The sequence below is a fragment of the Magnolia sinica genome, chromosome 19, assembly GCF_029962835.1.
Source record: "Magnolia sinica isolate HGM2019 chromosome 19, MsV1, whole genome shotgun sequence".
Lineage (NCBI taxonomy): Eukaryota > Viridiplantae > Streptophyta > Magnoliopsida > Magnoliales > Magnoliaceae > Magnolia > Magnolia sinica.
Genome location: NC_080591.1, coordinates 23,972,987 through 24,045,075, shown reverse-complemented (window position 1 = coordinate 24,045,075; position 72,089 = coordinate 23,972,987). Strand labels below are relative to the sequence as shown.

Genomic DNA, 72,089 nt, shown 5'->3' with positions numbered 1-72,089 from the left:
GTTAACTTTATAGTATGGCCAATTTATAATTAGCGGAAATGACAATTGGATCCCAATAACCCTAAACCGTTGGTTCTTAGGCTAAAGGAGTAACTAGATTGATTTTGTTTGTTAATTAAGATATGACCCCTACTTGTCTCGACTCTGGATAGATCTTTATTTAGTTACAGTTATCTCGATTAGTCAGTGATAGGTTGGATATATTTAAGCCCTATGTGAACAAATCACAAGGCTAAGCTTAATGTTTAAGTGATCGAGCAAATTTATTGAATTCCTACGTTTGATTAATCAGATTTTTACAGTTCTTTATTAGTACCACCCATATATAGGCTCACCTCGAGCGTCAAGGGTTAGTAAGTGACAATGTAGGCTAGTTATATATAAAAAAAAAAATAATTATTTTTTTTTTTTAAATTCAAAATAGCAAAAATACAGGACGTTACACTGACCTTCTCATAAATTAGTTCAAAAGTTACTTCCCGAGCTCATAAAGTTTAGAGCTTGGAAGTAGAGGGTTACAGTTATGGGTAAAATGAGCTAAACAAATGTATGAGATAGATGAGCCAAACAGCCAGACTCGATGACTATGGATTGCTTGAGGGCCGAAAAAACACCCCGACTTTTGGTGTCCGCTACTTTCTACCTCGACCTCAGTTGTTACTTTGGCCCTCGGGTACCGACCATGGTCCTAAGGGACGACCTCAACCTCAGAAGTTGGACTCAGATACCAACCCGGCCTCGGATACTGACCTCGGCCTCATATACCAACCCGGCCTCGAATTCCGACCCAAGCCTTAGGTACCAAACTCGACCTCGAATTCTGACCCAAGCCTTGGGTACCAAACTCGACCTCGGCCTCGGGTACCAACCTCAATCTTGGATATCGACCACCACATCGGAATAGAAATATCCTTACAATATATAAAGATATGATTACCCTTGGAGATCTTCGCTGAGGATCTCTCCAAGAAAGGCGTGATATACCTAGAGACAAATCCACTTTGTGATACTTAACTATCCAACAGATTCATTGTCATATATGTAAGTGATGTCAAGGGATTATAAATAGATACTCTCGCCATAGAATAAGGTACATACAAATATATCGATTCCACTACACCTACTATGAGTCAATACGCCTTAGGCATCGGGGGGTTTCTGACCATAATCGGCACCCCCAGTGCATTCCCTTATTATCCATTAATTGCAGGTACTCAGCGGCTCGCAGGAGGTGAGGCACGATGAATCAGATTTTTGTATCAACACAAGAAGTATTCTATTTACCAAATATTTTAAAGGCCTGTTTGGATAATGGACTATTGCAGCAATGCGGTGTAAAACTCACATCATTGCATCTTGATGTCGACTTCAAATCATGTTAATCTGTCCACCGTCAAATCATGGTAATCTCAGAACGGATGGGCCAAGGTGTGTTCATGTGGCATAATTTCAAGGCCCACCATAATATATGTGTTATATCCACATTGTCCATCCTTCTTGGGTGATATTTTATGGAATGAGATAAAATGAGATGGATCCAAACTAGAAATGGACCACACCACGTAAAGAAATTGAATTGAATTGAATGGTGCATGGTATTAGATGGGATTAGGTGGGATGGAATTACATTTGCTCCCATGCCAATTCCACTCAATGTCTGGGAAGAATGGAAAAGCTTGGAATTAGATTAGATGGAATTGCATTGGGTCCCATGCCAATTCCACTTAATGTTAGCAAGTTGTGTAAGTCCCACCATGATGTGTGCGTTATATATATCCACACCCTTCACCCATTTTTCGAGATCATTTTAGAGCATGGACCAAAAAATCAGGTAGATCTAAACCTCAAGTGGACCCCACCATAGAAAGCAGCGGGGTTTGAATACCTACTATTGAAAACTTCTTTGGGGCCACATAAGTTTTGAATCTGCCTCGTTTTTAGGCCGATGCCATAAAATGAGGTTACAAAAGAGATAAACAATTTGGATATAATACATATATGTTATTCTTAATTATTTCAAAAGAGGATGGGTACGTATATCCATTCAATGTACCACCCTATTACAAACATACACGGTAACAGGGGACAATCCCTGCCACATGTAATAATTACATTTTTTTTTAATCCCATCCCACCTAATCCTTCCCACTACCATGCACCAAATACCCCCTTAGGGCCACGGAAGTGTTGGATATTCCTATTTTTTGGGACATGCGTTAAGTGATATTGCAAAATAAATGGACAGTTTAGATATGATACATATTAACAAAAATACATCCAAGCATATTTAACCATCGAAAATACTTTATAGATCAAAAGTGTATGCGAGTATTGTGTACTGCCATTAATTATTGTGGTTTATCTCTGAGAGTATTTTGTTCTATCGGTTATTATGGTTTCATCTCTGACTACTACTACTGCATTAACTATAATCATTTTTGGCCACTGTTGTAACAATAACCATTGCTCATTTGCTATATATTACAATACATTACTAATTACTACATAATTGGATTGGTAATCGGCTCCGGACTCAATTTTGAACCAGGACCAAAATGGCATAGCCAAATCAGACCCTTTTCTCAATGGATCCAAGAAATTAGACCCGGATTGGTTAACATCGAGTCCAGTCCATCGGTACCCTTGGCAGCCAGTTGCAAAGTTGCAAAGTGGGGAAATCTTACTTTTTGGGCAGGCCATCTTTAAAATGCAATATTCCAATGGAACTGATCCTGCGATGCACACATACGGCACCCCAGGCGGTGCCTAGAAAAGCTCTCATGGAGTGCGGTTTGGGTGGATCCCTAACTGTGGACCCCACTGTGATGTATGTGCCTCACATCCACAGCGTCCATCCATTTGACAGCTCATTTTAGAGTGTGATCCCAAAAATGAAGTACATCCAAATCTCAGGTGGATCATTCCACAGGAAATAGTCGTGATTGAATCCCCACCATTAAAAACTTCAAAAGGGCCACTGGAATTCTTATTTACCATCCAACCTGTTGATAAGGTCACAAAGACATCGATGAAGAGACTACACAAATATCATCTTTATCCAGATCTTTTGTATCCCACAAGAAGTTTCTAATGGTCCATTACCACTGTTTCCTGTATCATGGTCCACCTGATATTTGGATCTGCTTCATTTTTGGCACCGTCCCCTAAAATACGTTTTCAAAACGGATGGACAGTGTGGATATAATTAAGCTACGTATATCAAGGTGGGGCCCTCTGTCAGGATCCCACCCACCTGTGGATATTTGATACTCGTGCAGCGTATGATGTTTAATGCGCTGGCTTACAGAACCTGTATCCATAAAACTGCCTAAGTAGTGAAAATCAACCCCGTTTATCCGTTTTATGAGCTAATTTTACGATATTGACCAAAAAATGAGATGAATAGAAAACTCAATTGGGCCACACGAGAGGAAACAGTGGAGATTGAGTGAGAACTGTTGAAATATTTTTGTGGCTATAAAAGCTTTGTCTCAGGATATTGTTTTTTGTATTTTCACTTCATCCCAGTGGTAATGACCTTATAAACGGTTTGGATGGCATATAAACATTAAGGTGGAGCTCAGGAAGGTTTCAACGGTAAGTATTTCTTTTCCCAATTTTCCCTCTCGTGTCGTCCACTTGAGTTTTGGATCCACATGAAATTTTTACATCATATAAAAATGATCTCTCCAAACATATGAACGGGGTAGATTTCCCAAAAACATGGTGATGGGCCCCACCAAGCATCCAAGCGCAGGAATTTCCCGAAGAAAGGCTTTCGCAGGAAATCCGCGTCTGGGACGAGCATCTTTTCCATGCGTGCATGGCCGTAACGTGGCACAGTATCTCTGACGGAAAGAAAAGCTTTGATACTCTAGCAGAGCGTAATGGCTGGTACGCTGGCACTTAAAAATTACTCAAGGCTTGTGTACATGGCATATCATAACTCAAAATAAACTGTGCAAATTATATATATCAGTTTAGATATATTATGAGATAAAAATTATGCTTATATGATTATTTAACTAACAGATTGGTGGACACTTATATATTGGACGGTTTAAAATGAAAATTATTCAATGGTCTTATTTAAAAGAAACAAGTCCCGAATCAGAGGTCAGGATTCTTCAACCAATCTGATTTTCAGAAGGTCACATAGAGATTGTAGGTTCCACAATTTAGCCGGTTTAACTGCAGAATATATATAGTGTACCATTTCCAATTCCTGCGTATCAACCGTACGTAGTCAGAGTGTCAAATAACTATCCTTTTATAGGATACTTATCCCCGGGATAGTTTACCATCATTTTAAAAACGAGGAGTGATTCATCCTACTCACGTGGCGCTCACATCCGGCTACCCAAACCATCCATATTTTGGGCACACCGTGAATGGAATCGTATCTCTAAAGTCTAACTGATCAATCGATCTTAACCATTCATTTGATGCCAATTAAAGGATTTTTTTTTTAATGGATAGCGGTGTCATTTATTTATTTATTTTTAAATGAGTTAAAGGGTAATTTCGGGTTCGAAAATCATTTCTTTCCCACCTATTTGTCACACGTGTTGAATATCTTATCCGTGCATAGTGTAGGCCACATCATGAGGATCACGCAAGACTAAAATCAGACTGATCGATTTATTGGGTGGGCCACGTAGTTATACTAAGTCACACCATTGATTTGTCCAGTGATTTTGAGATTGTATCCGGATTGATCAGCGCAACTGCTTGATTTCCAGGCCAGGAAATCCTCATGCTCTGGCCCACCTTTTGCACCGTTCAGATATTATACAAATGTCACACGTGGGAAAGGAATGGCTATATTGAAAGTCCACTCACCGATGCTGCATCAGATAATGAGGCCGGTTCCTCTAGGATCCCCTGTAGAGTAAGCTTACCTTTCTAGGGGTGAGCGTGGGACCCACAAGTCCTGTGCATGGCATCATACATCATGTGGGCCACCCTTTGGATTTAGAGGTTTTGGACGGTTGTCATAGTTTCGGATGGTGTGGCCCACTGAATATCGCAGAGGATTGAGTTTTGGGGTATACCAGCATAATGCCAAGAAATGGACGGGTTGGATGGCAGATACACAACATGGTAGGCCCACCATATAACATAAATAACAATAAATTCAAATGTGGGTCACGTGACCATTAGATCCACCTGATTTTTTTGGGTATCCAAATTTACTGATTGGGCAACCATAAAGGACAGGCTGGATATCATACACAAACCCCAGTGGGTCCCAGTAGAAGCACTTGCAGAGGAACCAGCTTCATCTGATCATTTGTGTTTTTGGGTTCAGAAAAGTGGGTCCCACCAAGAACTTCTGGCACCACGAAAATCCCGTCCGCATAGGGAAGGAAAAGGCAAGTTGCCTACTTGGCTTCGATGTCACGTGATAGGTAAAGGCAGTTGCGCTGTTATTGGCGTGAGAGCTCGGATGTCACGTCGCAATGTCAGATCTTTATTCGCGATGTGGGTCCCACCTACCTCGCCCAGTCGCATCTGAGAGCTCAACCACTATTTCTATGTGAAATCTAAACCATCCATCACTTTCTTCAGGTCATTTTAGACTGAGAGGCTAAAAACGAGGTAGATCAAATTATCCAATGAGCCATATCACAGAAATCAGTGAGGATGAAAATCCACCGTTGAAACTTTCATGGGGCACACCGGGGTGTTCACGTGCCATTCAACCCGTTCATAAGGTGTTTTATAGACCACGAAGAATTGAAAACACAAATATCAACCAAGACAACTTTGGAGGCCAAAAAGATTTCAATGGTGAACATCCAATCCGATCTGTCTCTTTTTTGGGATCTCATCCGAAGGACGGAATGGATTTCACACGGAAATCGTAGTGGACCCCACCGAGCTTTTGGTTGGAGGAGCTCTATGTAACATATGTTCCAGACTTCCAGGAAACTCGCAACCTGCGGTTTTCTGGCCTTTGGGACTCGGAGTTACGAAGAAAGCAGTAGTTACCAGGGAAGGAACACTGCAGTGGTTGTTTCCCCGGCCGTGGGCCCCACCTTGACCTTGATGTGTACGTTGTATATCCACGCCATCCGTCAGTATTTTCAGCTCATTTTATGGCATATTCGTACGAGAGCATATTGAAATATCAAGTGGAATCTCTGATATTTCAATCTGCTTTGGTAGGAATATGCCATAAAATGAGCTGAAAATACTGACAGACGACATGGATATACAACACCCACTGCAGTGAGGATAATTATGCCTCCATTCATTATATGAATTTTGAAACAACACAATACTTACTATAAACCTGAAGTTAGTTAGAATCTCAATTTCCTAATCCATTATATCCTTGAGTTTAGAGATCTAATTAAAATTTAGAATAGTTATGATTCCATATATAACTTAGGTGCTCCGTGACACTAGTCTAACTTTGAGAAATATGCATGTTTCTTATCCTAACTCCTTTCAATCATTCCAAGAATATGGAATCTTTAATTTTGCCATTTTCTTCATGTCATTTCTTCTTTTATCATCATATCTTCATTATTATAGATCACTCTTAGATGAAAATTTCCACCAGGTTTGTTTCGTAACCTAAGGTATCATACTTGTAATGGTAACAGTAATGGATACTTAGGTATCCTTACTCCGAATTACTGACACGATTGTTATGGTCATTGCATTCATGCTCTGTAATAATTTTAAAAAAAAAATTCATCATTTTTTTCTTCAATATTCTCTCTTTTAAGTATATATGAGTGGTATTAGTTCATTCAACCTTATTTGAATCAAAAGTTGTTATTCTAGTTCACATATCATATTCCTCACTTAGTTAGTTAGGCTGTATTGTGAATTCAATACATCAAATTACAACTCATTTAAAACTAGTGATTAAATGATTGAACTCAAGTTTATAATTTTTAGTTATCAGAATTCTAATTACTATCAACTTAAAATAAATATTAACTTTGCCTTTGGAATTCTCATAATATCATGTTCACATTCTTGTATATAAAAATATTATTTTGAAAATATTGAAAATTTTTCCCATAAACCTAAAAAAAAAAAAAACTGAAACTGAAAAAAAAAAAAAAAATTTAAAAAAAATTAAACTTAAAATAAAAAATAAAAATAAAAAAACTCACATGGATGACTATCCACACCCCTCAACCTAAAATTTACATTATCCCCAATGTAATGAGAATGTAATGTAAAGAACAATAAAAATAAAAGAAAGAGTAGATAGTACTTACCATGAAGAACTTACCTGCTAGGTGACATTAAAAAAATTGAATATAATACAAATCCTACATAAATGCTCCGTTAGACTAGGAGCATCAATCTGAATATTCTGGCTTATGAAGAGGGAATGAGTACTCTCCTAAATGAAAGTTTTCCACATAAGGATTTAATCTCTGACCATTAACCTTGAACATATTGTCATTATACGGATTCTCAATTTCAACAGCCCTATGAGTATAAACATTCTTCACAATAAAGGGGCCTGTCTATCTTGATGATCTTAACTTTCTCGGAAAGAACTGAAGACGGGAATTGTACAATAGGACCTTTTTGCTGAAATTTAAAATTCTTTCTCAAGATTTTTTGTCATGAAAAGGTTTGGTCCTCTGTTTGTAAATTTTAGAATTTTCATAGGAGTGTCTCCTCAGCTCCTCTAATTTCCTTTATCCACTAGCTTGGTCCATGTCAAAGTTTAATTTTTTTTATTGCTCAGTAGGCTCTATGTTCCAATTCCACAGGCAAGTGACAAGTCTTCCCATACACCAATCTATATGGGGATATTTCAATCGGGGTCTTATAAGCAGTCATATAAGCCCATAAAGCGTCGGATAGTTTAAGAGACCAATCCTTCCTATCTGACCTTATAGTTTTCTTTAAAATGTGTTTGATTTTCGGATTAGAAATCTCAGCTTGCTCACTCTTTTGTGGGTGGTATGGGGTGCTCACTTTATGCTTGATGTCATATTTCTTCATTAAAGCCTCAAATGTCTTATTGCAAAAGTGAGACCTGCCATCACTAATGATAGCCTTTTGAGTTCTAAATCTAGAAAAAATATTTTCCTTGAGGAATTGTATGACCACTTTGTTGTCATTGGTCCTAGTTGGAATTGCCTTAATCCACTTAGAAACATAATCCACGCCAACCAATATATAAAGAAATCCAAAAGAAGATGGAAATTAGCACATAAAATCAATACCCCAATAATCAAATATCTCTGATCGTAAAATTGGGGATAAAGGCATCATGTTGTGCCGGGACACTCTTCCTAACCTTTGACATCTATCACAAGTAACATAGAAAGCATGGGTGTCTTTAAACATGGTGAGCATGTAAAAACCACACTGCAGGATTTTTGCAGTAGTTTTCTTAGTAGAAAAATGGTCACCACATGCTTTCATGTGGCAAAAGAAAATAACACTCTGAACTTCATCCTCTAGAACACAACGTTTTAAAATCTTATCAGTCCCAGATTTATATAAATACGGGTCATCCTAGAAGAAGTTCCTAACCTTGGTTTCAAAACGCTTCATATCTTGTGACTTTTAATGATATGTCATTTTTTCCGTTACAAGATAGTTCACTATATCCACATACCAAGGCAATTTGGAAATTGCAAATAATTATTCATCAGAGAAAGTGTCCTGGATATGCATCTCCTCAGTGGAATCATCAAACACCAATCTGGAAAGGTGATCGGGCGCTACGTTTTTTACTCCTTTCTTATCTTTTATCTCTAAGTTAAATTCTTGGAGTATGAGGATCCATCTCAAAAGTCTCGACTTTGCATCCATCTTAGATAACAAATATTTCAAAGTTAAGTGGTTTATGAAAATGACTACTTTAGATCCCAGCAAGTAACACCTAAACTTATCGAAAGCAAAAAACTACTGTAAGTAACTCTTTTTTAGTTGTTGAGTAGTTCACTTGGGCCAAGTTTAAAGTTCTACTCGCATAGTGAATAACATAGGGTTGTTTATCTTTCATTTAGCCCAAAACATCCCCTATGGCATAATCACTTGCATCGCACATTAGTCCAAAAGGAAGTGTCCAATCTGGTGGACGCATGATAGGTGCAGTGGTAATGAATGATTTACTTTTATTAAAGGCATTTACACACTCATTTGTCCACTTAAATGGGATATCCTTTTGAAGAAAATTAGTCAAGGGTCTAGTAATGACACTAAAGTCTTTAATGAATCTTCTATAGAAACCAATGTGCCTTAAAAGTGATCTAATATCTCTAACAGTTTGGGAGATAGGTAGATTAGCTATAATGTCCAGTTTTGAGCGATCTATCTCGATTCCATTTTTAGAAATAACATGGCCCAAAACAATTCCCTTTTGAACCATGAAATGACATTTCTTTCAATTTAAGACAAGATGCTTTTCTTCATACCTAAATAAGGAAAGAGATAAATTGTTGAGGCATTCCTTAAAACTACTTCCAAATATAAAGAAGTCATCCATGAAAACCTCAAGAAACTTTCCAACCATATTTAAAAAAATACTTAACATACACCGTTGGAAAGTTGTTGGGGCGTTACACAATACAAATGGTATTTGTTTGAAAGCAAACGTGCCAAATGGACAAGTGAACGTGGTTTTCTCTTGATCTTCTAGGGTTATCTTTATTTAGTTATATTTGAAATATCCATCAAGAAAACTATAAAAGAAGTGACCTGCTATCCTCTCTAAAACTTGATTAATGAATGGTAGAGGAATATGGTCCTTCTTTGTGACCTGGTTCAATTTTCTATAGTCAATGCAAGCATGCCAACCAGTGGTGTCACGTGTTGGTATGAGTTCATTATTAGAAATTTGCACAATAGTTATTCTAGATTTCTTTGAGACTACTTGAGTTAGACTCACCCAAACACTATCAGATATTTGGTAGATGATTCTCACATCCAACAATTTGATCACCTCATTTTTTACAACTTTCATCATGTTTGGATTGAGACGCCTTTGAGGTTGTCTAATTAGTTTGGCCTCTTCAGCGAGGTGGATCCGATGGGTGCATATGGAAGGGCTTATACCCTTGATGTCAGAAATGGTCCAGCCCAAGGCTCCTTTGTGGTCCCTTAGAACATTCAACAATTTAAATCTCTTGATCATTGTCTAAAAATGAAGAGATTACTACAAGATAAGTTTTGTTTTCACCTAAGTATACATACTTAAACTCATTTGGTAATGATTTTAAATCAAGCTTTGGAACATTGGTTGGTGATGGCAGAGGTCGCGAGTCCTCGATAGATAGGATTTGAGTGCGTGGTCTCCATTAGTACATACCAATGTCCTCGGTGGTAGTGCTCTTATTATCATCACAAATTTCAGCAATCACTTTTTCTAAATCGGAATTTTTCAAGTCCCTGAAGACTTGAATCAATTCCTTAGTCAGACTAGGTTCCAATTCCTCTTCTTCTATCAAGCAGTCCATGAAATTCAGCTCATGGATCTCATTATTATCAATGGGTTGCTTACATAGATTGAAAATATTTAGCTCTAGAGTCATGTTACCAAAAGACAAGTTCATCATTTCATTCCTGCAATCTATGATTACATTTGAAGTTGCTATGAATGGGCGGCCTAAAATGATGAGAACTTGAGCGCTAGCGTTTACACATAGTTCAATGTCTAATACAATAAAATTCACGGGGAAGTAGAATTTCTCCACTTGGACTAGCACGTCCTCTATAATTTCCCTTGGTACCTTAATGGAGTGGTCAACGAGTTGGAGTGTAATCGTGGTTGGTTTAAGCTCGCCTAACTCCATTTGTTTGTAAACCGAATAAGGTACTAAGTTGACACTTGTACCCAAATCTAGCAAAACATGCTCAATTTGAAAATTCTCAATAATATAAGGAATAGTGGGACTTCCCGGGTCTTTGTATTTGGGTATGACCATTTGTTGAATGATAACGCTCACTTTCTCGGTAAGGAAGGCCTTTTTGTGCACATTTAATTTCCTCTTTACAGTGCACAAATCCTTGAGATATTTAGGATATGATGAAATTTGTCTAATGACATCAAGTAGATGAATATTGACAGTAACCTTTTGGAGCACATCCAGCACCTCTTGATATTTCGTGGGGACAGTTGGATTTCGAAGTCTAGATGGGAACGGAACTGGAGGCTCATATGACTTAATTTCTTTATCCTTTTATTTTTGCGGCTCTTGAACCATAGCTGGTTCATCATTATCTCGAGATGGTGGCTCATCCTCCAGTATTTCTACCAGTTGCATTATCTTGTTATCAACCTCTTTTTCACTTCTGAAGGTAATGATGGTCTTAGCTTATTCATGATGTAGCTCACTTAGATTTGAATCTCCAATGAAATATGTGTTTCTAGGGTTTGGCACAGGTTGAGAATGAAGGGTACCTTTTTTCCCTGGTATTTAGTTGAGTCCTAATCCTAGCCACGGCCGTCTTTAATTTCTGATTTAATTGAATTAGAGACTGATTCATTTGAGCTTGAGAGTTCATGAATATGGTCAATGCATCCTCCACAAATGATCGCTTTGGCGGGGGCACATATGGTGTATTGTTAGGTGCCCTAAAGAAGTTTTGTGGAAGCATTTGAGGTGCACTGGGCGCATTGATATGTGGTTCATTCCTCCAACTAAGATTAAAATGGTTATGCCAATTTAGATTGTACGTGTTTCCCATGGTTACATAACTGACCTTTGGTAATATTTATAGCATATGCTTGCTCATGCTCATGCATGATATTTTGTATAATTAGGATTATTGGATAATCCTTTTGTGTCATGGTCTGCACCACCACGAATGCTACAAAAATTATCCAAGGAAGTGTTTGCTTTAACCATATCAACCTTCCTAATTTCCAAGGCTTCAACCTTTCTAGCTAATGCAGTGAATTTTGCATTAAGGTCGTCTTCCTCTCTTAGAACGTACATCTCCGCTTTCTCTCTAGAAATGGGTCTAGTTTAGTCTAGTTTAGTAAAGACATCTCATGTCTGCGTATTCTCTGCTAACATATCTAGAAAATCCCAAGCCTCATTATGATCCTTGTCAAGAAAGGTTCTACCACACATTATCTCTATGAACTGACGGGTATCTATGGTGAGTCTCTTTCGGAACACATCAATCACATGCCATGGTTTATAACCATGATGTGGACAAGTAATTAGAAGGTCTTTGAAGTGCTCTCAAGCTTGAAAAAACAGTTCATTCCCCTTTTGGGAGAATGACATGATTTCTTGTTTTAATACATTTGTTTTGTGCTCGGGAAAGAACTTTTTCAAAAACTCCCTACTTAAGGCATGTCATGTAGTGATGGTATTAGGTCTTAGAGAGTTGAGCCATACTTTGGCTCGATCCTTTAGAGAAAGTGAGAATAACCTAAGCTTAAGTACATCCCTATTGCCATTGTTTACTTGTAATGTTACAATTACTTCCTCAAACTCCTTGAGGTGCAAGTAGGGACTTTCAGAATCCAAGCCATGAAATTTAGAAATCAATTGAATCACACCTGGTTTAAAATTAATGTTCCCTGTGTGAGCAAGGAACACTATACAAGATGGTAAAGTTGATCTCTCAGGGTGTAAATGTTTACGTAAAGTCCGTGATTGGTTTAACACATTCCTATAAACTTCATTCCCATCCTCAAGAGGAAGATTAGTTTGATTTTCTCTGTTTTGATTTATAGTTGGATCTGACAGATGTGGATTTGGATTATCAACTGGGTCTGTCATGGAATCCAAGTGATGTTGAGTGCCTCTTCTAAGTGAATTATCAAGGCCTGGAACTAGTCCGCCTTCGGAAGAAAGTCGATTATTTTGATCTCTACTCTAACGGGACATAAACCATCCACACCACACAACAAATACCACTAATTCAAATAGCAAGTATGATACTTAAAATAAAAATAAAAACTTAATCAAAAATAAATCAACAACCCAGGCGGCAGGGCTAACTATGAGGGTTCAAACCATAAAGTGAAAATAAAAAAAATAAATCAATAAAAGTAAAACTAATGCAGAAATTAAACTATGATAATTTGGAAAATAAATTCAGCGATGATCTTTGTGATCAAATAGCAACCATAGGACAAACATAGCACTTGGGTGATAGAATCCCAAGAAGGGCAACCTTATGTCATAGTTAGTGCTTGAAAGACCTAACTGAATTTACTTTCAAAGAAAAAAAGAAAATCTACAAAAAATTTGAAGGGTTTAGAAGAGAACTTACCTTAGAAAAGAACTTACCTTAGCTATCTTGCACAGATCTAATCTCTCTCATTCTCTTCCCGGCAACGGCGCCAAAAAATTGATTGCTTACCTCCAAGTCCAGAGGTTCGTAAGTAATATCCCATGAATACAAGGTCGATCCCATGGGGAGATGAATTGTGAGAATGAGAAAATGAAATGCAAAACAAATTAAGTAATAAAAACTAAACTGATGATTTGATTTTAAGATTTTTGAATGGATGTAATTCAACTGAATTAAAATAACACTCATGTTTCAAAGTTCCATACATAGGTTAATGTTCCAAAATCATGATGACTTGGATAACACAACTAGGATCTGAGCACTATGGTCAGCCTAATTGAAAAATAAAACAGTTTAAATATTTTAATAAATGATATAAAAGATTAAAAAATTATGGATTTGCACCATTGATATATGTTCTCAAGTGCCAGTGATTTTAAGAATTCAATATCAATGAAATAATGAGTATCAAAAAAATATAACAGGTTGAGAACCTCTCCTATCTATGAAATCTAATTGATCTAGGGTAAGCCTATCCATCATGTGGATCTCATAAGAGGATAACAAATAAAACCTAAACAATAGATAATATATATATACCATTCTTCTTATCATTAAAACAATCAATCATCATAACTTAAAGAACTATTAAACTCATGTGCTTTCCTTCTAGCTTGGGTTAGAAGGAACTTAGAAAAATATAATTAAAATAGAGAAAAAAAAGTAACAAGAAAGAAATAAATGCAAAAAAAAAAAAGATCTAAAAGGGAAAAAAAAAACAACTTATAAAATTGAAAACCCTTTAAAAATCCTAAATTTTACTCTAAAATGCTTTTAATGATGCTGAGGAATGCCCTATTTATAAGTAGGGAATTTCAATTTTCGTACAAAGTTAGAAAACTCTAGAAACTGCCTCAAATTTACGCAGTTTTTTAAAATAGACTTCTCGCTGTATAATTTGTTAAAATAGACTTCACTCTGCACAATTTTTTAAAATAGACTTCAGAGTGTTAGAATACACTTTTTCAGAACGATTTCAGAATTCTTCACTTCAAATCTTCGATTATCTTCATTCCTCACTTGGTTTTTTTATATCTTTGACATGTGAATTTTTCAATCTTGGTTTTTCAGGATCCATCCTTTGCATTGGTGATTCTTGAGCATTAAATATATGTTTTTAACATTATTTTTCAATCTAGATCTTAATTCACCTTGCAACACATACATGCATAAAATAGAACGTTAAGCTGATTCATGTCAATAAAACCAAGACATAAATGGAAAAAATTATGCATTATTTGAGTCTCAACACGTATCCAAAATGACGTGGCCCATAGAATATCCAATGGCCTCATTCACAACTGACACACGGATGAGATCTTTCACACGTGTATCTTTTTATCAGATGTGTCGCGATTCACCTTTTCAATATCTCCTCGCGCGAATCGGCTTTAGCATCTCTCTTGTTCCTTTCCTTCCCAATAACCTCTCTGCGAGACTACCATCGCTCATGTAGCCGCGAAAAACACACACCAAAGCAGGTTACAATATGGCCTTCGTATGAAAGATCCAATATTCCTCACATGATGCGTTGGTGGCCCCACCATTAGCGTACAATGGGCAGAAAGTCAGATGAGTCAGTTCATCAAGTGGTCCGCATACGAACGTCGATTTTGACCAATAGTCATCTTTTCTGGCCGTCCATTTGTAGTTAATGTGTGGTGGAGCCAGATGACCACGCAGACCTCATTTATGGGGCAAGGGCACATCAAAAGAAGGGTCCATCTGCAAAAAATAAAATAAAAAATCAGATCGCCTGCACGTGAAGAAAGCTACTTAATGATATCCGTCCATTTTTGGCAACTGAAAATGCGCGACGAGCATTCCTCGATTGGACGTTTATCGTGCTATAAAGTTGCGTACTTCTTCCAAACTCATGACTTCAAGCGCCAAATAATCACGTAGTAAAAATGCAAACATGGCATATATGTACAGGATCCTGGACGTTCGTAAGGTTTCTATGAAAATTTCCATCCTATCCTTTCATCATGAGAGCGGCACGTATACTAGGAAATGGGCAGTTACAAAATGATAACAAGTAGTCTATATCTAACGTGGAAATCTAGTTTAGAATATTAGTTAGACAACCTAGATATTAAAATCGTATAAAAATACTGATTATAACTCGTGATTAACGGATACGATCTCTCTAAATTACTCCGAATTTCCAAGTATGGTGCGTCTGTATTTGACGCTTGAAAATGGGGAGCACGGAATTTATATTCTTTAGCTCGACATTTGGTAGGGGGATATCCGTCATTGTTTGGACAACCGAGGACAATTTCGGCATTTCAAGAAATATTGACACCCATTGCACCCTTGCCGGCCGGCACGGGTGCACCCCAACGGATGCGCACGGCTATATTCCTTGCAGTACGTCCAAGTACAATTTGGACAGGACATTCATATAGGTGAAATGTCTGATATACCCTTAAATTCCTGTGGCGCTTTTATAATTTCAAGTAATCTAACTGTATACTGAGAAGGGCATATCTGTCTTTTAAGAAAAGAGGGAGATTCTATGCACGTGCAGGGATTACACCTACTCGGACCCCCGCGACACGCATTCGGGCAGCAGAGCAGTAATTAGTGAACTCGGACGCGTGAGACTAAAAAGGATCAGTCACTCATGTTATATGGAACATGTGTGAGACATTATAACCAACTATAAGGGAAACGGATTGGCTACTCCCCCTGCCACTAGCTAATGGCTGGTGGTCAGTGCTATGTGGACCCAACATGATGTATGTGTCTCATCCATGCCGTCTACCCATTATTTTTATATAATTTTATGCCATGAGCCTAAAACCAAGATAGATCAAAACTTCAAGTGGGCCACACAGAAGTGATTGAACTATCATTGTTAAAAACTACTTATGGCTACAAAAGCTCTAGATTAAGTTGATATTTGTTTTTTTGTTTTTTTTTTTATAGCCTTCATCCATATCTGTATGACCTGATCTAGATGTCAAATAAACGTTACAGAGTGCCCTAGGAGGTTTTTAATGTTAGACATTCAATCACTACTGTTTTCTCATGATGTGGTCCACCTGGGATTTTGATCCACGTAATTTTTAGCCTAAATCATTAAAATGATGTGTAAAAATGGATGTATGGTGTGGATACAATACATATACATAGATCATGGATCATGGTGGAGCCCACCGCAACCGCGTCCATTTACTAGGTGGGGGAAACTGTATTAGCGTCCTGATTTAATGATTTAAAAGGACATGGTAGTTCAGTATCAGGATGTACACTCTTGTACGAGAAACCGAAAGGTTCTTAAAAATGAGCAATAACCAGTACTTACCGTACAATTATGAGTATTTCTGTATTTAAGTGGACCTGCGCTTTTTAAAGATAATTATCCTATCATTATTTACGTGATGAACGGTTCAGATCTTTATTTTATTTTCTCTGTTTTTAATTATATTGCGAGGATCTCCGTAAATTTCACGCGCGCATAGTTAAAGAGGATTTTCTCGGGCACCGAGATTTGCAGGAGGCCGTCTCTTCGACACGTGTCGTAAACGTGTCGCTACGTCCGTCCTCCCTCAATGCGGACTCCAGCAGTCTTATCAAATCCCGCTTAATTGACCTCGCGTGTGGGCCCCACGCCACAGTAGATAACGATAGCAGATGGGGCCCATTCCTGCAAAAACCATATAAAAACGAGGAGAATGGAAGCTAGCTGAAGACAAGAAACAAAAACCTCTCAATCCCTCTGTAACTGAAAACCCTAATCGCGCGCCAGAGGCTCGCAGCTTCCATTAATGGCGGTTTGAGGAAGCGATTTCTTCCATGAAACAGAAATTTGAGTGAGGATTTCGGCAATGGCGATTGCTTGAGCTTTCGATCTCGAGCTCGGAGCGGGATTTCAAGCGATCTTATCAAGCTCTTGCAGAGATTTATCGGATTCTCGAAAGAGGAGGATTTGAACGAGCTCATTCAGGTATATGTTGTAATTTCCTCAAATTCAAGTGGTTTTTTTTTTCCCCCTGTTTTACTCAGAAAGTGTTGGTTTTCTGAAGAAACTGTTACGATGATTCTCTTTTCTTCGATTTCTGAATTTCGGGGGCATTCTTCTAGAATATGAGAGAAGCTTGTTGCCTTTTTGGGATTTTTACGGATCTGATCTTCTTAAAATGACGTTTTTCTGCTTTCGATACTGGGATAGCGACTTTCCGATGTCTCTCTTGTAATTTCGTCTCACATTACATCGTTCTTTGGTGTATGCGCTAGAAAAATCATTTATAGAAATTGTTTTTGTATTTTTCTTTATTTTATCTTATTTTTAAAAAATAATATTTCGGTTTGATACATTGAAAACGATTGTTGAAAGCTTGTCCTTTTTTCTTTTTTCTTTTTTAATGAGTGCGTCTCTCGAGGGAACTTGTGTGTAGAAAGGCCTGATATGGTTACACGCGCGAGTAGGACTCTAAAGACTACACGTGGGTACACCTGTAATAGATCTCAGCCTTCTATTATGGAGTCCCCCACCGTGTGCATTTCACGGTCATCATTTAGGCTACATTTGTGTGGGCGACGTACAAATGTTGCCCATCTCGGAAGCGGATTGCCTAGGGACCAGGTCACCAGGATATCCCTGGTGAACAAACTCTGTCGGATCCATCGTGATGTATGTGTTTCATCCACGCCGTCCATCCGTTTTTTTCCGCTTATGTTAGGAGACAACGGCGAAAATGAAGCAGATCCAAAGCTCAAGTGGACCACACCACAGGAAACAGTGTGACTTGAACTCCTACCATTGAAAACATATTGGATCAGGCTGATATTTGTGTTTGCCCTTCATCCAGGTCTGTTGGAACTTTTGAATGGGTTGGATTGGATGACCAATAAAAATCACGGTGGGGCCTGAGAAGGTTTCAACGGTACTGTGCATCATTATCCCCGTTGTTTCATGTGGTGTGGTCAACATGAAGTTTGGGATATGCTTCGCTTTAGAATTCATCACTAAAATGAGCTGATAAAACAGATAGATGGCCGGGATGATACATATACATCATGGTGGACCCCTTTGGTCACTGGGTCACCATGCAATCCGCTTCCATCCCATGCTCAGTTTATTGTGGCGTTCCGGCAGAGAAAAGTCATGCTTTGATGGAATCGGATTGGGTGGGTGACCCCAACACCACCTATGCACCTGGTGACCGGACTCTATGTGGTTCCCATCCTGAATGATGTATGTGTTTTATCTACGCCGTCCATCCATTTTGCCAGCTCATCTAGTGCACAAGCCTAAAATTGAGGCATATGTAAAGTTCAAGTGGACCACACCACAGGAAACAGTGGGGATGATGACTTCACCCATTGAAATCTTCTCAGTGTCTTTATTTGCCATCCAAACCTTCATAAGGTCACGGAGACCTGGATGAATTATATATATATATATATATATATATATATATAGATCCAAAATTCCTATGCCCAGGAAGTTTTCAACAGTAAGTAGGGCTTTCAACCGGCTGGGCCCATTTGGTCTTAGCCTAGATTTTTGAACTGTTTCAGGCCAGGCCATCGGGTTGGCCCTATTCAAATTTCTGATTTTGCAGGCCTCAGCTCGACCCATCGACACCCCTAACAGTAAGCGTTCCATACCTAATTTTCTTATAGCATGGTTCACTTGGGCTTTGAATATGCCACAATTTTGGGCTCAATCCCTAAAATGAGCAGGCAAAACAGATGGACAACATGGATAATACACACGCATCACAGTGGGGCCCATAGAGTCCGGTCACCGGCCAGATCAGTGATTTGGGTGACCCAATCCGCATCCTGCTATGATTTGCGTGATGGACGGATACAATTCTTAGATCTGCGTGCCAGAATGGCAGTTGTACCCTCGAGTAGCATTCTGGCCCCGTGAGTAGAGCTGGGCAAAACAAACTCAATCCGGTGGATCCGACCCGATCCGACCCGATCAGAACCGAAGCGACGGTCTGGATCGGTGCGGATCGGGTAGCCCCATCCAGATCCGAAACTTTTCGGGTCAAGTTTGGATTGGCCCTGATCCGACCCGACCTGATCTAAAAACTGATCCATTCACATCAATTTTGGGTTCAACCACTAAAACGATCTCCAAAAATGAATGGACGGCGTGGATAAATCACATGCATTCAAGGTGGGCCCCAACAGAGTTTACTGTGTACATTAGCAAAAGGATTTTCCGGTGTACCACACACAGCACCTATGTAGCTGGCTTACGCGCTAGCATAGGTACGTGTCGTGCCAAGACAATGCTCCTTGAGCTACGAGTTGTACGAACGGTTCAAAGGAGATCAAAGCTATATGGCCCCATAGTGATGTATTTATTATATCTACACCGTTCATACATATTTACAGATCAATTTACAGCATTATCCAAAAAAATGGATCATATCCAAAGATCACCTGGACCACACCACAAATAGCAACCGAGAATGATTTTCACCTCTAAACAATTTGTAGGGCCCACCATAACGTTTATTTTCCATCCAATCTGTTCATAAGGTCACAAAGGCCTCAATTAAGAGGAAAAACAAATTTGAAATCATCCAAAACTTCTGTCAAACTGTGACCCCAAAAAGGGTTTCAATGATAGATGTTCATTCTTCACTGCTTTTTCATTGTGGCCCACTTAATAGTTAGATCTATCTTATTTTTCGTCTCAAGCCTTAAAACATGCTCGCCAAATGGATGGACGGTTTTGATATAACACATGCACCATGATATAACGCATGCACCATGATCAAACCCACCTTAAAACATGTTCGCTAAATGGATGGACTTGACACTGACGTCGTTCACAGCTGTTTTACAGCCGTAACTTTTAAAGCCTCGACCCTCGAGCTTCGAGTTATACGAATGGCTCAAATGAGTTCAAGATGGGCCCTACAATGATGTATTTATTATATCCATAAAGTTTATCTATTTTTCATGATCATTTTGGAGCATTTGGTAAAAAAATGAATCATATCTAAAGCTCAAATGGACCACACCGAAAATAACAACGAGGATAATGATTTTCACCGTTAAAAAATCTGATCAGGATCGACTTGGTTCGGCGGTTCGGGTCAGACCAACCATGCATCGGATCAGTTCGACTCTGATGGCCTGGACTCGGTGCCAGATTGAATCGGGTTCGGATCCGGCCACATAGATTTCGGACCAAATCGGGTTGGACTGAATCCGGTCCGACTCGGTCCGATGCCCAACTCTACTTGTGAGAGAAGCTTTCGTTTCTCTAATCAAGGTTAAAAGGCAGGAAACACAGGTAACTAATTAGTGACTCGAAATTACGATATTGCCACCCGTGATTTTCTAAAACAGGGGGAAACATAAACTATTTGACGATGAGGCAGGATCCTCTACAAAGTTGTGCAAAAGGCTTATTCTACAACTCTTCCTGTGGGGACCACTATGGCTTCTTTATGTATCCAACCCATCCATAAGTATCACCCCCACAAAGAAATTTCGACAACCTCACAAATAATGTTGATCCAACCATCATGTGGGCCACCATGTGAATTTAGATGTTTTCGTATGGATGTTCATTGCTTTCTATGGTATGGCCTACCTAATGAATGAGCAGACATGATGGTTGGGGCACCCCATCACCATGGTAGGACTCACTTGATGAGTGAGTTTGATGGCATGCATGCAATACAATATATCCCGCATGGTAGTTGAATAAGGTTAACATGTGGTTGAATAAGCTTTGGAATGTTAATAACTTTTACATTATCATCTCTATCTTTATTATATATAAATTCAATGGCTTTGACATTTTAGCCCACCCAATTAGTCTAAAGAGGGGGGCAAATTCATCATAAGAATGTAGTAGCTTATTAGGGAATGGTATAGATTTTATATTGTTCTTGAAGCTAATGCCATGGGAGACACCAGGAATAACAAAATTAGGTGATATAATAGAATGCTACATTTGATTTGAAGATTTGTAAAGGTAGCAATACATTAAATAATGATGGTTCAAATTTATTGCCAGTTGAGATGCAGACTAAGCCGTTTTTTATTGAGATGGTTTATGCCCCTTAGTGAAGTTGACTAATGCAGTAGGTACCCAGCACAATATTCTGAGGATACAATTGCCTAGTGTAAGTGAAATGGAATTTCACTATGCACACAGACTCCTAAGAACACAACACCAAAACCACTGGAAAATAATTCTCTTCTTATGCTTAGAGAGAGAGAGAGAGAGAGAGAGAGAGAGAGAGAGATGTTCTTGAGGAGAGTTCTATAAATTTTAGTAAAACCATCTCAATCAAGATTTTAAGAAATGGACTGCTTAAGCTTATTAGGGCTGAAGTTTGCATCCCTCTTGAATGCAAGTATTGTGTGCATGCTCGGTTAAATGGTTTTATGGCTAATTTTTCCCTTGGGCCAAGCTTCGTGCGCATGTATGTGCTAGAGCATAAAATGAGCACTTTTCAAAAGCTTATGGATTGGAATGCACTTTATACGTACTCTTTACTCTTGCCTAAAGTGAAAAGAAACACTTTGAATTATTATTATTATTATATATATGAATTACTCTAATAATCTCATAATTATTTCAAAAGTATACAAAAAATTGAATATAATGAAGAGATATTGTGCATAATGACGGCGGTGAATTGTCTTAAACCTTATTTAGTGAAACATTCTTAAATTATAAGAAAATTAGTGGTAGATCTTGAACTAAAATTTTTTAATATATACTGCATACAAGATACACAATAGTTTAAGTATTTACAATATGTTCAAACTTGCATGCTATAGCCATATGCAATGTACTAGTTTCATAAGCGCTCAAGAGAATTAGCTCAATTTTCATTGGAAGTGGCCTCACTGACACACATTAAAAAAGACTATCTTACTCATTAGAGGTACCTTAATATATTATAAAGAATTGCATTACTTCCATTAAAGAAATGAACACACACACAGAAGGAGGGAGTGAGTGAGAGTATTTCTTCTAAATTCATATAATGCATTTCAAAAACAAATTAATAAAAACTTTTTTATTTCATTAAACCTCATACTTTTGATCTTTAGTACTTAGGTTAGGTTACTATTTTTTGTGATTCATTTTCTATGAACATAAGTTTCATCTCTATCGATGTTTTTTAGATATTTCCTTAGGTATGCCTTTGGCTAGGGATCTATTATGTTTTTATTAAATTGTATAAAGATAAGAGTTGTTATACCATTTTTTTAACAGTTGTTTTAGGTAACCATGCTTCAAATAAATTTGTTTAGATTTCCATTATATCATGTTTTATTAGCTCTTTCTATACACTAAAGCTATCACAAATAATGGATATAGGTTTTATTGATTTCCCCCCAAAATGTATATATATTAATAAAGTTTTTATTTATTCTATCTCCTCATAGTTGTTGCAAAATAAACCAATTTTGATTCTATGGTGGAACAAATTATACAAGTTTGGTTCTTTAATTTCCACAAACAACTTTACCTACTATATATGGTGAAAGTATAACCATTAGTCAATTTTGAGTCATTAAACCGAGTTCCAATCAACATCACTATAACTTTTTATTATAGCAAGGGACTTAGGTAATGAAGACCAAAGTTCCATATCATTTTAATATACCTTATCACCCCCATAAACAATATTCCAATATTCATAACTTGGGTTGCTAGAATATTTACTTAGTATGCTAACATCAAATGTGATATCAGGCTTAGGGCAATACATAGTATAAGCCAGGCTACCAACAACACTAGCATATTTTAACTGAGATGAACTTTCGCTAATATTTCATTCTAGTTTTTTAGGATGGTCATAAGCTTTATATACGAGTTTACAATTAAAATGGATTATATTTGTTGGGGAAGCACGAAAGCGCACATAGACGAATCAAGCAAAGTTCTACCAATCGCACAACCAAGTCCAAACACACACAATTTAACTTTTACATGAAAAAACTACAGCGCAAAGCCATAAGTAATTTACTATGAAAGCATAAATTACAAGAGATAGTCTTACCGATTTGAATAAGCCTCGAATCCACTTCACTGGCCCTAGTTATGCCCTTGAAACCCTTAGGAACAAATTAGAAATCCTTAGAACTCTTCTACTCCCCTCTCAATTCCCAATTACAACCGATATATATATATATATATATATATATATATATATATATATATATATATATATATATATATATATATATATATATATTAGTATCACAATCGAAATAGGAAACAAATCCCGCGCTTACACAATTCTACGCGGGCGCTCGATGGGACCTTCGATGGGACTACGATGGCATCGAATTCCTTCGATGACATCGAGTAGCAACACCAAAATGTTCCAGTAAGTAACATGGATTTTTCTAAAATTTTCCGATGGCATTAAGCATCCGTCGAGGACATCGACCTCTGCTTGATGACTTTGAGTGGTTTGTTGATGGCATCGACAAACTCTGTTGCTTATAGATTTAAGACATCAACAACAATCTCCACCATGTCTTTAATATTCATTTTTCATATCTCATTTTTCTTATCTATAATTCTGCCTTGCATCATAGTTCAACTATTGCTTTTTGTGCACATATCGTCTTCTATTTATGCATTCACCAAGCCCAGAGAAGTTGTACATAACTTGAATTTCTCTTTGGGAACCACCATTATAAGCACGTCAACTGGATTCATGCTTGTGTGAATCTTCTTTAGAGTCACGCATCCTTCCTCAAGCACTTGTTGGATAAAATGATGATGGCATCAATATGTTTAGTACGTGAGTGATAAATAAAATTTTTTGCCAAGTCGATTATGCTTTCGCTATCATAATAGACTGACAGAATCTCTTACTAAAGCTTTAACTGATTTATCATCCCCCTTAATGAAACACCTTTTTTTAATGCTTCTGTCATTGCCATATACTCAGCTTCAGTTATAAAAAGAGCCACCACAGACTGAAGCTTTGACATCCAACTGATTGCTCCACCCATTATCACAAACGACTAACCCGAGTCCGACCTTTTATTATCCATACTGCTTACGTAATCTGAATCCATAGCCTACTAGTTTGACTCATAATTTTTCAAATGTTAAGACATAGTCCTACGTATTTCAAATATATCAAAGTAGCCATTCACTGTCTCCTAGTGTTGTTTGCTGGGGTTAGATATGTATCTGCTAACAATACCCACCGCATGTGAAATATCTGATCTTGTACAAACCATGACATACATCAAGCTGTCAACTGCACTTGAATAAAGCATATAAGCTATAATATGTTTTTCTTCATCTGTTTTAAGACAATGTTCAGAAGATAGCTTAAAATGATCCACGTGGGGAACACTGTTCGGGTTTGCTTTATTCATCCCATACTTCATCAATACATTATCAAGGTATTCATCCTGAAACAACCACAGCCTGCTCCTTTTCCTGTTTCTGTGTATGTTAATGCCAAAACCCCTCTTTGCAGCCCTCAGATCTTTCATCTTAAATGTCCCTGATAACTGAGTCTTCAATACGTCGATCTCAGACATGCAATGATTTGCGATAATCATGTCACCGACGTACAAAACTAGGACAATAAATTTTCCATATCACTTAGTATCTTGTAATTGACACAATGATTATACTCACTCCTGATGAACCTTTGACTCACCGTGAAAGAATTGAATTTCTTGTACCACTACTTAGGTGACCGTTTCAGGCCGTACAACAAACATGCAAATCTTGTTCTCTACCCCTTGTATTTCAAAACCTTCTAGTTGCTTCATGTAAATCATCTCTTCCAATTCTCCATGTAAGAAGGTAGTCTTCACATCCATCTGTTTCAGCTCGAGATCGTAATAGGCAACAAGCGCCAACATGAATCTGATAGATACTTGCTTCACCACAGGTGTGAATATCTTAATAAAGTCGACACATTCTTTCTGATCATATCACTTCGCTATCGACCTTGTCTTATACCTATCCCGTTTCTTCTTAAAGATCGACTTGTACCAGATAACTTTTAAACCGATGGAAAGCTTTATCTGCTCCCACGTCTCATTCTTGTACAAGGAGTTTATCTCATTATTTATCGTTGCTTATCACTTTTTGGCATTCGGCTCATCAAGTGCCTCCTGGAAAGTAAATGGATCCCCCTCATTTGTGATGAGGGCAAATGCGACATTTGAGTATCTCTGTATCTCGCTGATAACCTACGATCCCTTAGCGGATTCCTTCTCACAGGTAGTTGTTCCATATGCTCATGTACCTTCATCTGCATCTCTATTTAGCCTGTGTATCATCTTTGTCTAACTGTACATCCACAGCCAACTTTTTGACTTCCTTGTACTTATCCTTACGGAACAAGGATCTTTCGTCAAATTTAACATCACGTCGAAGGATGATTTTTCGTGTGTCCCGATCATACAGTTTGTACCCCTTTACATCACCACCATAGCTGTCAAAGATGTACTTTTAGCCCTTTGGTCAAGCTTATCTCTTTCAACTGACGGTACATGAGAGTAAGTGTCACAACCAAATACACGCAGTCTAGAATAGTCTATCTATTGACCACTTCACACTTCCTCTGAAATTTTACATTCAATAGCTGTAGAAGGGGATCGATTAATTAAGTAACAAGCTATGTTAACGACCTTAGTCCATAATTCCTTACTCAATCTAACATTATTGATCATGCATCGGGCCCTCTCTAAATAAAGTATGATTCATTCACTCAGCCATATCGTTTTACTCTGGTGTGTGGCATACCGTGTTGTGCCTCACGATCCATTCATTTTTGCAATACCGATTAAACTCCCCAAAAGTGAATTCCTCACCGTTATCTATTCTCAACACTTTCACCTTTTGTCCTAACTGTTTTTCTAATATTGTCTTCCATTGCTTGAAGTTGGTGAAAACATTAGATTTTCATGAAATAAACCCACACTTTTCTAGAATAGTTGTCAATGAATGTGACAAATAGAGCTGAACACGAGCCACTAGCTGACCCAGCTCGAACTCGGTTCGGTTCTATCAGCAACTCGGGCCAGTTCGAGGCAAGTTCGAGTCGAGATTAAGCCTCTGTGGCATTTTCTCAAACACATGGAGTGCACATTTAATTTCTCATGGTATGTAAAACAACAACAACAGTTCACAAGTATTTCATCAAACACTCAGTAGGCAACATCAAAATCAAGATATAAGGTATTTGTTTCATATCCATACCTTCCTCACCACCAGCCGACACTTTGTTGAGTCATTTCATCAAACGCTTGGTGCGCAACATCAACCAAGTCACCAAACTAGTTCGATCCGAGTTGGGATTCGATCCGAGTCGAGTCACGCTCGAGCAAGCTAGAACTCGGCTCGAATTTTTTTTGAGCTAAAAAAATCAGCTCGACTCGGCTTAAACTTAGCTTTGAATTGAGTCGAATTGAACTTTTTCGAGTCAAGTCGAGCGAGCTAACCGAGCTAACACGGTTTGTGTACAACTTTAGTGACAAACCATGACGACCCTCCATTAAAAACCACGGGCATCGGCCCCTAAACATCATAATGCACATAATCAAGAACACCTTTACAAACAGGTTTACCAGACTTCAAAGATAACCTTGACTGTTTACCTTATATACAATGCTCACATATACTAAAATCAATACTTCTAAAAATTGAAATTACACAACGATCAAAAAGTACTTGCATACCCCACTCGCTCATGTGGCCCAAGCATGTATGCCACATACGTCTACACGTGAAATTCGCTACAGACTCTGCAACTCCACCTGAGAAGTACTCTCATTTAACTTATAAAGGTTTCTATTCTTGTATGCTTTCATGACTACGAGTGCCCCTTTTGAAACTTTAAGGACTGGATCAAACTCGGTGAATTTGCACCAAAGCGCCTCGAGTGGTCTCAGAGATATCAGACTCTTTCTCAAATTAGGAACATGTCTCACCTTGGTCAAGATACGCTCCATGCCATTAACATCTTGATGCGCACCGATCCAACGCCTACCAATTTATAGGCATTATCATTGCCCATAAACACCTGCACACCATCACACTTACTGTAATTGGTGAACCAATTATGATGATGGTCATGTAATATGAAGCCTCTGTATCCGAAATCCATTCTTCGTCAAAGTAGCTAGATTTTGATGCAGTCAGCAGCATGTCACTATCATTTCGTCTCCTCATTAGATTCCACAGTGTTGGCATCCTCAGAATTATCTGAATTCTCATTTCTTGACTTAGGATTCTTGTCACGCTCTAAACTCGAAAACCGGGCTCACAAAATTTTCGATCGCCGAATACGGCGCCGATAGCCTCCGTAGTACCCCATTCTCGGCTTCCGGCATCTATACACTAAGTTCCGATCTTAAGATCCTACAAGGAGGATTTCAAACATGATTTTGATTCAGTATAAGCATAACCATAAGCATAACCCACGAACAATAACCACAAGAACACCAGCATAAAATTCACTATGATAAAAAAAACTTTAAGTACAAATCGTATGAAAGGAAAATATAATATAATGAAACTAACAAAAACTCCAGAAGCTCGGCTGCACACTCCAACTGCAGCGAGGCTATGACTGCGTCCTAGCGTCACCTGCACGTATCAATCGTGCATAAGCTTATAGAAAGCTTAGAGGATAGTGTAAGTGTGTGCGCAATATAAGCATGCTCAGAATGCAAAGTCAGAGTAATGCGAAATCATGCTGATGAGTACATAAATGCAAGAAGCCATACCAAGGCTATGCGATGCAAAATATGAATGCTATCGGCCATATCGAGACCATGCGATGCATGATGCAACTCAAGCGTACCAATCCTTATCCAAATCCACATACAACTCATCAAATATCAGTACAGTTCTCATTCTGGATAATCACCGGGTTTAATACACTCCAAATGGCATTGCCCCTCTCCTAGCCGCACAGTCCAAGTGAGCGTAAGAAACCTCATTATCCGCTTGGCCAATAATCTGTCAATACCCATCCAGCACGTTGATAGCAGACCCATTCACGAGCTGGTCAAACTCAGCCTACTAATGCTCCCTAACCTCGGATGAGTAAGGTCACACCCATTTCCAACCGACCACGACACAGTGGAAGATGCGGCCTCTTAGTATTCGGTCTTCATGCGCTCATATATCCACTCGGTCTCGACGTTAGAGTCATCCTCTGGTACCATCGGGTTTAAGAATTTTCACCCAGGGACATCTATGACGCCCCAATGCTAGAAACAATATTTTCGGTATTCAATCCAACCACCCACAATGTGTCTGTGAAGGCTATGACCCTGATGTCGCTAGGGCATACAATAGTCACAATCACACAAATGCAAGTGCATGAATCACCCTACCAGACATGCAACAATCCTGTGCGTACTGCGCGCTTATGTAGAGCAACTTCGCCTACCAGGAAGTCCATAAACAATTTGTCCGAAGGCATATGCTATGATCAGTCACTCCTCATATCAATCATACATATGATGCGTATGAGCATGAATCATGGAGTTGTACTAAACATGTCATGTGGTGATGGGCTCTGTTCATAATGAAGATGAGCCTAGGTGGTCTACACACTACAAGTATGGGCCTATCCATGGGCCCCTAGGGAGAGTTATAATGTGGACATTTAACCATCATTGCTTCTTACAATGTGGACGTCAAACTATCATTGCTCCCAAGGCATGACTGCCAAAACATCATTACATACATCGTGGTGGAATCACACATCGCAATGGGCCTCATATACATCATATTCGGCCCACATAAAGGCCTCACATACGTCTCATTGGGCCTCATATAAATCAAATGGGTAGATCGAATGGGCTGAATCAAATGGGCTAATTCAAATGGCCAAATCAATTGGCCGAGTCAAATGGCCGAGTCGAATAGGCAGAGTTGAATGGGCCGAGTCGAATAGGCCGGGTCGAATGGGCCGAGTCAAATAGGCCGATACCAATGGGCCGAGTCAATGGGCCGGATCAAATGGGCCTAGTCAAATGGGCCGATTCGAGTGGGCTGAAACAGATGGGCCGGTACAAATGGGCTGATTATGGGCCTCATACGTGGACCTCATATACAACAATTGGGTCGCACTGCTTGGGCCTCGTATGCATCAAATGGGCCATGTATCTGGGTCTAATAATACAAACAGGTGGGCCCGCACATGGGCCAAAATTCATCATGATGGCCTCATGGATTGGCCGCACTAATGGTCCTCAAGTGGGCTTAGATCACACCAAAATCATTTCAATAGTTGTATGCATAACATGTGCATCACTGCACACTAATAATCCATGGAGCACATGGCCCGTTAATGAAGACCATCACTGCCCAAGCATTAACCATATAGATCAGCACCATCCGAACATTGTCCAGCTGTGTTAGCACCATTCAAACATTTTCCAGCAGCAGGTCCCACCATCAGGACAGTTGGGATGTAGATGTACATCATGTGGGAACCGTGGAATTTGCTGATGTTAATCATCAAGTGGGTCTCACCATCTTGACAGCTTGGAAGTACAATACATCACGTGGATCCCATAGAACTTGCTGCTGTTAATCGACATGTGGGACACATGTCCCTGGCAGATGGACAATCGGTTAAAAGTGATGGACGATGTGTATATAACACACACACACAAAATTAACCCATTATCCCAGCCCATGGACGGTGGGGGTATACAACATATATCAAGGTGGGTGCCAGGTGTGGCCCACTGCAACTTGCTGCAGACGGCAGCGTGTGGCTGGCTGCTGACCAGCGCACGCCAGCCGTCTATTTTGAAAACAGATGGCCCCCACCTTAGATGGACGGTGTGGATTTCATCTCATACCTCGTGGTGGTATCTCACAGAACTTGCTGATGTACAGCAGCTAGCAGCTGTGTGGATTATTGGCCCACCATCATATATTAATAATATAATATTAGTATATTATATGCTATATATACTAAATTAATATACACACACACACACATATATATGTGTGTGAGTGAGAGAGTGAGGTGCCAGTGCTGTCAGCGCCTGGATGGACGGTTGATGGTGGGGCCCTCATGTATGGACGGTTTTGATGCAACACATACATCATGCGGTGGGGCCCTCATGGCTGGACGGTGTGGATTACATCCACACGCATGATGGTGTGGCCCGTTTAAATGGATGGATAACGTGGATGGGTCCCACAGACCCCACGTCAGTACACGCACCTCATGTTAGCCACCCCACTAGGGATTGATACCAAGATCCCAGATGTTGAAACGAGGTATCTCCACTCAGTCTGCTAGTTGAGCTATATGGACATGGGTAAGTTTAGAGCTTGAACAGCTCGATTATAGGTGCAATTTCATGGTGGAGTCCCACCATTCATGATGGGTGGTGCGAATGAAACACAATTTAGTGGGGCCCACTGCATCAAAATGGATAGAAAGAGAGAGAGAGAGAGAGAGAGAGAGAGAGAGAGAGAGAGAGAGAAGGTGATGGAGAGGAGGGACCCCGCCACTATGGGCCCTCCATTTCTTATATTACATACTTCAAACGGGTCCCACCACATGTGGCCCCAAAAAAATGAGAATTAGCGGTGGATCACCCACCTATTGGCCTTCTTCTTGCTCCCTTGGACTCCTATGCTCCTTACCTTCACTTTTGATGGTGGTTGATGGTGATTGGAAGGTTGAGATGGGAGATAAGAAGGTGGGCCATACTTAGTATTTGGGAGAGAGGAGCTTGGACATTAGAGCTCTCATGGGATTTGGGAGGTTGCTTGGAAAAATGAGCGAGAAAGTGAGGTGATGGATTGATATGGGATGGGTGGAATGAGTGTTGTAAGGAGAGGTATGGGTTGGGTTAAAATTTTGGTAAAAGAGGAATGGGTAGGGGAGAGAGTTGATTTGTGAAAAAGGAGGGATGGGTGATATACTTGGGGTATGGCTTGTACTTGACATTGATTGATTGATAGGACATGTTGTAGAGATTCCCTCAAAATTTGTAACGTGCGGCGTTTCTTCGAAATGAACGCAGGCCCACATCTTCTAGCCTAGGTATGGGATTGGTGAGCGAGTCACGGTGTTAGAACCGTGGCGACGGCACGGTCGTTAGCGTACAAGTTTCGGGTTGAGTCGACTCAGGTATGTAGGACTCGGCTTAGGTTCACGTGCAAACGTCGGACACGGGTCGAGGGTTACTGGAATTCGACCGGGAGGACCGCGGAAGCATATGGAATGGTACGGTTTACGTTACGGGTCTTATAATTCTAACCATCCATCTTCATGTGCCCGGTTATCCCACAATTCTAGCACTTTAACTTTCTTTGCCCTTACCCTTAGATTTGTACCTCGATCGCGAAGATGCAGTGTCCTGCTTAAAACTTCTTCCCCTTATAACCAGTGCATCTGTAAAAGCACCCATGTCACCACTTTTCTTTTTCATCACCTCCGACCGAAGGGCTAAGATAATGGTCTCGATGTTAATGATCATTCTACCAATGCACAATGAGTCCTTGAATGACTCATACAAAGTCGAGAAAGAATTCAGCAGAATGCATGCCCGATCCTCATCTTTTATCGTTTCTTCCAAAGCCAACAATTTTCAAATCAACATGTTGAGGTTACTAATGCGGGCTTCAACTCAATCCCCTCTACCATCTTTAGATTAGACAACTGAAGCTTCAAGTGCAAACGATTCTCAAGAGATTTCTTCGTATAGATATTCTCTAATTTCGTCCATGTACTTGCTAAAATTTTCACTCCCATGATATTATAAAGGACCTCATCTATTAAGCACAATTGGCTAGAGGTTCTTGCTTTCTTATGCATCTTATTACATTCATCTTCAGTCATAGATTTTGTTCAGTTTTCAAGGATATCATCGTTTAATCCTTGCTGAACTAGGATACCGTTCATCTTAACTTTCAGTAGTTGAAAATTATTTTTGTCAGAATATTTTTCTACATCAAACTTCGGGTTAGATGTCATTGATACGTTGCTTTTAGATTTAATCTGCTTCCCATCTATATCTCCGATAATACTTGTCGGGGAACCGCAGAAGCACATAAAGATGAATTAAGCAGAGTACTACCAATCGCACAACCAAGTCCAAACATAAAAAATCTGAATTTTACGTAGAAAAACCTTTACGGGAAAAAACCATTGCACAAAGCGATGAGTAATGCACTATGAAAACAGAAATTACAAGAAAAAGAGTGTTACCGATTCGAATGAGCCTCAAATCCACTTCACTAGCCATAACTATGCCCTTAAAACCCTTAGGAGTGAATTAAATGCCCTAGAAATCCCTAGAACTCTATTATTTTCTCGATTACACCCAATATATATATATATATATATATATATATATATATATATATATATATATATATATATATTATCATATAGTATCACAATCGGAATAGGAAACAAATCCCACACTTACACAATTCTGCGTAGGCACTTTATGGGACCTTCGATGGGACTTCGATGGCATCGAACACCTTCGATGACATTGAGTAACAACAATAAAATGTTCCAGCAACCAACATATATTTTTTCAGATTTTTCTAATGGCATTAAGCATCTGTCGATGACATCGACCTCTGCTTGATGGCATCCTTACAAATTTAAGACATCAACAACAATATTATTTCAATATCTCCTTTAGTGGGATTGAGGTAATATTATACCAGATTTTACTTGGAGAGATTTTAATTCATAAAATGAAATAAACTTCTTTAAGGTATTTGATGCAGGTGAATCTTTACACTGCGGTGGGGTGGCCCATGAAGTGGGGTCAATGAGATGCAGAATGGCCACGGGGTGGGTCCCACTGTGGGACCTGGAAAATGTGGGGTAGCCCATAGGGAGATCTTGGTCGGTTTGCCTAGGAGGACCTAGATAAAGAGATATTTTGGTGCTTCCCCCACAGCCTAGGAGCTTTTGGTGCATTGGCTGATACTCCTTAAATCAGTTTTTCATATTAAAATGAGAAGATAAAAGTATGTAGTCTCATTAATAACTTTTAGGTTTGTCTCAAATATTTGAAATCGTCTACATATAAACATACCAAGACACTTGAATTTTCAAAAGCCTTAGGGGGTGTTTGGACGGACGGATTGGATCATAAAATCCCAGGATATGCCAAACGTGCCAAACAAACCAGGTGAACTTGTCCCGGGATATAGCAAACCCATGGATCTTAAACCAATCCACTGACATCACCATCATTTTCTTAAAATTGATCCCATCCATCCTAATCCCGTTCAATCCAGCCGGCCAAACAGGCCCTTATATTAGAGGCATCTTTGCAACTAAACCCATTAAACATAACTTGGTAAAAAAATTTGTGCCATTGCTCAGGAACTTGTTTAAGTCCATAGAAAGACCTTAAAAAAACCTACAATCTTATGTTCTTGATCTGATTCTACAAACTCAAATCGAAAAATGTAAAATTCTTCATCTAGTTCACAATTTAAAAAGATGGTTATAACATCCATTTGATGAATTAAAAAGTTATATATGGAAGCAATGGTAACTAAGATGCAAATAAATGTCATCTTTGACATTGTGGAATATGTATTAAAGTACTTAGACCTTCTTTCTTTTGAAACCTTTGGCTACCAACTTAGGTGCCATTTGACAAATTGAAAAATAAGCTCTGATAATTAATTGAAGGAATGAAAATATAAAATGGTAAATTGTAATTTAAAAATAATTTTATGAATATTTTACTCGAAAGTGCAAGAAATTCTAATTCACCATCACTTTTAGCATTTAGCATTAAGTGAAGGGAAGGGTGTACTGGCAGACTAAGTGGAGATACCTTGTTTCAACACTTGAGGTCTTGGTATCAATCCCTAGTGGGGGTGGCTAACATGGAGTGTGTGTACTGACATGGGTGTGTACTAACAAGCTAACCCGCAAAAACAAAAAAAACAAAAAAAAAAAAGAAGTGAATGGAAGGGTGCTGAAAGAAAAAAAAAAAAAAAACCATGTATTTTGAGTGAAAATTTATTTAAGCACTTAATAAGTTGGATTTACCAAACAATCTAAATTAGTGGAAATTACTAAAAAGTATCAAAATTTAGTTGGAAGTGCTGAAAATAAGTTTTTATCAAACACCCTGTTAGTCGGAAGCGGATTGCGTAGTGAGTTACTCACTACGCTATGATGTCTACTATGATTTATGTATTTTATCCGCTCTGTCCATCCATTTTACTAGATAATTTTAGGGCTTGATCCCAAAAATGAAGCATATAAAAGGCTTAAATGGACCACACCACATGAAATTGTTGAATTGAATGTCTATCATTGAAAATTTCTTGGGGGCCACATAAGTTTTGGATCAAGCTTATATTTGTGTTTTCCCTTCATCCATGTTTGTATGATCTTATGAATAGGTTGGATGGCAAATAAGCATCATTGTGGGCCCTAGCAAGGTTTCAACGGTGGAAATCATTATACCCTTTTTCCATGTGGTATGATCCACTTGATCTTTGGATATGCTTCAATTTTGGGCTCAACCCCTTCAATTAGATTAAAAAAATGGATGGACGTCGTGGATAGACCACCTACATTTAAGGTGAACGCAACTGAGTTTACTCAGTATGATAAGAGTGTACCAAGTAACTAAGTATGATAAGAGTGTACCAAGTAACTCAATACGCAATCCGATTTCTTATTAGTCATGTATTTCTTAGTCGAACAATCAACATTTAGTTTCTTCTTGAATTATTATTTATAGCTTAAAAGTTTGTCCAAGGAACTATGTCAACTAATTTCCATGTATTATTAAATATGATAGATTCTTTTTCATTATTAACTAATTTCCATGAGAGAACATAGCCTCCTTGAATGCCACATGATCACCTTTCAAATGAAACGGCCTTTGTTTGTAAACATTTGTGGAGGATATGGCCTATTTGGTAATAGGCAAATGAAAGAAGGATTTGGGTTTGAGCCTCTAGCCCAATGCTAGATAGGGTATGTTTTAACATTTAGGTTTTGAATTTGTGTCCAGGCTGCCTATAAAACAAGGACAGCCCATCCTTACCCCTGGAAATGCAGAATGTGGTAACCGATTGGGAAATATAGGCATACATGATCCTATACGATGATGCTGGTTGAGAGTAATGTACAAGGCATGAGCTTCTCTTATATTACTTGATTTGTGATTTTCCACTTTTACCCTTTTAATTTTCACACGCATGGGCACCTGAAAACTCCTAAACATGACCCATCTCATAACATGTGGCCCTCATGTACAATTATCCAAACCATCCATATTGTGGGGCACATCGTGGATGGGTCATATTTCTATACTCATGATGATCAAGCGATCCTAACCACCCAATTGATGGCTACCAAATGGATGGTAAGACCGTAAAATACTTAGTGGTCCAAATTAAAAAAAAGAGTTAGTGGTCCAAATGATGCTAGCCCATGAGGCAAAAAGCGGTCCACCGCATGAACTCGGACAACAACGAAGATGAGTTACCCACCGTAGGTTTGTGTGTTGAGCCACCATGGTATCTTCCATCAAACCTAGTAATCATGTGTGACTCACCACACAAAGATGAATGATATATACAAAACTAAGCTTGATACAAAACTTAGGGGGCTACAATGCGTGAACTTAGAGGTTGTAGGAGCAATTTTATTAGTTCCCATTGGTGTAGCCCGTTCGGATTTCTTTGATCACAATGATCTCTTGTATGTACGGTGAAAATAAGGTTTATCACATGATGGACGGAGTGGATTTCAAATATACAATATGGTGGACCCAAATAGCTTGGGCGACACCCAGATCCATAGCTCAAGTGGGAGACTGAGTGAAAGATACCTCCTTTCAACAGGAAGGTCTCCTTACAGATGGAAGGATATGACAGTGGGTGTACTAACAAGCTCTTAAAAAGAAAAACACCGTGTGATATGACAGTGGGTGTACTAACAAGCTAAAAGGCTTGGGCGTTTTATTTTTGCCTGATTGGAATGGTCATCACTGTGACCTTCGCAGGACATCTAATGGAATCCATTTGCCAATGGTGGTCCTATCTAAGTAGTTACAGATAGAAGGATCATAACCGTATGATCAGGGACCACACATGGCACCTCAAACAAAATTCGGTACTTCCTATCCATCCGGTTAGGGTGTTCATGATAGATTCAAGAAGACTGTAGTAATTAATATGATTTTGCCACATGTACGGTTAGGAATCAGAACTCGGTGGGCCACAACTTGGGCTGCTGGGTTGGCCCTACATATACATTTATCTAATATATTCTCTAGGGATTTACTGTGAATTTTCTATTGAAAGTGTGATGGAGTACATGCATGTCATCTACCAAAGGTAGGCCCGTTCATGAGATTCTCATCCTATCTCCTGCTTGGAAAAATCGGACGCGGTTTGCGTCCTAACCCCGGCCCGGACGGTAATCCGTCCGGACAGGGATCTGTGCGGCCCACCTGATGTAAGTGTTTTATCCACGTTGCTCATCGCTTTTATCATGTCATTTTAAAGTACGATACTACAAGGTCCACGGCTCCAGTGGACCACACCAAAGGAAACTGGGGTGACAATGACACCCACCCTTGAAACCTTTCTAAGGGCCGCCGTGATGATTTTTTACCATCCAACCTTAAAAACGTAAGTGGATGAAGTGAAAAAACAAATATCAGCTTCATCCGAAACTTCTCCAGCTCCCAAAAAGTTTGTAATGGTGGACGTTCAATCCTCATTTGTGGTCCACTTAATTCATATACCTGGCTTATTTTTTGGTTCATACCTTAAAATAATCTGAGAAAAACGATGAACGGCGTGGATAAAACACTTACTTCACGATGGGCCGCACATAGCGTAGCCTGGACGGATTCCATCCGGGCGGGGGTACGACGCAATCCGCGTCCGGAAAAATCATTTCTTCTTCTGACATATTAAACGCTCTGATGGGCGAGCCGTTGCGAGCCCCATGGTAAGGTGATCCAGACCATTAAATGAGTCCTTTCCGGCGACGGTAATGCCCGGATTGGCTGGTGTACCTCACGACAGCTCTATGGCTGCTGTATTGCCGTCAGCAAGTTCTGTAGGCCTGATTATGAGGTATGTGTTATATCCAAACCGTCTATCTATTTGGTGAGCACATTTTAAGATTTGAGACGAAAAATAAGACATATCTAGCTATAAAGTGGACCACACTGAAAAAAACAGTGAGAGATTGAACGTTTACCATTGAAACCCTTTTTGGGGTCATGGAAGTTTTGGATCAATATGAAATTTGTTTTTCTCTTGATTCATGTCTTTTTGACCTTATGAACAGATTGGATCTTATGAACAAATTGGATGGAAAATAAACATTATGGTGGGCCCTACAAAGTTTTTAACAGTGAAGATCATTATCTCCGCTGCTATTTTTGGTGTGATCCAGATGATCTATGGATATGATTCATTTTTTGCATAATGCTCTAAATTGATCTCTAAAAATAGATGAACGGTGTAGATATAATAAATACATCACTGTGGGGCCCATGTAACTTTGATCTACTTTGAACCGTTCGTTCAACTCGGAGCTCGAGGAGCGTCACTGCGTCAGTGCTCGTCTTCTCACGACACGTACCTACAGCAGCTATATAGCTGCTGTGTGGTACACCAGCCAATCCGCTTCCCCGCCCCCCCTCCAAAAAAAAATCGATCTTCCCATAGAGGGTTAGGAAATGCATGATTGGTCCACATATTCAATCTAGAATGTGGTTTCGATGGTTCTGATCACCTAACCAGGGGCCCCACTTGTTCCAGTTGGACACATCAGCACACTATTCACTATCCACGTTATGATGCATGAACCCTGGCTTTTCTCCTCTCTAATGATGGCCGAAATCTCCATCTCTTCTTCTTTTACTTCTTCTTCCACTCAGAAAACACTAATTCCTATTTCCTCTTCTTTCTTACAAAGCAGAATCCCAGCTGAGCAAGCTCCGGATACAAGCAACAAAAATCAACAGAAAAGAAGAAAACCCAAAATTCATTTCCAAAAATACTCTCATGGCTTCTTCATCCGAAGCCGTTCCTGTCTCGCCACTCGACACCGCCGCCCCTTGTCCAGAAGAACAGTCTAACACCAATCTGGTGCGCCAATCCTCGGTCTATTCCCTCACCTTGGATGAATTCCAGCACACTGTCTGCGAGCCAGGGAAGAACTTTGGCTCCATGAACATGGACGAGTTCATTGCGAACATCTGGACCGTCGAAGAGAGCCAGGCCGTGGCGGCAGCGATGGAGGCTGCACAGTCAAATCCCAACGATGGAGAAACGCCAACAGCCATTACCCGCCAGCCCAGCTTGCACAGGCAAGGCTCCCTCACCATCCCTGCCCCACTCAGCAGAAAAACAGTTGAGGAGGTCTGGTCTGAAATCCACAGAGACAGAAACCTGCCGCCGCAGTCGAATTCTACTCATAGCAATACTAATAATAACCACCCAAATGATGGAAATCATGGAAATGCCGCTCGCCAGCCGACGTTTGGAGAGATGACGCTTGAGGATTTTCTGATAAAGGCCGGGGTAGTTCGGGAAGGCTGTTCGTCTTCTTCACAGCAACAGCAGCAGCCGTTTGGGTATTTTCGGAATAATAATGGCGTGGAACAGGAATTTGCAGTGTCTGGAAATGTTATGGGTTATGGATATGCGGATCACCGGAATACTGCTAAAGGTGGTGCAGCAGGCAGTATTCAGGCATACCAAGCGTTTCCTCAGCAGCAAGCCGGTGCGGTTATTGGGGAGGGGATGTCGAATTTTGGTGGGAATGCGGGGAGGAATGGTGGTTTTCCAGGGGGGTGTTTTGGGGGGAGGATGGGAAATGGGGGTGGTATTGCGGGAGGTTTTGGGGTGGGGTGTGGATCGCCGGTGAGTCCGGTGCCGTCGGATGGAATGTGTGGTGGGGCGAGTCAGGGAATGGATAACTCAGTGAGTCAGTTTGGGATGGAAATGGGAGTGGGAGGGAGTGGAGGGGTGATGAGAGGGAGTGGAAGTAGGAAGAGGGGGGCAGATGGGGAGCCTTTGGAGAAGGGGGTGGAGAGGAGGCAGAGGAGGATGATCAAGAACCGTGAGTCTGCGGCCAGATCACGTGCCAGGAAACAGGTATGGATATCTCCTTTTTCTCTCTCACACACACACATGTCATGTGGCTATACGTGCTAACATGATAATAGTGCCACCACATGATCCGTTGATCATGGGCCCACAATATAGTTTACTTGGACCAAAATCAGGTGGATCCGTTCATATGAATCATACAATGCTGTAGTTGAAAGTATCTATTTTCATGGTTTAGTAATATCTATTTTCATGGTTTAGTAATACAAGCCTTTTATATGGTGATTGTGGTTGCTCCAGTCGCTGGAAATTTCCTAGATTCACACGTCCTAGTTGTTGTATTTTGGTCCTTTCATTTACACGGACCACTGCTGGCATTTTCCAGTGTTTTCCAGAGTGGGGTCCATGATGTCTCTAGTCTGAATTGCTGTCTGCTGAACTAACAGCCCATATCAATGGCCTGGGTCACTAAGAAAAAATGCCCAAGGGTCAATGTGGATGGCATCGGGTCGAGCATTCCAGAATAATATTTTTAAGCATTCATTGTTTCTGTAGATATGCAGGATAGTGGCCCACCTGATTACTGGAGACATCATATATACGGTGGGTTACAGGTTGTATGTCTGACATAACTGCAAAGTTATCACATATAGAGGCCATGGGCTTTGATTAGATGTCACAAAGATACATTCATAGCATGACTCAACCAAAAAAAAAAAACCAAATGGAAGCAGAAGTAGTTTGTCACATCTAGGCCCAACAATCCAACATAGGGCCAGCAATCCTACATAGCACGTGATGTAACTGAGCCCCAAGTGTGTCTGGTTTGAAGAAATTCAATCTGAACGGGAGAAATTGCCATTTGAAATGTGAATCGTAAATTGGCCATAACTTTTGATCTAGGTATCTTTAAAAGATGCACGACCTATCAATCTTTACCATGACGGGCCATCCAGGGTCAACTGAGCCACAAAAGTGGGTCACATATTTCCATTTCTTGAGAAAGCGTACGCTTCCACTTCAAAATGGAATTATAGTGAAAATTTACTATTTTTTGTAGTTTCGGTTTTTGTCATATTTCCTTATTTTTAGAGATTTAGATCTACATCTCTTTTAAAAAATACTTGTAATCATGCTAGGACTCCTCTATTAAGGTTTATCTGGATTTTCTATTTTTAGTAAATTAGACTTTAGATGAGTTTTATTATTTTGTGTAACTTTCAACTAAGGTTTGAATTTTGCTATTTTTGGTAATTACGAATTAGGATTTTATTTTTCCTTTATTAAGTGGTGTTATGGAAAAATCATACACATTAGGCATTATTCAATAAACTCAAGTTTTCTCCTCTTTTGCTTTTTTGTTTGTTTTTTTTTTTTGTTTGTTTTTTTTTGTTTTTGTTTTTTTTTTAAAAAAATTATTATTATTATTGTTTTCTTGTGGATTCAAGGTTTTAATCACTTGAAGAAGACAATGATCTTCCTCCTCACACCCTTCCCCACGTCAGTTGGTATTAGAGCGAGGCTTTTTCTCGGTGCGATGGCATTTAACGATGATGCGTGCAACAAACCCATGGACGGTGCTCCAAGGAATAATCTTACGACAGATGTAGTGTTTGTAGCTTTCCAATGGGATAATTTACGAGCTATGCAAGGATTGCAGGAAATGATTGACCGTTTGATGAAAGCTTTAGGAAAAATCCGTGTTTGTAATGATTAACAACATGAGATCGGTGATGAGGCTTGTGATCATCATGTTAGTGGTGCACATTGGTGATGAATCGTAGGCCACCACCCAATAATGGTCAATCGTAGGCCACTACTCTGATCGTATGGAAGTTGTTGTACAAGCCAAAAGTGGAGATAGATCTGTAGTGGCACAACATCTTTGGAATGAGGTACATTGTGACACAAAGGGCCTGTGATTTGATCATAGATGGCAGGAGTAGTGAGAACCTCGTGTCGAAGAATGGTGGAAAAATTGCAGTTGAAGACAAACAAATGTAGAGTGGGTCGTAGAAACTTTCATGGCAAATCTGGACCAGAGAAGGCCCGATCGGAGGTGGAAACGATCCGATCCGTTAAAACCTTAAATTAGTTGAATCTTGCAAACCAGGATGAGTTTTTCGACATATTATGTATGATTTTTGGGATAAGAGGACCTACTTAAGCCAACCAACCCTAATATGCTAGGTTGCCCATGCCGGATTTACGAGATTCCATCAGATTGATGGTCAAAAGTCCCATTTAGTTCATTTTTACTATAAATAGTAAGTTTTAGTTTGAGTATAACTTCTGATCCTTTGAGTTGTATAAGTCGTGCCCAACCTGAAAATGGTTTAGAAAAGTTAAGAGAATAATGTGGTTTGGCCAAATTTGATGCTTACTATTTTCGGCCAAAAACCACGAAGTTCAGTAGGAATAGAGGTCATCTATAAATAGTAAGCTTAATATTTGTAGTAAGTCATGTTCTAGGGTGTTCGAGTTGGAGTCTTAAGTCAAAAAATCCATCTTAGGTTATTTAAAGAGTTGTAATTTCAATTTTTTTTTTTAAAAATTTTAAAAATTTTATTTTTATCATCAATCAAATTATTTCGAATTTATTAGGAATTATTCATGCTTTTATCCCTCGTGGATTCGAGGAAGCTCTCTAAGGAGTCCAGAGAGCTTCATGGATTCGGAGTAGTTATCCCCTGAGGAAGACGGTGATCGACCCCATCACATCCCTCCCTACGCCAAGTGGTAACAGAGAGAGGACTTCCCTTGGGCCGATAGCAATTAACGACGAAATGGACCAAAATCTTGTGGACAGTGATCTAGGGATCATTATCTATCGAAAAGAATGAAAGCTTTCCACCGGGAGAGTCAGTTGACCATGCAAGGGTTGCAGCAACCCTTAACTATATTGCGGATGCACTAATTTCGCCCCGATCTCAAGGTGATGCTCAGCCGCTTGTGATCACTATATGGGACAACCTCATTTTTTGTAGAGTGCTTCTAAAGGCAAATCACAAGGCTATCTTAGATGAGTTGACTTCCAACGGCGAGGACGTCGGTGGCATCATTGCCCAAAGGCCGGTCCAGGGAGACAATTGACTAGATCGTGTTAAAAGAGACGATTGAGGTAAAGCTAAACTTCTCAATTTTAATGGCTTATTACGTAGAAAAGATTTCCTCGATTGGTTAGCCAAAGTAGAGTTGTATTTTGATTACATGGACGTGGCAGAAGAAAAGAAAGTGAAGTTGGTTGCATTCAAATTGAAATCTGATGCTTCTGCATGGTGGGAGTAATTACAGCTCTCATGTGCCCGATAGAACAAGGCACCCATCCGATCATGGCCACGAATGAGACGCCTTCCTCGATCATGATTCCTCCCTAGTGATTACAAGCAGGTGTTTTTCCGGTAATACCAAAATTTCCAATAGGGGAATCAAAGCGTCACAAATTACCGAAGAATTCTAGCGGTTGGAAAAGAGGAATGATTTGTTAGAGACTGAATCGTAGAAGGTAACATGGTTCATAGGCAATTTACGACCAAAAGTTCAGGATCGAGTTCAGATGCACCCGGTCGGGACCATGGATGAAGCGGTTCAGTCGGCGGGTAGGGCAGAAATGCATCTTGCAAGAGTCCCTACTTGGCTTTATCATTTGACTTGAGCCCCCATGACAGGTCCCACGCAGGATTTAGCGTTGGCCAAAGGAAAGGAACCAGTAGGATGGTGTCCTAAACCTCCTACAACCGGAAATCGTGCCACGGGGAATGGTCCATCTAGGCCTCAACATGCAGTGCCTATAGCAGTGGGTCTGAGCAGGATTCCAAATCCTTATGGTTGACCAAGGCTGGACTATTGTTATCGCTGTGGCCAACCGGGCCACTTATCAAACACCTGCCCTCAATGCCCCATAGGTCACTTGGCCATTAATGATGGGGTGCTGAAGGTGAGCTAACGAAAGAAGGCCTTGGATTTGATGAGGATAAACAAGCCACTAAAAGGAGTCAGTGATGAAGAATAGTTAGCCGAGGATCATGGAGAATCCTTGGTCGTGAGGTAGTTATTGTACACTCCAAGGAAGTGCATCCACGGTGGCATAATTTATTTCGCACATAGTGTACCATCAATGGCAAGGTCTATGATGTAATTATAGACAATGATAGTAGTGAGAACATCATCTCAAAGGTGATGGTGGAAAAGATCAAGTACTTAGTGATGTGGTCGACATGGAAGCATGCTATATGTTACTCTGTCGGCAATGACAATATATTAGACCATAATACGACCTACTGAGGACGAGACAATGTCTTCGTCAAGGACGGTCGTAAGACAATCCTTGCCTTTCTAGCATTGGAGAACCACCCTGAAGCTTCTAAAGTGGAAGGGAGCTCCCTCCTATGCATTTGGTATTTTGTGGAGGAATCCAAGAAAACCGATGAGGTGTACGCCATGGTGGTAAAGGGTAAGGAATCGGAGCCCTTAGACATTCCCTCAAGCATAATGCTGTTGCTGAACGAATTTAAAGAAATCTGGCCCGAAGAGTTTCTAGATGGATTGATCCCCATATGGGACATCTAACATTACATAGATCTCGTCCTTGGGGCTAGCTTGCCCAACTACCCTCACTATCGAATGAGTTCGAAAGAGTGTGAGATATTTCAGGAGCAGGTGGAGGAATTGATCCATAAGGGTCTTCTGAGCGAGAGCATGAGCCCATTCCCCATGATAGCTTTATTAACGCCGAAGAAAGATGGGACTTGACACATGTGTGTCGATAGCTGGGCAATTAACAAGTTTACTGTTAAATAATGGTTTCCGATACCGCGATTGGAGACCGTCAAAACCTTAAATCAGTTGTATCTCACAAAACTGGATGAGTTTTTCGACATATTATATATGATTTTGGGGTAGGAGGACCTACTTAAGAAAACTAACGAACTACGTTGGGTTGCCCACGCCGGATTTGTGAGATTCCATCAGATTAACGATTAGAAGTCCTGTTTAGTTTAATTTTTTACTATAAATAGTAAGTTTTAGTTCGAGTATAACTTTTGATCTTTGAGTTGTAGAAGTTGTGCCCAACATGAAAAGGGTTTAGAAAAGTTAGGAGAATAACATGATTGGGCCAAATTGGACACTTACTATGTGGTCGGAAACCACGAAGTCTAGTAGGAATATAGGTCATCTATTAGGAGGGTTCGAATTGAGCTATTTTTGGTAATTACGAATTGGGGTTTTATTTTTATTTTTATTAGTGGTATAATGGAGAAATTATGCACATTAGGCATCATTCAATAAACTCGACTTCTCTCTCTCTCTCTCTCTCTCTCTCTCTCTCCTTGTTAATTCAACAAAATACCTTTGTGGATTCAAGGTTTTAATCACTTGAGGAAGATAGTGATCTTCCTCCTCACACCCTTCCCGGCGACAGAAAACTAATACTACTACAAGGGGCCTACTAGCCACCTAATTGGGAGTGGTATTTTTTGGGTGGGTCCATTCTAGGATAGAAGTATTTCGCATTTTTTTTTTTTTGGAAAATGGATTAGATTATATTAAACTAGAATATGAACTTTACATGGACTAGATAGGATTCGGGCTCCCACCCAAAAACATGAAGAGAGCCTATCATATGAAAAAATCGAAAAAACTACTCAATGAATCCCTAAGATTTCTTTTTAATGGCCCCTAACCCGGATTTGTCAAGCACGATTAACCCCCTAATCTCCTTGGGGAGATCGAACAAAACCCAATAAGAAGAATTCTGTTGTGAGCTGCTCCCAATACGAGCCAAACCATCTGGAGGACCGTTAATCTCTCTCGAGATATGGCGAAAAGAGAAAGACCCCCGATTTATAAGGGCCTCTATTCTCTTGATCCGGTGTTTCTAGGCCTAGCTTGAATTTGAGCTCCCACAAAGGAGGTCGATCACAAATTTGGAATCTTATTCCACCTCAATTCTGGACAGACCCAGGCTGAGGCACATGGAAAGGCTATTCCATACCGAGCGAATCTCCGCCTTGTTGCTGGAACCCTCACTGAACCCCATCGAAAACTCAAAAAGGAGGTTGCCTTCCGCATTTCTGCAAATTCCTCCACCACCCAAAGGCCCTGGGTTCCCACAAGTTGACCCATCTAAATTTAGCTTAGCCCACCCCTCCTTTGGCTTTACCCACCTGACTACTTCAAAATCGACACGCTGAGGCCGCTGCCCCTCCCTTGGGCAAAGAGCATCCAACCACCATTTAACCCGGGCTATGGTGGCCGCATTGGAGACAGCCTTACCCCCCATCTTCTTGGATTTCCTAGCCCTCCAAATCTCCCAAAGAACCAGAGTTGGGATGAATTTCCTCCTAGCCACATTGCTGTTTCCCAGTTCCACCAAACACCACTGCTTAATCCTTGCTTCAATTGAGTGGGCCCGTAATGTAGGAAGCCCAAAACAATCACCAAAATGCTTCCAAACTGCAGAAGTGAGCACGCCATGAAGGAAGAGATGGTCGAAGGACTCGATTGTTGGAGGGGTGGAAGAATCCTTAACGCAGCATTCGCACATAGATGCGAGTTTCACACCTCTGGCTTGAATTCTCTCATCGACTGGAATGGCCCCTTGAATCAATCTCCACACGAATGTGGCTATCTTCGGTGGAAGCTTGCCATGCCAAACATCCTTAGCCTAGCTCCTTTGATTGGCTTTGGATCTACAGAGACCCCACGCTGACTTCATTGAAAACCGACCTGAGGAGTCCAAGGGCTAGAAGCACTGATCTGGCTCATCAGATGTAGCAAATCCTCCTGAGAAGATGGACGCAATCACCTGCTGCGGCACGAATGAGAAGGCAGAGGAGGGAGGTAGCGGACTGTTCTTCCCAATCAGATCGCTGACTTTTAGCCCCCTGAGAGAGACAGGAATGTGGGACTCGGCCTGGGTAGCCAGCGGCCCCAGTCCTGTCCAGTTTTTGTCCCATAGATTGATATCCCCATACCCAACCTGCCATTGAAGGTTCTACTGGAGGAGGGGAAAGAGATTCCTGATGTTGGTCCATAAAGGGGAGGCTGACCACTGCAATCTGGTCCCGACAGCAATGCTGAAATCCTGAGGGTGTTTTGACCTCATCAGCTCTGCCCATTGGCTTTTGACATTCCAAACCTTGGCTTCCCTAGCCAATTTCAACCTTAGGGCCTTTGTGATCTCCCTCAAAGGCCTAATCCCCAACCCACCCTCGCTGATCGGCTTACAGACCTTTTTCCAGCTTATCTAGTGTAATTTCTGCTTCCCATCGGCCCAGCCTCCCCAACCCACCCTCGCTGATCGGCTTACAGATCTTTTTCCAGCTTATCCAGTGTAATTTCTGCTTCCCTTCGGCCCAGCCCCATGGAAAGTTGGAGAACCTTTTCTCTAGCTCATCAAGGACACCCACTGGAATTGGGGATGCTGCAAGCACATGAATTGGGATACAATCGAAGATGTGGTTAATCAAAACCACCCTCCCAGCTTGGGACAAAAACCTGGCCTTCCACCCATTTATTTTGCATTGGATTGTCTTGGAGGAATCCAAAATATGATTTTTTTAAACTTGCCCGTCTTGATAGGAACGCCCAAATACTTCATACCTGCCCCGGCTTTAGGAAATCCCAATAGTATTTCCACGGCCCTGATTCTCCTATCTGACCACTTACTAGAGCACATGATCGAGCTCTTGTTGAAGTTGATTTGCTGCCCGGATGCCTTTTGATAAGAAGTGAGGAAGGTTAAAGCACCCTGAATGGACGCACACCTCCCGTTCAGAAATAAAAGGGTGTCGTCTACAAAGAGCAAATGAGAGATAACCTGGCAGCCCTGCATGAGTTTGAATGGGTGGCAGATCCGTCTCTCTATGATGGATTTAAAACCTCTACTTAATACTTCAGCCGCTATAATAAATAAGCCAGGTGACAGCGGGTTGCCCTGGCGCAGACCCCTGGTCGCTTAAAATAACTAGCCGCTTCTCCATTAAGTAGAACTGAGAACCAATTGTTGCTCCATCATTTTTCTAGCAAGGAAATCCACCTATTGCTGGACCCGAAGTTGCTCAGCACCGACTTTAAGAACCCCCAATCAACTTTGTCATAGGCCTTCTCCATATCAAGTTTTAGAAAAATGTTGCCACCCCTCACCTTTCGGTTGATCTCCCTGAGTAGTTCCTACGCTAGGACAACATTCTCCACAATTGAATGGCCCCGAATGAACGCCCCCTGTTTGGCTGAGATGAAGTTAGGCAGAACTTTGCTGAGCCTAGATGTGAGGATCTTGGAGAAGATCTTGTATATGCAGTTACATAGGCTAATCGGTCTGTAATCTGCGAATGAAGAAGCCGAATTAGTCTTTGGAATGAGGTAGGTAAGAGAGGATGTGAAAGCTTTTGGGATATCACCTCCTTCGAAGAAGAATTCTGCTGCCTTCAGAATGTCCTGCCCAATAATCGGCCAGCAAGACGTGAAGAACCCTCTCGAATAGCTATCCGGGCCCGGGGCCCCGTCTTTTGGAATGGCACTTACTGCTTGGAAAACTTCAGGGAGGGTTGGGGGGGCTGTCAACAATTCATGATCATTGCTCGTTACAAGCTGAAGGATGGAAGATAGAATGGTGGGGTCGGATGCGGAGTTTTCTCCCCTGAAAGCCATTTCGAAAAACTTAACTACTTCCACCTTAAGAGATTGCTGACCAAAGATGACGTTGCCCTCGTCAGACATGATGGAGCTGATTTCTGTTCTTCTGATTTTCTCTTGGTCCGTCGCATGGAAGAATTTCGTATTTCAATCCCCTTCATTTAACCAGGAAATCCTCGCTTTTTGCTTCCAGTAGACCTCTTCCAAGAGTTCTTCCTTGACCAATTTCTGCCTAGCCAATGCCACTCCATTGGAGTAGTCCAATCTCGGCTGAGATTGCATCATTTCTTCCACCTCCTCCACCGCGTTTTCTGCTGCTTTGACCTGCTGAAACACATTCCCAAACACTTCCCGATTCCAGCACTTCAAGGCCCTCTTGACATTCCTTAGTTTGAGTTGAAGGTTTATCATAGGCTGAGTTGAGAGTTGGCCCTCCCAGGCCGTCTTTACCACCTGCTGAAAGGATCTGTGGAAAGTCCACATTCTTTGGAATCTAAAAGGGGAAGGGACCAAAGTAGATTCCCTTGGGAAGACAAGTAACAGTGGGGCATGGTCGGAGGATACCCTCGGGAGATGCTCCACTCTAAACCGCCGAAATAAGTTGATCCAGTTCCCATTGATAAGCACTCTATCCAGCCTAGCCCATGATCTGGCGGTTCCAGCCTAATTATTGCTCCAGGTGAACCTATTGCCTGTGAAGCCCACATCGAGAAACCTTGCGTTGTTGACAGCTTCAGCAAATTCAAGCGAACTCGAGTCAGCTCCTCTCCTACTCCCCAATCTTTCTAACGCTTCCAACATTGCGTTGAAATCACCACAAACAGCCCATGGGCCCTGCACTGTTCTGCTGATCGCTGCCATGTCTGCCCATAACAGCCTCCTGACAACTCTCCCACAACTAGCGTAGACAATGGATAAAAGGATAGGAGCTTGATTGACCTGTAAGGAAACACTTAAAGAGAACATCTGGTTAGAAGAGGATAGGACATTTACATGGATTTGGTTTTTTATAGAAAACCCATATTTTTCCTCCTACCGCCGAATTTGATATAGAGGAGTGAAATCCGAGTTTAAGGCCAATCCCAACTTGCTTATCCTCCCTTACCATCGGCTCCAGAATGGCCACTAACCAAGGGTTTGATTTTCTGATAATTCTCTTAGCCGCCCTAATTTTCGGGGTATTACCCACCCCTCAGGCATTCCAAATCAGGACTTTATCCATCTGTAACACAGCCTGAGTTCATGGCCCTTCTCTTTAGTCTTCTCAGTCTACTATACCATTCTCCATTCCCCAGCTCCACCAGCACCCGCCTTGGTTGTTTCTTGGGCTGAGATAGATGAACTTCTAGCAGCTTGTTTGGCTGAGACAGCCCTGGATTATCTTCTTGCACCTGGCTATCTATGTTTTGGTCGCTAGCATTCCTTTCCTGGGAATCCAGAAGTAGATCTGATCTGCTCTGGTCATCTGGGGGTCTGAGGTTATACTGACCATCCCTTGTCCCTTGTCTTCTGCATTGATAGGCTGTTCATGAGACTCCTGGACTCTCTAGGCTGGGAGCGTATGGCTATGAAGTCTTTCGTTCTACTCTTCAGTATACCTTTCCTTTTCAAAGTAAGGAGATAAATCGATCTCCAATTCTAGTTTGCTGTTGTCCTGGATGTTGTGAGAGTTGTGAGATCTCTCAGATGCCCTCACTGTCCCGTCCTCCCTCTGTCTACCCTCTAGAATAGTGGGTCTGGAAATTGGACTAGGCAGAACACAAGCCAATGGAGAGCTACCCTCGGATCTTGCCCTGCTTCTTCCTCTACCCACTGGAGTATCACACACTTGCGAGACCCAATTGCATATCTCCCAGCCTGTTTTCCTGGTGGAGGCATCTTCCTATTCTCCAGGGGTGGAGCAAAGCTCCCCTGGGAAATCATCGCATTCCGCTGTGATACCTGCTTGAGATTGGCCGACTCCCTTGAGTCTATCGATATCATTGGATGGGGGTATGATCAGTTGCCTACCTCCACTAGTGGCAGCAACCTGATTCCTAGCAGTACCTAGGAATGAGATATCTGTAATCGAGTTGACAGCGTCATTTCGTCGAGCAGTTTGAGGGGGAGTAGACTGGTTATTATCTGTGTTTGGGCCACTAGCCGTATCTTGCCTGAATCTCCTATTGACCCAAGCTTTGGTCATTTCTGTTGTTGTTGTCGGGAAAGTTGAGGCATTAGAGGCCTTCTCTCCTAGAGGAGTATCAACTTCAACATGAGCATGGACAGGGTAAAGAGATTCTCCCACTTGTAGTTTCAGAACCTGCTTGAGATTTACACCCCCGAATTTAACTCTGATCCTAGCATACATTTGGAATAACCCAAACCTGCAACATGAATCAATCTGTAGGACCTTACCAAAGTAAGTAACTCCCCGAATCAAGCATCACAGATTCAAGCCAGGCATGTGAGGGTATTCCAAAAAGCCGAATCCAGCTGCCCTCTCCCATCTCTGCATCATTTGGGGACCATGGAAATATTTTATCGAGCCCCATTTGGAGGTGAAGCTGCCCATCTTGCAAGAACTCTGAATATTCCTCAGCTGATTTAAGAACGATCAGAAATTTAGAGGGGGAGATTCTTACCACATCAATTGCAGAGGCCATAAATTTGGAAGCTCTGATGGCTGCCGTTAGCCTTAGAATGGAGGTGGACTGATCTGTCGCAACTCCAACCAGCCCTAACTTCAGCTGCTCCAGCTTGATTGCTACTGCTTGTCCATCCGAAACAGTTATAAGGTCTTCCTCACCATCTACCTTAGGTCTGTCCCCTCTATTAACAGGCTGAATATTGGGCCCTCTTTCGTTCATCACTACTCCTGCATAGGACCTCGAGGGCCTTGGTATATGGATCGATTGCTGCTGCTTCTCTTGAGGACGATCGTCTTGCTTTGGAACCCTAGATCTGGCCACTTTGACTGATGCTATTCTTCCATCTATTCTCTGCCCATCCAGCATACCCATTGCCGCTCTCGCCTCAGATTCATATAGGAATCTGATAAATGCATAACCCCTTGGGCGTATGGAATCTGGAAAGGTAGGGATGTAAACATCCGTGACTTTCCCATATCTTTGAAATATGGTCAACAAATCCTGATGAGAACAGTTGAATGGAAGATTCCCAGCAAAAATGCTGAATCCGTTTGATTTACTGCCTGGAATTTGAAGAGCAGGTCTCCTCCTCTTTTGTGGCGATCTCCCTCTACTAACCTCTCTAGGATGCCCTGCATTCTCAACTCCTACACCAGCAGAAATAACTCTCCCTCTGCTCCTGGAGGGTCCCTATAGGGACGGCACCCCGCTACTCTCCTCTCATGCAAGCGAGTGCAGTAAGGGGTTCCGTTCAGATGGGCAGATGATCTTTACAATCTAACCTGTAAATGGAGGGGAGTGAGGAGTATTGACAACCTTTTGTGGGTAGGATTGGATTATGCAATCCATGTGATTTGCAGGCAGCAATCCTTCCAAGGTGGTACCAATCCACTGAATAGTATGAATCATGGGTTATGCATGTGTCAAATTTGGGTGCAGATCCTTGGATAAGGGCATTGTGAGTTGAGGGCAAGGATTGAGTACTACCCCAGTGGTACCAATCCACTGAATAGTATGAATCATGGGTTATGCCATGTGTCAAATTTGGGTGCAGATCCTTGGATAAGGGAATTGTGAGTTGAGGACGAGGATTGGGTACTACCCCTGCATGTGTTGAAGTTGGTATAGCATGATATGGCGAGATTTGATTGGATGGTAGGTTGTTGTAAGAGATGGGTCCTGGTTGCGTATGTCATACTCAAAAGAACAACTTTCAACGGGGATCAATTTTGGTCAGGCTAGGGTAACAACGAGTTGCGTCAGGCCGTGACGTAGCACCATTTCATTGGCCTGTCAAAATCTGTGGAGTATGTACTATACTCGACAACCTTTTGAAAGTTGGTGGGCCCTTCTTTGACAAGCATTTGGCAAGCCAATGAAATGACGCCACTTCACAGCCTGACGGAATTTGGTGTTACCTCAGCTTGACCAAATTTGCTTCCCTTTCAAACATGCTTTGCATGGGACTCACCTCTGACAATAGCCTGCCATCCAATAAAATCCCGCCAAGTTGTGCCCGTACCGACTTCTGTACAGGCAGGGGCAATACCTAATTTGCTTCCCTGAGATCATGCACATGTCAGATCTTCCACTAATTGAGTGGCTGGTTTATGGTTGTGTATTTGCCTAAATTTACAGAATCATGGCGCCCCATCAACTGTGCACATGTGAAGGACATGTGCTTCTATCCAGACCATCAGAATCATTGGCTCATTGCAAATGAATCATAGAACAAAGGTGATTCTAATAGAGCAACTCCTATTGATGGCCATCCAACAGGCATCGAGTAAGAAACAGACAACTTCCAAATTCAACGGAAAGTTAGTTGTGTAAGACTAAGTGTCATTTGTGGTGCTTGCATTTTTATAGGCTGGATGGACATGTATGGACCGTGTAAACTGGCCTTCAAATTGATGGTACCTTTGGACAATTGACAGCTTATATACAACCATCCACAGTCAGCTAGATGCACCATCCTGGGATGATCTTTCTTACTCTATCGCATTGATGGGAACACTCAAAAGGTGGACAATTTTGATAATCGGACCATCTTTCATGGTGGGCTTCATGGGATGATTGCCTTGGATTCCAAACAGATTTTCTGATTTTGGGGTTTTCACACCTTCATCCCTGAAGGCTGATCTTTCTTACTCTGGCACATTGATGGGGACACTCAAAAGATGGACAATTTTGATCATCCCACCATATTTCATTGTGGTCTACATAGTACAATGCCTTGGAACCCAAACAGATTCTCTGATTTTGGGGTTTTCGCACCGTCAGCCCTGAGGATGCAGCTTTCTTTAAGAGAAGGAAACCCCACTATGGCTTCCTTCATCATTATTAAAGACAATACCAACTCCAAGGTATATGTATTAATGGGGGATGAGCATCAAGTGGACTGACTATTGTTGTGTTTGTAGTGGTCAGAACTAAGTTTAGTTTTATATGATGTTTGTAGGCTGCTAATAAGCAGCTTATCAGTCAGTCCAATGGGTAGTTAGGTTGCATGAGGTCTTCTGTGCTAGATGATTATGTACTCAATTTCTTAGTTGTCAAAGTCCCATTTTCTCCTCAACACATCTCATTTGATGTGTCTGGTGTTACTCATCTAGAGAAATTGATAATTCTCTTGATATGATGTTGAGAAAAGTTTTCAGAACAGTATAAGACTATTTGGACATGGAAAATTTAAAAATCATGATTATCATCAAATTGTGATTTTGTAGGCACCATGTAAACTGTTAATTCCTCAAGTTTGATTAGTGAAACTAATCAAGATTCGGAGAGATATAATCTCATTCGAATGAGCTAAAAGAGGAAGTTCTCTTGTTTTCATTAGTTACAACTTCACATTCCAATGAGCATTATAACTTGTGCATTTAATTTTTTCTCTTAAGAAAAGCTCATGGCAATTGTATAAGTCATGCATGAAACACACACCTGATATTATCACCTTATGACACTTAGTCTATGTGTATGCAACTAGATATACCTCATGTCTGATAGGTGAGACATATTTTTGGCACCAACCCGAATGCTTGTATATCTATTTTTCTAAATTAACAAAGTTACAGGTGGTGTGCTCTCACCTTTCTAAAAAATAAAAAGGTATACCTCATGCTTTTTTTCCCTAAAAAGGTGGGAGTTCACCACTTGTAATTTTGTTAGTATGACAAATGGCTGTACAATCATTCAAGGGGGCACCAAAAAAGAAATGGGCCTTTTCTATCGCACGACTCCACTAAATAGCACAAAACAGACATCCCTCATGCTTAGAGCTTCGATACCTCATATATGTATGCAACTAGATATACCTCATAGGTGAGGCCCCTTTCATTTTTTTTTGGCGCCCTCGTAAATGGTTGTAGGGCGATTTTTCCAAATTAACAAAGTTACGGGTGGTGTGCTCCCGCCTTTCTAATAAAAAAAGATATACTTTATGCCTTTTTTTTTTTTCTAGGAAGGTGGGAGTTCACTACTTGTAATTTTATTAATATGACAAAATGACTATACAATCATTTAGGTGGGCACCAAAAAATGAAATGGGCCTCACCTATTGCATGACTCCAATAATCATAACAAAACAGATATACCTCATGCTTAGAGCTTCAATGCCTATATGAGATGTTTTCATGCATTACACACCTCATGCATGGAGAGAGGAGGCATTGCCATCCAACAAAAGCTATGTTCTTGCCAGAACTTGATGAACTTTGAAATTGGGAGTCCTTAAAAACTTCAAAATTGGGAGTTGTTAAGTAGAGATATTGCAAGCTGCTCTCGAGCGGACATGGGCACAAGATCAGTGTTTCCATTTGGCATCTTTTTCTCAAATGTAATGATGGTGCACTTCAATGTGCTTCATCCTTACATGGAATAGTGGGTTTGCCCTGAGACGAAGCACACTGGTCATCATTTTGAATCTTCACTAGGTGATCAATATCATCGCCAACTTTCTGATCAACTGAACTAGAGAAGAACATTCTTGTGTTGCTATCCTCAAGAAGCTAGAGGAGATGCAAGTGGGAGAGAGCAGGTGCAGGAGGAGATATTTGCCCTGAAAAGAATGAGACATGGGATCTTGCTCCATTACCTAGAGGAGTGAAGTTGATTTCTTGCAAATGGGTGTACGAAAGCATATGGGATTCAATACAAGTGCTCTGGCAAATGAACGCCAAAAATTCATTTCTATGAGTGATTTGGATTTGAGAAATTTTTGTGGAGCAGCCAGCTTGGTTCGCAAGCAAGAAGAATACATTTGCAAGTTGAAAAGGTCTTGTATGATGTGAAGCAAGCTCCAAGAGCATGGTATGAGATGATTATAGGATTTCTGGTGTTATGCAGCTTTGTTGTGTGCAAATGATGCTAGTCTTTTTTTATTTATTATTTATTATTTTATTTTATAGATCAAAGGTAAATGATGCTAGTCTATTCGTGAAGCGGACTAATGGAAAATTCTCAATCATCTTATTGTATGTAGAGGATCTCATCATCATTGAAGATTCTTTTGAGGAGATATAGACGGTTGATGAACGTCTCTCACTTCAGTTTGAGATGAAAGAGATCCATTAGCTAAAGCATGTTAAGAAAATTCAGAATGATGAACTGCAAACCAATTGTTTTGCTGATTGAAGCAAATATGAAGCTGAGAGTAGATGTTGGGTATATAATAGAAGATTCTTGTATATAATCGTTGGTGGATAGTTTGATATAACTCGCCATTACCAGACTAGATACCACATTTGTAGTGGGTGTTGTTAGTCAGTTCTTGCAGAATCCAACGAAGCCCCAGCTTGAAGTAGTTCATTGAATTTTGAGATATGTGAAGTGTGTAAGAAGCAATATCTTGTACAATGCAGGAGTTACTCCTAAGTTCAATTTTCTGATGTAGATTGGGCAGGAGACCCTTCAACTCGCAGATCAACTTGTGTAGACTTTCAATTGGGAAGAATTGTGGTTTCTTGGTGCAACAAGAAGCAACCAACAATGGCCATAGTTCAAAACCCTGAAAACTCAACTCAACCGGATGTTGAGTCCGTTTGGATTGATTCGAAGACTCGAACAGACTTGACTCAATATTTAATTATGCTAAACTGAAAATATTAGGAATATAAGTAGATATTTAAAATAGTTAAATTTAGTACAAGTAAATATCAAACATAACTCAAATTGACTTGCTTCCTTTGGATGAGTTTTGGGTTTGAATTCCACTCTCCACATTCTTTTTTCTTTTTAAAACTAAATCTCCACATTGGGTGAGTGACTTGATTCAAAGTCGTGCCTGGTCATGTCTGAGCAGGGTCATTACTGAGTTTCCCAACAACCCGAAGATCCTTTATTTTTAAATAAATCTCCACCTAAGGGTGTTGAGTGAGTGAGTTCCAGTCATGTTGAGTCACGTTTGATTCAAGCTCATTATTGAGTTTCTGAGAAAGAAAATGTGACTTCCTTGGCTTTTGTGTTCCTGGGAATGCTGCAAAATGCAATCACGTTCCTTTCAAGTTGGATGCAACTACAATTTTAGGTCTAGTTCCTCAATCTTAGATAATAGGAAAATCATCACTTGATTACCATTTCCATTTGACCAAATTTGACCAAATGTCCCTTGTGTATCCAAATGCAGCCTTGACATTCTTGAAGGTTTGCTTAAGGGAAAAATGCGAAGTGTTCATATGGCTTGGTGGAGACCATATGGGTGCATGGTTAGCCACTATCAGATGATCTAAACCATTCTTAGTTGTGAGCATGCACTAGGGATGGTTTCATTAAATTTTAGGCTTCTTTTCGTTTCCTTTGAATTAAAGCAAGATCGTATTCTTCTTGAGTGAGAAGCACAGTGAGGCTAACTCGAACCGTCTCTGTGTATCAATCTTGATTTGTTGATTCATTGCCACTTAAGTGTACATGTGATTCCATGGTCTTATGCATCTAGTTCTATCTGGAGGGTTCCAATGTGGATTGGCCATCATAAGGAAAGAAAATGGAACATATAATCCTAACTGGTCAGTTTCAACCTCCAAACAAATGTATAAGACTCCAGTTAGTGCACTTTTTGTAATGAGGCATCCATTAAAGAGCTAGAAGATGGATGGTCTAGATTTACCAACCATGCGATCATGGATACACCCGTGGATGGTTTAGATTCCCCAATAAGGTGTGACACAACAAGATAGGGAGAGGGGCCCAAAGGTCACCTTCACCCCCTCCCTCCAATGATAAATTTTGATGTAGGATGTGCCACAGATGCATTCTTAGAAGGACTCGACAACAAGAAGCCCAAACGAAACTGGAAGTAGTTCGTCAGATCCGGACCCATTCCAATGTAAGGAATAACGTAATTGGGTCCTATGCGTGTAATGGTGGTTCTGGGGGCAGGTTACGGACATCTATTTCACGAGAAATGCTCGTAGGGTCAAAATTAAGATTTTAGAGAAAAAAAATAAAAATACTACTTTTGGTAATTTTTGTTTTCATCATATGTCACTATTCTTGCAGGTTTAGGATTTTCGTCTTTTTTAGAAGTTTTTGATAATAATTTCGTGAATGCTCCAGTAAGGTATATTTGACATTTCCATTTTGGGCAAATTTTGTCTTTTGGGAGTTTTTTTTTTTTTCTCTATTTTTAATAATTTAAAATTAGAGTTTTGGGCTTCCATATAAGCGATGTGATCGAGCAATCTTAGATTATTATGCAACAAAATATTTGATTTTTCTCTCTTACTATTTTCTGTGGATTAAAAAACTATCTTGTAGATTCATGGTTTTCACTACTTGAGGAAAAGGATAATCTTTTTCATTATTGTTTCATGCTCTTCACCATCATCCTGGATTTATTCAATGTCATCAACTTCTAGATCATCATCTTCAACTTCTACTTCCCCATCATTAATGGCCAAATTATCCATCTACCTTTGAGGATACATATTGGATCGATGACTTAGTTGGCTACATTGGTAGCACTTGTGAGGTTGAGCATAGGGGTTAGGATTTCTACTTGAACTAACAACATTGGTTGCTAATTTTTGAGGTGTAACTTGGCTGCTCCCTGAATCTCAGTTTACGGTTGAAAGAAGTCGAGGATGCCCTCCACAGAATCCTTCCTAACTGTGCATATCACGTGAAGGTTCAATAGTAGTCACCTTTGCTTGAAGCATAGTTTCATGCATTAGGATGGTCTAATTGTGGCTCTATTTGGTTTATCTGTCTCATTCATTGTCTAGATGGGTTGCACCTGGACTCAATCTTGGATCTTCGTACCTAACCCATCAGGGAATTTGGCGACCTGCTATGACTTAGTTTCAACCAGATTGTTTTTCATGGACAAGCGATAGAAAACAACCATTTACTCCAAAAGCTTAAGCTTTTGTAGTAAATGTTTGTTTGACATGGTATTAGAGAGGAAGGTCCTATGTTTGAATCTCGAGAGCAGGAAATATGCCTCGCTAATATATTATTCTCCCACGGGGGGTCAGGAAAATTAGGTCCGGCCCAGGGACTGGGAAATTAAGCCCGGCCTATTTATGGTGTGAGTGTCCCTCCACCTTCGTTAATATGTTCCCGTGCAGAGTTCCCACCTCACATGGGTGTTGAAGTGATAAATTCCCTTCATATACATTGATACACCACACTTTGTCAGCTTAAGCTTTTGGAGTAAATGGTTGTTTGACATTCCTCGGCATAGTCTCTCATGGATCGGTTATCTTGCGAACAATTCTAGTATTGCTGGAACAATACTTGGTCATAGTTGGTCGGTAGGAATTGTGTCCACATCATTTTCTTAATTCGGTGCCATGTGTGGATCAGTGCTTTCATTCGCCTGCTTCATGAAAGTTAAATTGTTCCCACTAAGCCAATGCTTCACCCTGTAACCTATAGGCCATGAGTTTGTCCCTTTTCTCTTTAGAAATCTCCATGTAATTGAAAAATCATTCAACTTCAAGGAGCCAGTTGAGGACTCTTTAAAAGGAAATCCCTCATCGTGCTCCTAAAGGGTAACATGTCAATCTTTTTTTTTTTCCTCTAAAACATTTTGAAGAGACTTATAGAGAAAAGACCATTGTCTCCACATCTCTAAAGAAGAAACGAGAGAAATACCCAAATGCATGGTGGAACTCTTGAAAGAGTTCTCTAATATTACACCTGTAGAGATTTTGGATGGGTTGCCACCCATGCATTTCATCCAACACTAAATTAAGTGTCAGGTTTCACATTGCAACAGTTGGCCCACTATTGCATGAGCCTACAGAGTATGCCAAACTCCAAAGATAAGTGAAAGAGTTGTTAAGAAAGGACATATCCAAGAAAGCTCAAATGCATTCGCGGTATCCGCCCTTATCCCTAAGAAATATAGGATTTGGAGGATGTGTGTTGATAGCCATCCATCAATAAAATAACTACAAAATATTGCTTCTCATTTCTTTGAATTGATGACATGTGGATATGTTAATCATGCATATGTTTTTGTAAAATTTGACCTTGGAAATTGATATCACCAAATTCACATCTAATCGGATAATGAATGGAAAATCACTTTTAAAATTTGGGATGACCTTTATGAATAGCTTTTCATGCCATTTGGATGATCAAATGCACCAAGTACCTTCATGAAACTCATGAATCGAGTTTTTAAGTTCTTTTATTGGAAAACTTGTGGTTATTTATTTATTTATTTTAATGATATTCTTTTATGTAGTTCTTCTGATCATGAGCATATAAATTCTGTGTATCAAATGTTGCAAGTTTTGCGAGGGGAAGTGCTTTACGTCAATCACAAGAAGTGTGCATTGCTTAGGATAAGATTAAAACAACCCCAAAATCAATTGTGGAAGTGAGAAGCTTTCATGGCTTAGTGATATTTTATTGGTGGTTTATTAAAGAACTTTAATAGCATTATTGTCCCCATGACCAATTGCACAAGGGTCAAATATTTTTCTTGGGCTTAAGAAGTCCAAGAGAGTTTCAACTTAATTAAGGAAAGCTAACCGAAGCACATGTGCTTACCTTGCCAAATTTTAATGAAATGATTGAGGTAGAATATGACACATCTGATATAGGTATTAGGACGGTATTAGGACCGTCTTAAGCTAAATGAGACACTGAATGGCCTTCTTTAGCGAGAAAATCAACGATCCGAAGAGACGTTACTTCATATATAACATTAAGTTTTACACCATAATTTAAACACTATTATTTGGTGTTACTACATATGCATAAGGGGTTTATATTATACACCAATCATGAGGCCCTCCACTTTTTCAATGCCCAAAAGATGCTTAATGCAATCATGATAAGTGAGAGTTTTACTTACAAGAGTACACATTTGTGATTCACCAAAAATCTAATGGCATGAATAATGTAGTTGATTCACTTAGTTGAAAATCTTGTCTATTTAAGACCTTTTCTTTCGAGGTGATTGGATTTGATTTACTATCGAAAATTTATAATATTGACCAATATTTTTTAAAAAAATTGGAAAGATTGTAAAAATGGGTAAAATGACAAATTTAGCATTGTAGAGAATTATCTCTTCAAAGGGAACCAACTTTACTGTGCCAAAAGATCCATATGACTAAGTTATCACTGAGATATATGGTGGTGGTTTAGGGGGCCATTTTGGTCTAAAGATAAGACTGTTGCTATGGTTCGTGACTATTACTATTAACCTCAATTGAACCACAATGTGGAACAATTTGTTCGAAAATACATAATAGGTAAAAGAGCCAAGGGTAGGCAACAAAATCATAGCTGATATCAACCATTGCCGATCCTAACTCATCCATTGAAAGACATTGGTATGGATTTTGTGATCAGGTTGCCAAGAACGCAAATGAACCTATGATTCTATCTTTGTGATAGTCAATTGTTTTTCCAAAATGTCACATTTTATCTCATGTAAGAATGCTACAAATACTTCTCACATTTCTCACATCTTCTTTAAAGACGTCGTTTTGCTCCATGATGTTCCAAGTACCTTCACCTTTGATCGAGAAACACGGATTGTGAGCAACTTTTGGTGAATTTTATGATAACACATTGGTACTTAACTCCAATTTTCAAGTGCATATCATCTACAAATCAAAGGCCAAATTGAAGCTGTTAACCAATCATTGGTGATCTACTCTGATTTTTGGTAAGTGACCGCTCACAACAATAGGATCTTATTTTGCCTCAAGTTAATTCGCCTATAACAACTCTTAAGTGCCGATCTACTAAAAAGATTCCATTTGAAGTAATTTGTGGAAGAAAGTTGAACCATATCTTGGATCGAATATTCCTTCCTGACTCGGAAAAGAATAGCATGGAAGTTGAATAATTTGTTAACCACATCCAAAAGGTCCAAGAACAAGTTTGAGCTAACCTAAAAAGTGTTAATGCTCAATACAAAGAAGTTAATGTTCATCACTGTCACTTGGAGTTCAAAGAAGGTGATTTGGTTATAGTGTACTGTCGAAAAGAGAAATTTTCAATGGGTAATTTCCACAAATTGAAGGACAAGAAGATTGATTCATGCCGAAAAGAGAAATTTTCAATGGTTAATTGCCACAAATTGAAGGACAAGAAGATTGATTCGTGCCGTATCCTTAAGAAGATAGGGCCAAATGCATGTTGGCTTAAATTACTCAAGAGGAATGGAAATTAGTCACATTTTCAACATTGCCAACCTTTCATATCATGGTTAATCAAATCAACCTCCACCAAGTCTTGAATATTTGGGCATGCATTCTTCAATTAGGTCATTCAAAATTATTAATATCAATGACATTGACCAAGATGAGTTACCTACACTCGGTATCTCTTCCGATGGAAGAATAAGCCTAAGCTTGGATCCGAAGATATTTATCTCAAATGAAGAGGAGCTGCTAAATCTTGACAAAAAAATTGTGGAAGAGAATCTCCAAGCCAATCTCAAGGACATGGACGAGTTCCCTTGATAAGGGAGATGGATGCAGTAGCATAGGTAGAGGGGCCAATGGTCACCATGCCTCCCTCCCCCATTCTCTCTCTCTCTCTCTCTCTCTCTCTCTCTCTCTACTCCCACATTCATCTAATGACTCTCTCTCTCATTTTAACTCTAAACTATATAAATAGAGTTTTGTTAAAGGAGAAACAACAATGGTGTATTTTCCTTTCTTTGTGAGATCGTTGGATCCTCTTTAAAAGTGAGTGAGTACTCTCTTGTAGTTTGGTGAGTCCCTAAAAAATCTATAATGTGTTTCCCCCTCTATATTTTCAATCAAGCAATCATCTTTTTTATTCTACTCTCTCTCTACTACTCGCTTGAGCATTTTTTGCCTTCGTGCCCCTTGGATCGGCATCAAGGTGACTAATTCACATTCAAAATGAAAATCATTCTTGAGATGTATAGGTCTCCATTTAGTACACTTCTCGTAGCATGGGCCATCCATGATGGAGCTCAGAAGATGGATGGTTCGGATTCACCAACCGTATTTCCATATATACTGCCATCCATGGTAGGGCCCACCAATGGATGGTTTAGATTCATCAATCATATGACTAGTTCATGTTCAAGAGGCAATCTTGAGATGTATAGGACTCCAGTTAGTGCATTGTTCTTAACATGTGGGCATCTATCATGGGTCTTACAATATGGATGGTTTGGATTCACCAACCATATGGCCATCCATGGTAGGGTCCACCAGTTGATGGTTTAGGTTCACCAATTATGTGACTAGCTCATGTTAAGAAGGAAAAGGGATCCTGAGATGCACAGGACTCCGCTTAGTGAACTTTTTGTAACATGGAGCAGCCACAATGGTTTTTTTTTTCTTTTCTTTAAAACCTAAATTTTATTCACAAAAAAAGAAAAAGAAGAAGAAAAAAAACCTACACACGAGGAACCGACTTCGGGTAGACCAGAGGAACAAAAATAACCTAGGTCCACCTATCTTATACCACACCCTATTACCCACAAGATAACTTTTCTCTAATTGAACCTAGTCCCACTCAGTCAAGGAACAACCTCCCCTTGTAGATGCGAGGAAGATCTGAGATGGAGAGAAAGATCCAGTCCTCTCTGGGCTCGCTGCCCAGATGAGCAAGCCCATCAGCTGCGTCATTGGCTAACACAATCTCAATTTGAGCAACTCTTGAAAGCAGCTACCCTAGTCCACCAGTACCACATCCTCCATTTTCCAGGGGAGTATTGATTGAGGATGTCGACCACTGATTTGGAGTTGTTTTCCAATACTCTCTTGATGAAGCCCCTGTTGACGCAAAGAGAAATCCCCTTCCACTAGAGCCCGGGCCTCCGCTCTAGTGTTAGTTCCTTCCTCAAAGCCCCTCGAAAAGGTGAAGATGAAAAGGCCTCTCCAATCCATGCAAACTCCGCCACCTCCTGAGCTGCCTGGGTAACCCCTAGCTGAACCATCCACACTGAGCCATGATGGGGTTCAATAGGTATTGGACAGTCCAGATTCACCAAACATATGTCCGCATATTCTGCCATCCATGGCACACCTACCATTGGATGGTCAGGTTCCTGAAGCATGCGACCATCTGCTCAACATTGGAATGGTGATGAATCAAGTCCATAATGCTTGACGGATATGAAAGCAACTTGAAATAATAATGCATGACACACGTGATGCTATTATCTTCAATGATAAATGACGTAATATTATTGTGCGTGTGTGTTTTTTCAATGATAAAAATATAATATTTGTATATACAGGCATACACCGTAGAACTTGAGGCTGAGCTAGAGATGTTGAAGGAAGAAAATGCTAGGCTCCGGAAAGAGCAGGTATGTGGAAAAGATGGAAACAATTTCCCATATACATTACTTTATCTTGAGCTTTTCTTCAATTATTAGCATTCAAATGAATTTTTTGTTTTTTCAAAACTGGAATCAGGAGGAAGAAGAAGCCAGGAGGAAAAAGAAGGTACAGTTGTTAATTCTTTTCAATTTCTATTACCGAATGGCACACTTGCCAGCACGGATAGGTGTGTAAGATCCATGCTGCTCACTAGGTGGTCCCTGCAGTTTGTGTAATCTGACTCAACTTTTGAATGGGAGGGCTGCACATTGAGTGGACCATATTTTATGATGGCCCATGCTCAACACATTCAACTGTCGAGTGGACCACTTTTTGGCTGGGGAATTTGCGTGGTTGGGCCCAATGAAGAACATTTTTTTTTTCTTTTTGTTTTAAATTATCGGGAAGACAACAGACTTACTGGAAAGTGCTCCCACTTGTAGGAATCTAATCCTACTTACTAGAGTAGCCTTACCATTTCTGCAAGCACCATTTGAAAGCTGGTCCCTTGGTATCTGCTGCAATCCAGGATGATTTTCAGTGGATGGTTCAGGTAAATGCATGATTTGTGTTCTCCGCACGGATGGCTAAAAAGAAATGATAATTGCCTAACAATATGTAAAAGAAAGTCCAATCCATTAGCTGGGATATTCATTCAGTGGTGGCATGTCTGAGCCACACATGGAGATATAACTAGTGGCCTGACCATCGATCCATGTTTGGTGGCGGAATGTCCCTACCACACATGAGGATATGATTGGTGTCCTGTATGGCAGTTATCATGTAGAAGTTTGTCATTTGGACAGCTAGGATCACTCCAGCAAGAAACTGCAAAGACTCCATTTAATGAACTCTCCCCTCTGATGTGGATGATTGATTTGGCCATCCGTTTGGAGTTCACAGCCCAATTGTAAATTTTCACCTGTAGTGGGGCCCACCAGATGGACAATCTGTATTAGCGCGCTATGGCCAAGCAGACAGTTGGGAGTTGCACCAAAAGCAAGATACTGAACCACCACTGCACCCCACCGGTTTAATTACCCCATTGAGAAATAGGCCAAGGTTGCTTGCATGCCTTATCCAAACCATTCATCAAGCAGGTCTCACTGCATGTGCTGGGCTCTGAAAGTCATGCTGGTGGTCTCTTTCGGTGGGTTTTACATCAAAATTCAAAGTGCCTTGCTGTCTGTTGATGTGCCACTCAACTGGGCGTAGTGGCTTGTCTGATGATTGGCCTGGATCAGCTGGACCATTGGATTCACAACACACTCCTGGGCCACTATTTACAACAAACCATGTTTTTGAAAAAGTGAGATCCATTGCATTTCTTCTGTCCAGATTTTGGAAGCCATGATGGCCAAGGTTGCACCAACAAAGGGGATGAAGCCTAAGCCATTGAGAAGGACTTTTACTGGGCCATGGTAATGAACGTGCAGCGTTTCAGGATCATTTACATAAACTTGACCTCATATATTTGATTAGTGAATATGTCTATGCTTAATCTAATTCGATAACTAGTTTTGAATGAGGCTTTGCTCATCTGTATGCCTGATGATCATGAAAGGGGCGTTCTTCAACACCCAGTAATCAACACATCAAGTGGTTACAGTGAATCCACATCGTCCATCTAGCAGTTCCTTCCATGAATGTCCCATGGTTGAAACCTTAAGGACGATAATGGATTCTACAGGAGAAACTAATGGATAGCAATCATCTGCTTGATGTTATTTTCAGCCAATGGCCATATACGGTTCAGATTTGCTTGGTCTCTGGTGATCAACGAGCATCCATGATCCAGCCCCACGGTTGTTAGCAAGCCTCATGATAAATATTGTTATCATTAGGTTAAGCTAAGCTATAATCACTACCATTTGAAGTTTATGTAAATCTGTGAATTATCATCCGCACTGCTGGAGGTTGAGCTTACGTGAGTTCTGTGGAGGCTCTGTGCAGAGGGAGTTCAACTGGAAATAAGCAGGTGCGGTTACCTACAAGTAGGTTGTAGTTATAGTTTATATAGAAAGTTATTATATATTACTAAAAATGTGAGGATTTGTTTTTTTTTTTTTTCCTTCTCTCTCTCTCTCTCTCTCTCTCTCTCATTAATATTAATAAAGATGCATGGAAAGATGCATCATATATATATATAACACATTGAGTACTGAACTATGCAATTACTTGTAAAGTGGAGATTTGGAGTTTAGGGCTGTTTAGATAACTGTTATATGTTTTCCTGCATTGTTCACCCAAGGGTATTCTGTTTGGATCAGCAAATGAAATCCCATTTTTCATTACCCAAACAGACGCTTTTTTTCTAGTTCCAACTGCAGAAAAGGTCTAATGATAACTACATGTTTTCTTTACAATCTGAACAGCCATAAACGCTAGGATGACAGAGTGACTCCGCTCTGGCGGTTTCCAAATCTGAAATTTTCACATAAAAAAGAAAAAGAAAAAGAAAACCCAAATATGATACTTTACGAGTTTTGTACTGCAAAGATCACCTGGGTCAAAATCAACGAATGTCAACGGATGATGACCAATGACAATCAACCAAACAGGTTATAAGGTGGAAAACCGTTGTTACAAATCAGTTGTGGCTGGCCCTGGTAATGACTGGACTGGTATGATTTTTGATTCAGGTGGTTTTAAGACTGTCACACACCTTTTACATGTAGAATAATTATTAATCTAGTACAGAACAGAAGAATTGAAGAAGAAACTATAAGATTTAGTGGGTTCAAGGCATAACTTGAATGGTTAATATCTTTTTTTTTTTTTTCAAAATCTGTATATTGGAATAGTTAATATCTCAAGACTAATTTGTTGTCCCTTTTTAAAAATTCCTGTAAGTGTGAAAAGAAAATAATAAATTGTCTTTAGGATATTTGAATTTCAAAATGACAATTTGCATCTTTAACTGTTGAACAAATCTCTAGTTTTGACACTGACACTGATATGCCTCTTACAATGTTCTAAAAAAAATAATAGTAAAGTGGATAAATTTAAGAGCATTGGACTATAGATGGCTTAATTTGGAAAAAAAAAAGTATAAAAAATGCAGTGTATGGATTTGGACTATGATGTCTAGGATGTATAGAAAATGAAGAGACTTGGTGTCCTTGAAGAGCCACATGTGCCTCTTCAAGATATATCAACACCCATTCACAGCAACAGACACTTAAAAGGATTCACATTTTGTACTGTACAGTTATTTGTATCACCTCTTTTTTTTTTTTTTTTTTAGAGACATTCATTCCATGAGGAAACTTTACAACCGATATACATTCGGGCTACCCCTATGGATAAAACCAAGGGGATGCCTATCATAAGCGAAGACATGGAAAGAAATAATTTTTTTTAAAAAAACCACCGCTCAACCTACAGAGGCCCTAATAGAACTAGCCCCACCCTATCCAGGAAGGAGCCGGATGAGGGAGTTAGCTTATAGAGCGCTACCCCGGCGGGGATGTAGTTATTCAATAGTATGAATAGTTGCAGTTATTCAATATATGAAACTGTTGTCACATGTGACATAGATCTTAGATCTCAGTATCGACATATAACGGATGATTTTTCTGTTGCTGTATATAACAAAATCTATTGTTAAAACATTTTGCGGCAGATCACAAATCCGTCATTGTATCCTTCGTTGGTATATATTTATCGGCCATCCGCTATTGTCATGATTATTGCAGCGAAAAGTTCTGCCTCTATATATGATCAAAAGATGACGAATGTTAAGGTTATTACGGCAGACCTATTTGTCGCGTAATATTATTTACCATCGGATTGATCTGCCGATGAATATTGTAATTAATGTGGTGTTGATGATATTTAACAGAGGATATATCCATCGCTGAAAACTATTATACAACGGCACTCTTTTCAAGGTGGACCTATCCACCGGTCAAAACCATAAAAAACATACAACGACGATTCTTACTTCTGATGCAGAATATTGTTTTAGCGGCAAATATACGCGCCGCTGTAATATCTTATAAGAAAAAAAATACAGTAGCTGTTGTATTTTTGTAAAAGAGTGTCTTACTATTTTAAAATTCAAAAAATTCAAAATTGAAAAAAAGAGAGCGTATTTTCATCTAAATATTGACATTCAAACATGTAATCTTTTACTTACATTCACATTGACATTTACGTCGTCATCGGTTGAAATCAACAAAATATGTAGTCGTTGTTGCAATTTTCCTGTCATTTGAAGCAAATTCATTTCTTTTTTAGGAATTTTCAACTCTTTTTTCCATAATCTGTGTTCTTTCATCAAAATGTAATTCTCTTTAGTTTCCATCTGTCTTTTCAATTCCTCAACTTTGTATTTTGCCTCGTACATTCTCATGTCAGGATTATACTCATCACACCAACAAAACCATTAGCAATTTCATATTTAATATCTTATGCTGTTAAGCATTAGAAAAAATTTAAATATCCTATATTTATTCTACTTTTTGGACTCAAACAATCATACCTGCAAAGGATATTTGTAAAATTATCGCATGCGATTGGCAAATGAATTGTATGTTAATACCATACATATTGCCCAATTGTAGACATGGTGTATTGGATGAAATTTATGAGCTTTCCTATTTTCCATAATGTATACCGTAAAATCATGAACAAAGATTAGAAAATTTAATAAAATTCATTAGTTTGCATTTATGCAATAAATTATGTTTGAAAAAGAAAATGTAGTTCATCAAAAATTAAAAAATTTAGCGACCAAGTTAAACATATCATGTATGAGATGATTGAAATGTGCCGGATGGGTTACAATGCGTCTAAGTGCGGATTATGGCGGAACTATAGAATGTAAACTTAAGTCCTAGCGAGGAGATGATTAGGATCTATTAAAAAAAATTTCAATTAAAAATAAGAATTGCCTAGTTTAAACTAATTGTTAATTAAACTAAACTAAGCAATGTAATGATTTAAAGGCTTTCAAGCCAATAGATGGTCCAATCACTAAGCTACTCAAGATATGCAAATTAAGTAACTAGCTTATAGCATAGTAATCATGTGAGTATGGGATATGCTGCATATTAATCATGTCATTCATCTAATCATACAAACATATAATTAAACATTCAACAATATCGCATAATTAAACAAATGCTCAAATGACAGTCCCAAACACAATCACGTATAGTGGTTTAGCTATGTGCCTACTCCACTCTCGACAGACTCACTCTCTCCTAAAGTGTCTCGGATTTCACCATGGGAGGTTTTAAATTATGTTTATCTCAAACCTTTATAGCTCTACACAAGGACTTTATAATTTATGCCATACACAAGAGCAAAGGTAGTATACAAGAACCTAGACTTTATGTCTTACACAAGGATAAGGGTCTTAATTCCGAATTCGACAATTTAGGCCACACAGGTCAAGGTCTTAATCTCGAACTTAAGATTTATGCCCTACATAAGACCAAGGGTCCTACTCCTGAACCCGACGCATTTTCTCCCACCGGAGGCCTACATAAGGACTTGAGTTGGTTTTTCCTTTGGCTAACCAACAACCTAGATCCTACACAAGGAATACAGATTTAGGCCACACAGGCCAAGGTCTTCTGAAGGAACTTATGTGCATTTGAAATCAAACTCTTGGACAATGATTTACCAATAAGCTTAAGTCTAATCTTTAGGAAATGGAGGAGTTCAATCACATTTTCAATAGTGTGGTTGAAATCCTCATTAGAGTTGAAATCTCAACGGAGGTGCTTGAATCTCCAAGGAATAGAGGCATCGAGTGAGGGATATGCCTATGAGATCATCTTACCTCTAGTTGCTCTAAAAACCCATGAAAATGCTTAAGAACTGAATGCCTTTTATAAAAACTCAAACTCAAATGGGTATAAAACAGGCAAAAAACGGCTTTGTCAATGCCTTCGAAGGTCCTTTGATGAAATTCTTCGATATCATTGAAGGGCTCCCCAATGCCATTGAAATATCCAGACAAAATGATGTTTGCTTACCAGACAAATTTGGACCTCTTTCGATTGCATCAACCCGATCTTTGATTGTATCGAACATTAAATTTTGATGCCATCGAAATAAATTCGATGCCATTGAGAGAATCAGGGAAAAATCTGAAAACCTTGGCAGACAATTATGGGTCTCAACTGATGCCATTGAGGGGACTTCGATGCCATCGAAACTTAAGTTTTGATGCCATCGAAAGGTCCTCGATTCTATCGAGAATTTCGACAAAAAATCTAGTTTGGTTGCTGGACACCCCTGACTCATTTTTGATTACATCAGCCAGGTCTTCGATGCCATTGAAGACTCTTCGATGATGGCTCGATGCCATTAAACATCACTTGGAATCTGCTGTTTTGGGCTATATATCTTCTACATAATAGATTCCCTCCTCTTCTAGCCTTATTTATCATGTTTTTCTTGATCTCTTAAGGCTAAGGGATGATCAAATTATATTTCTATTGGGTCAAGATCATCTACAGGTGTATGGGGTTGTTTTGGGACAAGGGTTAGGGTTACTAAGGCCACCTGTTTACCTGTTCTTACTGTAAGTGCTATGTTTTAGATCTAGCACCCTGTGTTGTCAAATTTTGTAGTGACAAACCACTTGAGAGTGATTGACTTGTTTGATAGATTGAAAGTTCACCTTCATTCGAAGATGAGTTTCAAGTCATCTACATCAACATCAAAGTGCTACTACTACTTCAAATCAAAGTACATGTTCAACTGCAAATACAAAATCAGGTTCATACACAAGATCGAGTGCAAGTGCGATTGCAAATACTAGTTCAAGTCCAAGTACATTACATGATCAAGTTTATGATCAAGCACACAAGCTCAAGTTCAAGTTTACAAGCTCAAGTTCAAGTACACAAGTTTCAAGGTTCAAAGTGTACAAGATAAAGCTTCAAAGTACCTCAAGTATACTATCTATCGAAGCGACCGATGTTAAAAGTTCTATGCTCACATTTAAGGTATACATGACCTTAGAAAGACCTTAGGCTTAGGTCATTAATGATGCATTTTTTTTTAGCAAAAAATGCGCTTCATTGATATGGGATGATAATTACAAAAGAGCTGGTTTCGGGATTCCCCAATAGAAAAAGGACTTGGGGAAACCTATCATATCCCTAAACCGAAGACAAAGGCCAAGCCTGAAAGACCACAATGCAAACTACGAGCAAACAAACAAAAACACCGTAACAAACTCTAATCGCCCCTAGCCTACCTTGTCCAGAAAAAGGAGGCCTCGGATCCTGGGCGAGAGATCCGCTAAGAGATCGAAGGAGGAGGAGAACTGAGACTCGCTACCTTGGCGGGCCAAAGCGTCAGCTGGGGCATTACCTTCTCTAAAGATGTGGGCAAATTCAAAGCAGTCTCTACTCTTCATCTGGAGGATCCGGCTAACCCAATAGGACCACTTCCAACCCGGATTGGATAGCCCATTTAACACTTTCATAATAGGACTACTTCCATCCCGGATTGGTCATTAATGTTGCATAATTATATTGGGTCAATGTACTTATTTTAGGCTTTGCTTCAACTAGTCGTAGTCATAGTTCGACTAGTTTAGGCACTAGCTCGATCAATCTAGAAATTTACTCCAATTTTCGGATAACTTTGGTGGTTCTTCGACCAGTCGAGTACCTTGCTCGACCGGTCGTGGAGACTGGCTCGACTCGAACTCTAACAAGGAGATTTTTACTCAATCGACCAGTCGAGCAGGCCACTCGACCAGTCGAGTGACAGGTTTATCCGATCGTGCCAGAAATTTTGAAAAGTGGTTACTGCCAGGACTAGTCGAGGTAGACCTTAGACCATCGAAGGAACTGAATTGCAGCTTATAAATAGAGGACTTTTCTCATATTTTTTTCATTCATTCCAAGCAAATTCAAGCCACCTCTTTGAGAACCAAGTCCCTGCTATTGTGAAGCTATTATATGGTATTTAAGATTCTTTTATATAGGTTTTTGGTTTTGAATTTCTTGATCTCTCGTTGTTCAATCTTATTTGATAAAAAGGGAATTTTTCTTTAACCCTTTTTTGAGATATAAGAAATTGAATCCAAGTAGCCAAAGGTTGGATTTAATTTAAAATTCATCTAGACCTAGAACCCTTTCATTTGTGAGATAAAACTTTGAACATCTACATCTACAAAGAAGCGGTTCTACCGGCTACATCGAAGAAGAATTTTTAGATAAGTATTTTTACAATTTTCTATATTTGGTTTAAGAGATTTAGCCAGAAAAATCTCCTTTTTGGTTTTGACTGAGATCAACCAGGAAAATCTCAGTGTAGGGTTTTTGATTGTGTAAGCTCAATTGAAAAACACATCTGTAAAGGTTTTAAGGTGAACCTTGGAAAACCTTCTTTCATAGTGGAAGCCAATATCACGTGAGTTGTGGATATTGGGAGTGGAGTAGGTGTGGTTGTTTGTGAATAGTTGGTGTACACACCAAACCACTATAATTCTTCGAGTTATGGTGGATGTTGTATTTGATATTTGTGTGTGAATGCTTGTATCTCTTTTATGTACTTGTGGTGAATGTTGTAATAGCTAGATTTGTTTCTTTTGCCTCTGTATCAGTTTGAGTTTTTGATACTTAACGAAGTTCTAGAAATCAAGTTGTCTTACCATAAACCTTGGTTTTTGGTGTAAGGTTGTCCTTAGAA

General features: G+C 39.9%; 1 protein-coding gene across 1 annotated transcript; it reads left to right on the top strand.

The window, feature by feature from the left end:
* Positions 1-16,986: 16,986 nt before the first annotated feature.
* Positions 16,987-65,667, top strand: LOC131234749 (protein ABSCISIC ACID-INSENSITIVE 5-like). The gene is made up of 5 exons (XM_058231690.1): positions 16,987-17,263; positions 38,238-39,418; positions 63,338-63,409; positions 63,519-63,548; positions 64,761-65,667. Exons 2-5 carry the CDS (start codon positions 38,324-38,326, stop codon positions 64,845-64,847), a joined length of 1,284 nt encoding a protein of 427 aa, XP_058087673.1. The 5' UTR covers positions 16,987-17,263; positions 38,238-38,323; the 3' UTR covers positions 64,848-65,667.
* Positions 65,668-72,089: the final 6,422 nt, after the last annotated feature.

Coding starts and splice junctions, on each gene's coding strand:
- LOC131234749 (XM_058231690.1), top strand. CDS start 38,324: ATGGCTTCTTCATCCGAAGCCGTTCCTGTCTCGCCACTCGACACCGCC. Junction 63,410..63,518: donor CTAGGCTCCGGAAAGAGCAG/GTATGTGGAAAA, acceptor AACTGGAATCAG/GAGGAAGAAGAAGCCAGGAG. Junction 63,549..64,760: donor AAGCCAGGAGGAAAAAGAAG/GTACAGTTGTTA, acceptor TCTTCTGTCCAG/ATTTTGGAAGCCATGATGGC.